This window comes from Rhineura floridana, chromosome 15 (assembly GCF_030035675.1).
Source record: "Rhineura floridana isolate rRhiFlo1 chromosome 15, rRhiFlo1.hap2, whole genome shotgun sequence".
NCBI lineage: Eukaryota > Metazoa > Chordata > Lepidosauria > Squamata > Rhineuridae > Rhineura > Rhineura floridana.
In genome coordinates this window covers 12,113,664-12,185,752 of record NC_084494.1, presented here as the reverse complement: position 1 = coordinate 12,185,752, position 72,089 = coordinate 12,113,664, and the positions used below count along the sequence as shown (strand labels likewise).

Genomic DNA, 72,089 nt, shown 5'->3' with positions numbered 1-72,089 from the left:
GCCGGAATCAAAGGGGTTTCCTCCCCTCTAGTTTCTAACCTCAGCTGCTCCTGCTGTTGCTCTCCTGTCGGAGCCAACAAATAGCTATTTAGCAATTAGCTTGGCTTATTTACCTGCCTCTCCCCTGGTATGAGGCACCTGTCTGGAAAACAGACGCTCTTACCTTCCTGAGCCTTATTAAAGGATCTTTCACACAACAGGAGGGAGGAGGGAGTGGATCCAAGCAGCCTGGTTTGCACAGACTGGGCCAGGCCCCCAAGCATCCATCCTTGCTGGGAAGATTTTTTTTAGGGGGACGGATGGGAAAGGCTGCTGTTCCTTCGTCAGTTGCGCGGAAGAGGGATCGTTTTGCCAGTTGCATGGGGGATATCATGGGGCTGAAACACCCTCTTCTTTAGGGGAGAGATTTGATTCAGTTTCAAGCTGAATCTATCAAATCAACACTCTGAAAGAACATGAGAAGAACCAAAGCACAGTCATCCTTCAAGATTTGCACTTATCCAAATTTTGCAATGCAGCTCTCCAACCAGACAATGTGTATCAAAATGTGTATATTCGGGGGAAATGTGTATAAAAACGCATAGATTAGTGAAAATAACACACAAACATGCATTTTATTAGGAGAAAGTGCATGCAAAATGTGCACATTAGTCAAAACTGCATGCAAAAAATGTGCTTAGCAGCAGAAATTCACACTAAAATGCTGAAGAATTTCCATGAGGATTAAAAATAAATAAATCACAAATTGCTGCAGAAATGTGGAGAACTGAATTTACGGTTGAAAATAATGAGATACTGAGAGGTGTTTAAAAACACAGGAGCCCTATTGCAGGGGTGAGGAACTTTGGGCCCAGGGGCCAAACGTGGCTCTCCAGGCCCCTCTGCCTTGCCCTGGGATGTCTCCCCAGGCCACATCCCTCACTGGCCCTGCTTCACTTCCTGCCTTGTTTATGCCTGGCTGCAATGGGTCCTTGGACTCTCATCATGTCTCTCGCTTGTCCTACGACAGATGGGGGGGGTGAGGATGTAGACACTAGCCTACTATTTACATCTGTTGCTCCGTCCACTTTTGCCACTGGCATGTGGCCCTCACAAGGTGGCCCAGAAGGGGATGCGGCTCTCAGGTGGAAAAAGACTCCCCCTCCACATGCCCTATTGCAATAACACCACAGACTTAGGCCACATTCGTACTACATATTTATTCCACTATTGTTCCGCTTTAAACAATCATGGCTTCTGTGATGTTCATGTATTAGTGTATATATGGTAAGTGCAGTTTGTATAGGAGATACATGGTAAGTGGAATGAAAGAGGAGGGGGGAGTGAATGGGCAGTAGAATGCTGGATGATTGGCTGAGTGTTTAGAATGGCTGAGGGTATAAATGGAAGGATGACAGTTAAATCTGGCTGGACGGTGAACATGAGTGGGTTGTTTTGGTGGGTTTTTGAGAGGAGATTGGGTGGAGAGTTGGTGGATGTGAGGAGAGTGTGGAGTTCGGATTAATACTAAGACCAGTACCTCAGGAATAGATGAAACCATATGCTTAAGTGCCTTTATAAAGTAATCTTGTTATCTCTGTTATTTAATAAATATATTTGGTTTACCAAAGGTCTGATCCTTGGCTGGGGTTCCACAGACCAGAAGGGAGGGTAAGGTAAATACCAAGGCTGAAGGGTAACAAATGGTGGCAGCGGTGAAGAGAATAACACCACAAGTATTCAGAGCAAACCAGGATTATCTGCATTGATACAAAGGGATTGGGACAGCTTAAGCACGCAGTCACAGAGGTAACCTGATAGAGAGACTCAGGCAGAGTCTCTGGGAATACGGGTTATAGGACGTGACTGGTGGTGCTGCCTAGCAGGGGGATCTGGTGAGGTCTATGCTAGAGCGGGGAGAGAAACCATAAAAAAGGACAGTCCGGACTGGTGGAGTCCCTGGTGGTGCCTAGTGACAGGCAGTAACCACGAGCAGGTAGGAACCTGACAGGGAGAGCCAGGGAAGGGCGTCACAGCTTCCCCCAAAGAATCCTGGGAAGTGTTGTTTGTGAAGGATGCTGAGAGTTCTTAGGAGACTCCCATTCTCCTTACAGAGTTACATTTCCCTGAGTGGTTTAACAGTCAATCCCTCTTCCCAGAGAACATTTAGTAAGAAAGGTCCTAGCCCAGCAATTCCTCCTGCTATAATATTTTTCCACTTGCAGTTAGATTTTTTTTTTAATGTAAACATAGGAGAGAGCATTGAGCGATGTGATCTCTCCACTTGAAGCACAAAGGGGTGTGGTCCATCCCCTGACCTCGCTGCATGTTCAGGTCTAGCTCCGGGTTCTCATTTCTGTCTGCACAAGTGGGCCACTGTTAACCATTAGAAGAAATATAGCCGTCTTGCAAAATGGGAAGTGACATTTTAAGCCAGTTGCTTCAGTGCTAATGTGCCATTAGGTAGTTATCCAACAAGCATATTCATGTAAGCTTAACTCGAGCCAGCTGTCTTGCGGAGCGGAGGAAACTCTTGAATGCCCTGCTTTATTTATTTATGTATTTATTTCCTTGCTAGTTTTAAAATGCAGGGTGGGGGAAAACTATTCTGGAATTACAGGTATTTGCTACTTCCTGAACAACTGCTTTTGTTAAGAAAGCTTTGGACAAGACAGGGTCGTTGTTAATGTTGCTTTATCAAAACCATTTTTGACCCGTGAAAATCCAGGCAGGGCTGTAGCCGCAGGAGGCTAGTGGGGGCTTGGATCCCCTCCTAGAAAGGTCTGGTTTCATGAATGAAGTAAGCTCTTTCTTTCTAACCCTTTCGCTTGTGGAAATATAAAGGGGAACATGCAGATGCTCTACTTGAGCTTCAGCCAGCCTGGTGCCATCCAGAGGTTTTGGACTACAACTCCCATCAGTCCCAGCCACCATGGAGGGCCACATTCTGTGCTAAAGAAATTAATAATGAAGAGCTAATAATCAAGCTTCCATTGAGTATTATTAAACTGACCCATGTTTGAATTATACAGCCACAAGAGTGGCTGTATACTATAGTCAGCACGGATTTTTCGCATTCCGCAATGTTAAATTGAAAATACCCCCTCATGCCATTCTGAAATGGATCCAAATAATTGGTCTCATCCAAGGGTGTCTGGAGCTGGCCTGCCACCACTTCTTCAAGGACCTTGCTCAGGAATAGAACATTTGCCACTGGCCTATAGTTATGAAGATTTTCTGGGTCCAGGGAGGGTCTCTTCAGGAGTGGTCTCACTACCACCTCTTTCAAGCAACCAGGGACCACCCCCTCTTGCAGAAAGGCATTAATCACTTCCCTGGCCCAGCCAGCTGTTCCATCCCTGCGAGCTTTTATTAGCTAAGAAGGGCAAGGATCCAGCACAGAAGTGGTTGCACGAACCTGTCCAAGCACCTTGTCAACAGTGTTTTAGCAGGGAGGAAGCAACAATATTAAGATACAGTTGATACAGTTCAGATAGTCACTTTAAATATGTTTGATTTACTTTGCAATTTTAGTGAAGTTTCCTATAGTGAATATGTGAAGCACAGCAACACTTTGAAAAATATACACTAAAAAACTCCAAAAACAATTGTGGAATAATAGCACTCACTATTCTGCAGAATAGTCTTCAGTGGACATCCAGAGTGTCTCAGTTTGCACAAGATAAAACAGTGGGAGATGAAATATATTCTAGCAAATTTCTAGGTGCGCTCTATGTTTTTAATTGATCATGCCCACCTTTCCTTAAATGAAGTGGTTTAAACATAGCAGGCTGAAAACATGCATCTTGGGTAGGCCAAGTTTGTTTTTTCCGACAGCTAGAGTCATTGTTTAAGTAGCAACGTATTGTAATCAGTCTGATTTTACATCAACCACAGTTTTAGATTAATGCACCCAAATTAGAAATGGAACATAACCTCCAATTTGAAACACAAAAGGCTGTCTTCACCATCATATGACATTGACCAATAAAAAGGCTTTGAAATTAATAAAAATAAATTTGATACAGGTTTCTAGGATGAATAATGAGGGAAATATTTTTTTCTAGATTAGATTCTCTGTAGAAACATTAGTAACACAGGAAAGAAGCAAAGTAAGAAGAACACCAACAAACATACCAAAATGTAATTCTCCATCTTTGGAGATGGCAGGTGTTGCCACCACTCACCGTATGCTCAGAGGCACATGTTACCAAATTCTTCCAAGCTACACAGGAAGTGGATTGGATTGTGAGAGACCAACCCAAATTGTGTTTGCATTTTGACCAGAGCTTGGAAAAGTTACTTTTTTGAACTGCAGCTCCCATCAGCCCAATCCAGTGGCCATGCTGGCTGGGGCTGATGGGAGTTGTAGTTCAAAAAAGTAACTTTTCCAAGCTCTGATTTTGACAAATTTATAGGGCAGTACAATATCTCAGAGAGGAGGCCAGGTCTCCTGCTCCCCTAGTGCATTCATTATAGCTGCCCAATTTCCCTGCTTTTTAAAGTTTGATGGAAATATCTGTTTTGTATTTTAAAAATATATGTGAAATAGGATTGTTTCATGGTCCTATTTCTTAGCAGAGATATAAACGCAAGCAGCAGGATGGGAATCAACCAGTCCACCGTTTCCCTCAGGCACAAATAACTACAGACACAATCTTCTTAGGTAAAAGATAAAGAATGTTTACTCACGACCTTTCATATGTTCAGGAAACATAGGCTCTAGCTTAGATGAAATAAAAGGAGTCTCGGTCCATAATAAAGGTCATCTTGGAGAGAAGCATGTGCATGCTTCCTCAGGCTTAATGGAGAATATGCAAAAACTACCAGACAAAGGAGGAGGAAGAGAAGCCAGGTAACCCCACCCTTTAGGAGGTTACATAACTGGTAAACAGGTACATAGGATATTTCCAAAATATCCCTTAAAGGGAACATCTCCCTTTTTACAAGGGAACATGCAAGTTTGCTTATTCTAACAATATCTGTGGGCTATAGGTACATTCTTAAACCACAAGGTTTTTTTGCCTATTAGTGAATTAAAGCTTCAGTTGACTGATTGGAGAAAGCCAGTTAGGGCATGTTTTAATAAGGGATATGGAAAGTGAAGGGGACACTGGTTTGGTGTGTTTTTTTATCTGTAGTTTGGTTATGGTGTGTTACTGTTAGCAGGAAGTGGAAAAAATATTTATGTTGCCTTTTCCCTTCTAACAAGGATGGGCAGCTTATTTAGGAATAAGTTATTTTATACCCATTTCAATATTGTGGAAAAGATACTAAGGTTGATATCTCAGTCATACACAAACTGAACCAATGGTCCATCTAGTGACTGGCAGCCACTCTCTAGGATTTCAGGCAAGGGTCTGTGCCAGCCCTACCTGGAGATGCCAGGGATTGAACCTGGACCTTTTGCATGCAAAGCAGATGCTCTACCGTGTAGGGTTGCCAGGTTCAGGGCCTGAGACTGATCCTGTATCTTTAGGAGAAGAGAAAGTCAGCCAAGTGCAGGTGTTCTTGCAACACTATAATAAGAAAAACCACGAGGTTTTCCCCCTGTACAACTTTTAAAGATACAGAAGACCTCTTGGTTGCCAGGCCCGGCCTCCCAGGGGTCTTCTGTATCTTTAAAAGTTGTGCAGGGAGAAGGGAGAATTGCACCTCGTGGGTTTTCCCATAAGTGTTGCAAGAACACCTGCACTTGGCTGACTTTCTCTTCTCCTAAAGATACAGGATCAGTCTCAGGCCCTGAACCTGGCAACCCTATACTGAGCTACAGTTCTTTCCCAGGAGCTTTGACTCTCAATTATTTAACAATGGCAACCATGAAACACCTTCGCCGTCCCAAATTAGAAGCCTGATCTGTAGTAATTCAGACACACATTTGTACTTGTCTATACTGGTCACCCCAGTGTATGGTCCATGGAGTACACTAGGTAACTAACTCTGCTCCCTGACCTGATAAACCAGCTTCCACCTGGCTCTGGTTGGTGGACCTCAGTGTTCAGCTTCTGGTCAAAAACAAAGCAGATCCTGCCAGTCTGAAATCTGCATTGCTCCTGGATTATTCTACTGATTAGAGTGGTGGCAGCTGATGGCTCCATGTCAGTGAGGCAGTGGAACCCGCTCTGGATTTCAGTTTCAACTTTCAAGGAGCTGTCCAAGGTGAACATTTAAACTAAAACCCGGAGCGGATTCCACTACCCCACTGACATGGAACCACAAGCTACCACTGGATAAGACTGAGCTATCTATAGGTTAAAACTTGAGTTAGCTGTCTGATGGAGGTCAATTGCAGGGGGGTGGTTATAAACAGCCAATGTGGTAGAATGAGGCTGCTATGCAGGCCTGCTCTAAGATAAAACAGATCACCAAGGCTAACAGCCTTCTTTCTTCTCAAGGGGTTGGGGCGGGGAGGAAATTGCATGAGGGTGGGGCACTACAAGACTATCAAGCTAAGGAAAAGCCTGGAGGAGGATGGTGAACCAGTGGCCCTTCAGATGCTGTTGGACACTCAGAGAGCCCCAGCAAGCATGCCCAACAGTGAGTTCAAGGGCAACAACATTGGGGGGGTGCAGGTTCCCCACTCTTGGTGTATAATTTCTATGTGCTCAATTAGGGCTGTGAAGGCACAGACATCCCAGGTGTTTGTCCCCCAGAATGATCAAAATCACCCCAAAACCTGTTAACTCAAACTCTTCCTGTCCCCCACACTTACATCCTCAAATTTCTACTTACTGAGAAATTTGTCTCCTGTCTCTGTCTCCTGTGGTGGCCAACCTGCTTTTTGCACATCACAGCCAATCATAAATCTCTATGGAGGGCAGTTCTCACCCCTTCTACAAGTTGGGGGGGTGTTTTTAAGGTAACGGCTCTCACATCTAGGTAGGAAAGGTTAAACAGGGCTGTAGGACTCCTTCACTCCTCCGTTTATCCTTTTATGTCATGCTGTTCCCTGATCTGTAGCACCAGCCAATCACAGGAGTCCCTCAAGACCCATTAAGCAGCTTAGGATTTGGGCTTCATTCTGAATGTTCTGCCTACCAATAAGGTACATGCATTTTTATCTGGGTCAATCAGATGCAAGCATCTTGGAAAAGGGTGGGTAGCTCAGTGGTAGAGCATCCGCTTTGCATGCAGAAGGTCCCAGGTTCAATCCCTGGCATCGTCAAGTAGGGCTGGGAAAAGAGTCCTGCCTGAACCCCTGGACAGCTGCTGTTAGTCATTATAGACAACAGTGAGCTAAAGATAGTTTGACTGAGTCCAAAGCAACTTCTTATGTTCCTATTTGTAGTACAACCATTTGGCCATGCTGGATAGGGCTGATGGGAACTGGACAACATCCGGAGGGCTATAGGTTCCCCAGTTCTGTTGCACTTCTAATTATCCATGATCGTTAAGATCGATCGATAGGTTTTCTCTTCCATTTTTAGCTCTTCGCTGTTTAGCATTTGCAAGCCATTTCTAGTTTAAAAGAAAAATACACCCCCAAATCCAAAAGTAAATCCATCAGGAGGACAACAAACAAACTCATTTCGATTCATTTGAAACTGTCGGGATTCCTCCTAAAAATATAAATGCTGGATAAAATAATATGAGCTTCCTTCAGTCGGTCTGCGGCATGTCTGTGGATTTGTGCTTGAGGATGGCAGACGGCACATCCTTTGCATGACATATTCATATTTATTTTAAACTGTATTTCTATTGCTTCTTTCAGTTCTTTGTATTGTATTTTATTGTAGTTCAGTTCTAACTCTCTGGAATTGAAACTGTACAATAAAATACCGTATCTAAGAAGCAACAGAAATGCAGTTAAAAACCATGCAGCATCTAGCACAGCGCATTGCAATTGCTACAGCAGGCAGAAAAATCATTAAAGGATCCACAAAGACCCTCAGGAATTTTCAAGAGGTTGAAGGGAAGAAATGTTTGAGTACCACTGAAATTTTAAATACGATTCTTGAAAAACAATGTTCTATTTACAGATTTGCTTGGGTAGCCCCCCCAGCTGATTTACTTTCCTGTGGTTTAAAGCGGGACCACTATTCATTGTGTTCCTAGAGGTTGCCGGTCTGCCCTCTTCCAGCTCCACCTTTCCTCTCCTCTGTCAGTTGGGGATTCAGTGTTTATTCCTTCGCTGGAGGCAAAACATATGCTCCATTCTAACTCAACTCTAACCAGTCTGTTCGGGGGTGGAATCATTAATATACATAAAACTATCACCTGCCTGCAGAGGAGGGCAAACCATGAAAAACTTACATATTTATTCCAGGCACATCCATTTTGCCAGTGGCCATTTGCAAAGTCAAAAATCATCATAGGGTGTGCATGTGTGTGTGTTAGGGATGGGCAAATCTGCAAGTTTCTCATTTCTCCACTCTTAAATTCAGTTCTCCACGTTTCCACGACTTTGCAATTATATTTTTGTTTTTAAAAAAGCGCTTCTAAAAATTGAACGGCATGTTAGTGCCCATTTCTCCTAAAACTCCTATCTTTGTGTGCAATTTTGCCTAGTATACATGTTTTGCCAATGCAATTTTCTCTAATACAATGCACTCTGTATGTTATTTTCATTAATATATACATTTATATGCACACTTTACCCCAATATATGAATTTTTGTACACATGACTTGGCTAGAGAACAGTATTGCAAAATTCGGGAAAGTGTGACTTTCAAAGGGCAGCTGTGCTTCAGTTTACGTATCATTTTGGAAAGTAAGAATTAGGAAGGTTCACCTATAAATGCAAATGGAATCAAATTTGCCCCCATCCGTAGTGCATGTGAGCTCTTAGTCTATTTTACTTTTTCTGCTAAAAAAGAAAAGAGCATAGGCCACGTTCAATTGTGACACTGCTAAATCCATTTTTCAGCTACAGTGCAAAAGAACCGTTGCTACAGCTGAGCCTCACACAAGTCCCTGTGACTTTGTGTGTGTGCATGTTTCCCTCTTTATGCAGTCAAGTTCAGCAGTGAAATTAATTAGAGGGAAAGCTTATTAAAGGAGCTGCATTAATTCAACAGGAAAAGGACATCCACCGAATGGCAACAAGAGCATCGCAAATCGGTCAGCCTCAGCTGCTATATTCAGAGAAGAAGAAGGTCCATATTATCAGGGCAGTTGGGCCTTTTAACAGATGCACAGCGCAATTGTATGCACATCTATTTAGAAATAAGACCCATTACATCCAATGGGCCTTGGTGCCAGGTCAGTGTGCATTTAGTAGGCATAGCCGATGCGGTGCTCCCCAGACATTGCTGGACTCCCAGCTCCCATCACCCCAGCCAGCAAAACCAACTATTGGGGATGATGGGAGTTGTAGTCTAACAATATCCGGAAGGCACCATGTCAGCTAGCCATGGTGTAAAGGATTGCAGGTTGCAACCTTGTACACACTTACCCGTGAGGAAGGCGCATTGAACTCAATAGATCTGAGTAGACCTGGATTGGATTATACTAGTAAAGTGAGACATTCCAAAAGCTGCTGCCACAGACCACTGGTCCATGTAGTCTAGAATTCCCTGCTCTTTTCCCAAACTCCTGACCATTAAGGCACCCCTCTCTCCAATTAAAACTGGAGCTACAGTTCTAACCCTTTGGAAAAATACATGTCTATTCCTCTTCTCCCAAGCATTTTAGCATGTGTTTTGAAATTGTTTTTAAAAAATGTGTTTTTAAATTTGTATATTTGTTTTTAATGTTTTAATTGTTGTAAACCGCACAGAGAGCTTCGGCTATGGGGTGGTATACAGATGTAATACATACATACATACATACATACATACATACATACATACATACATACATACTTTTGGAGGGGATTCTAGGAAGAACCACCTGCTGATCCTTTCCTGCATCTGTAACCACCACCATCAGAGTCTTCAAACGCATCAACAATCTATGCAAGCCTTTTGTTTGGAAGGAAGCAAAGCAAGGGCAATAATCTTATCCAGAAATGCAAGAGGCAGTCTCGTCTATACTGAAAAAGTTCTGCTACATCTTTTTATTTATTTATTTATTTTATTTATTTATTTGTTAAATTTTTATACCGCCCCACTAGCATAGCTCTCTGGGCGGTGTACAACAAAGAAATACAAATATATACAATAAAATCCCATAATTAATTGAATGATCCAGTTGCACCCAGCGGAGACACACAGAATTTCTCTCTCTCAGACACCAATAGAACGGAGGACCAGAATATCCAGAGATATAGCAGGCATCCTCTACTGTGGATGAGCACTTTGCCCTGGAGACATAATTTTAAAAATTTATTTTGCCAGGCACATTTGCTATTTTCGTAAGGTATGCTAATATGAGTGAATGATCCAACTTTGACTGGTAGCTGCTTTTTGGGCTCTCAGGCAGAGGGTCTTCCCAAGCTTCTGCTGCTGGAAATGGCAGGAACTGAGCCAGGGATCTTCTGCAGGCAACGCAGGTGCTGTCAGTGCACTGTGAGTCATCTTCTAAAACAAGGGCTCCCTTTGGGTGCATGGGGTCCACTGGGAACTGAATCCTGGCCAGAGATCGACCCATCCATTACGCTGCCATTTGTGCCTTAGGGCAGGGATGGGCACTTGGAAGAGCATCCATGTGTTATGGACGAGCAATGCCCACTTGCTGTCCTTTCTTGTTCAGACTGCCCTGCAGTTTCTTGCCTACTGTTGTCTTGAGAAAGGACACAACACTTCACAATGGCACAGATGGGCAGTAAATCCAATATAGGTGAAAGACAAGCCACATATCTCTTGACACAGCACATTGTTAACCTTTGGAGGTGGAGATGGGTGATTTATGGAGATGCCTCCAGGTTCTGAGTAGAGGAAGTTGGACCAGATGGTCCATTGGTCTGTTTGAGCAAGGTTCTTACGCAACATACTAAAAATGTAAGATGTATATACACTACCAAAGAACCTTCCTAGCCTCGTATCTGATAATGGGGGACATGCATAGGTGGGTAAGTGACCCAGGGAAGTTCAGGATAGCTTAGAGTTCTAACAGCCAGCATCTTTGTATAGTCCCAAGTCCTTATCTGCAGAGATCTTAAAGGGGATCTCACATGGATCAGGCAGGATCTCTGATCAGGCAGCCAGCCTTCTGTCTACTCAAAAGCACATCACAGGAGCATAGGAAGCTGATTTATACAAAGTTAGACAATTGGTCCATTTAGCCCAGTGTTACCTACACTGACTGGCAGTGGCTCTCCAGGGTTTCAGGCAGAAGTCTTATCCCAACCCTACCTGGAAATGCCAGGGATTGAACTTCGGGCCTTCAGCATGCAAAACACACACTCTACCCCTGGCCCAATAAAAAGGTTTCAGTTTACTTATCTTAAGACTCCCAAGCGGTTATTAGCCATCAGGCTGGGTCCGTCTCCTCTTTGGGCAGGTGTCTCGCAAGGCCCTTTCACTTTCTATCAGCCATGCCAGTCCTCCACTGTATGGGCAGAGAGGTTGCTTCAAGGCTGGAGCCGCTGGTACTTCTCTCAGCAAATGGGTGGGATGTCTTTGGCTGCACTCTGCACACAACCCAGTTACCCTCATATGTAATGTACTGCCTTCAAGTCGATTCCGACTTATGGCGTCCCTACGAATAAGGTTTTCATGGGGCTGAGAGGCAGTGACTGGCCCAAGGTCACCCAGTGAGCTTCATGGCTATGTGGTGATTTGAACCCTGGTCTCCCAGGTCGTAGTCCAACACCTTAACCACTACACCACACTGACTCAGTTACCCTCATAATTAGGCCCAAAATACTAATTGAACACATCTTTTACCTGGTTTATCTACAATATACAACAAATTGTATATTTGTTTTTAATGTTCAATGTTTTTAATTTTTGTAAACCGCCCAGAGAGCTTTGGCTATGGGGCGGTATATAAATGTAATAAATAAATAAAATGCCCTGACTAGGCCCACATTAATTCACTGGAACTGGAGGTAGCTCTTGACACTTTCAGGCAGATGTCCTTCCTGTCCACTGCTGCCTACTTGTTTGCCCCAACAAAAACTTCATATATATCCTTCCAGCAGCTGGTCTGACACATGCCTTGGCCAGCATCCAAGGGGAACCACTCTATAATCAAACTACAAAGACCTAGCCCACTCCGTACCCCCTTCCCCCTCCATTCAGGGTTTGTTTACTGAGTTGGTTGTATTGATGAAAAAAAAAAACTGCAACAAAATTCCACAAGATAATAATAAAAAATGGGAAGCCAAGTTTGGTAAAACTTAACTTGAGCCTAACTAGGGACACAGGAAACTGCCTTTTAGCGAATCAGGTCATTGGGTCCACCTCCTCCAGTGCTGGCTACAATGTCTGGCCATAGATCTCCAGGGTTTCTATACAGAAATCTCCTTTTCCAGCCCTACCTACAGATTTCACATGTACTTCATTTCTAGGCAGTAATTAGCATCAGCACTGTAGTGATTTTTTTTTCCAACCACAGAAATTTTACCACCCCATCAGCTGCGTGTGCTTGTTTAGAATGGGTTGTTCTCAGCTAAGTCAATGGTACCCAAACGTTTTTCCTCACAGACTTGAAACTTGCTCAGGATCTTGGCAGACCACTTAATAAATGATCTGCCTGTTGCAGTTTTGCCAGATGTGGCAAGATTTTAAACTGCATTTTTATAGACACACTGCGGACCCACTTGAATGAAGTTCATGGACCACTGGTGGCCCAGACACCACAGTCTGCGAACATGTGGACTAAGACCTACTCAGAATAGACCCCCTGAAATTAACAAACCCAAGTTAGTCATGTCTATTCAATCACTCTCCTCTGAGCAGGACTAGCATTGAATACTGCTCATCTTTCTCAGAACGTGATGCAGCATGCTAAGGGTTAAACATTCTTAAACGGGACCCTTCGCTATCTTGTCTTCTCAGACTTTACATTTTCTCCTTCTTTATGACAAGTTTTCCAAAAGTACCATCTCAGGCCACAGATGGGGAAATTGCATTTGTTGACTGCTCCCTCCTAGAAAAATAAATCCTCCCTGCCTATGGAAAACATAGAGCAAAGCCCTTAAGTCTCTGGGTTCGCAACCCACAGCAGGGATGGGGAAGTTGTGGCCCTCCAGATGTTGCTGGACTACAACCCCCATCGTCCCTGACCAGCCAGGCCAACTGATCAGGAACGATGGAAGTTGGGAGTCCATACCAAGCTAGATGAATCAATGGCATAAGATGGCATTAAGCAGCTTCCTCTGGATCTAAGAAAGATTAAAAAAAAATACTGAGGAGTTTTGCCTACAGTGCGTTCAAGATGGATGTCCACAAACAAACGTAAAGGCACCCCTGAGGAAGCCTGTTCTGGCCAAAACACACTGAACTTTAATGAAGAGTGCAATTCAGCATCTTGAGATTAGGTCTCTCTTTTCGGTCTTTTTCATTGGATGTTGCCCATTTTTTGTGTATGACGATGTGTCTGCTTTTTCAATGACATAGAATGCCACTGTCACTTCCGGTTTTGTTGCATAAGATAAAAACTTCTCTCTCTCTCTCTCTCTCTCTCTCTCTCTCACACACACACACACACACACACACACAGAGAGCGGGGAAAGGAAACCATCCACCTTGCAGAAGGACCCTTTCGATGGCACTGCCTAACAAAACTAATCTACCGCCTTGCAAAAGCGAGAGCAAAGCAACATGTGCTGAAGCCCTAGGCAGACAGCACTGCCAAGACCTATGATGGGAGGCTGCAGGGGGGGAAAGAAGTAAAAAGAGTAGTATTCATTCAAGAAGTTATCTTGCACTTGAATCTATTGGTTTCGGAGAGAGTGAAGGGAGAACCATACCAGTAGTCTTTATTTGTATTTGCAAAAGTGCAGTACACAAGCTCTGGATTTCAAGCATGTACAAAAATAAAAAGCCAAAGGGAGGCAGGAAGAGGGAAGTCTGGGCATTCAGGCCTCTGATTTCAGGAGAGGTATGTTGGTCACTTCGTGGATGCCGTCTTTATCGATGAACCGAGCATTGAACGAAGGCAAGTTCAGGATGAAGCGTTTCTGAAGCTGTGGAAAACGAGAAGCATGTTTTGTTCTTTTTTTTTTTAGAAAGTCAATCATTTTCAAGAACGCTCAGCAGCCCAGCACAATTTCATTTCTCCTGTGAGCTGCTGGAAATAAAGCCCCTCCCCCTGCAACTAAGAAACCCAAGAGGCTGGAACACAATGTTCATTGTGAAATTTGATCCCCATTCTCAGAGAACTATTATCTACTGGAGGGATGGGTAGAAGGTAAGCAAAGATCTACTGGTAGATCACCGGGTGATTTGCAACAGATTGTTATGGTTTCTGACTCCCAATAGTTAAACTTTAGCAAGTAAAACTGAAAGTTAAAAAAAAACAAAAAACACCTGTGCTATTTGCTGGGCCTTGTGCTAATCACATGGCTTAGCTCCAGTGTGCCTAAGTATTAGTTGGTTGCCTTACCCAGGCCTTTGTGAAGTTCTGTGTTACAGTAACTCTGATATAGATTTGTAAATACACTGTATGGCTCATGGGGGGGAGCGCAGTAAGTGTACAACAGGGGCGAGGAACTTCAGGACCAGGGGCCGAATGTGGCCCTTGGAAGTCTCTTGAGGCCTCACCCCTCACAGATGCTGCTTTGCACTCCAAGAGTTTTTGCCTGGCTCAAAAGTGTCCTTGAATTCTGATTAACGTCTCTTGCTTGTCTTGATGGAGGATAGAGAGGGATGTGGGGGACTGCGTGTGGAAACTAGCCTATGGGACAAAAGGGAAAATTTACACGTGTTGCCCCACCCATTTTTGCTTCCGGTCCTGCCTGCCACTGGTGTGGGGCCCTCAGAAGGTTGCTCTGAAAGGGATTGAGGCCTTTGGGTTGAAAAAGGCTCCCCACCCCGGTATACAAACCAGACGCCACGAAGTCTGCCCGCCGCAGGCCTACTCCCTTCAAAAGTAGGTAGAACACATGGGGGCTCATACCAGATTCATGGATTGTGATTAGGACATCTGTTCAGAGTTGCACAATCCCTTGCTGCTTTGGCACTTCAGATTAGCCCCATTCCATCTCTCTTGGTGATTCGGCCAGCAAAGGAGCAGCTCTACTTCATTCCTAGGGTGATAGCAGTCCCCTTTTGCTTCCCTGCCCCACCTGCCCCAGTGGTGGAAGGCTTAGCGCCTTGCATGCCAGCCAAAATCTATTATGAAATGCGTTCTTGTTTTCCGTTTAAACCAGTGGTGTGGTTATATGGTCCGTATTTAAAACACATGTGAGATTTGAGTCAGCTTTCAGCTATCGGGGATCTGATAATGAGGAGGGCGATCTTGCATGGTGTGTCCCCCATGTGATCTATGTTGGGAGTGAGGCCCAGGGGTGTAATTGTCCAGGGTTTCGGGAGGGGGTCTTAGACCCTTCACTTTTTTGGGAGCAGGGTCCCAGCAGCGTCCCTGTATCTTCAGCATCCTATGAGACAATCAGCATGAAAGGGGAGTGTGTTAGCCATTGAGAAGAGTCTTCTAACATGCTACCCTCTCCTTTCCTGCTGATTGAAGCCAATCAGAGTGAAAGGAGGTGAGTCAGCCATTGAGAAGACTCTTCTCAGCAGCTAATGCTCTCCCCTTTCATGTTTATCAGCTCCTAGGGATAAATGCTGTTGTGGCGGAAGGCATTAACAAGGTTCTAATTCTCAACCCAGCAGCAAAAAAGGGGGGCATGGCTGTGACTAACATGAAGGGGCCCTGCACTTCTGAGTTTGCCACTATACTGCTGGGCTTAAGGTCAGGGGGGTGCTTCTGCTGACAAGGCTGCTGGAGGCTCCTGTCGGAAGATGCTGCCATTTGGAAATGGCTGTGTGAATGTTCCTGCCCACCATGGAGGTGCCAGTTCCAGCAAACAGCCCCTTCACCAGAGCGCTCTTTGGACAGTGTGGGAGTCTGCCGTCGATTGATAGGGGGACCTCCCACACTCCTGCCTCAATTGTTCCAAAATGGAAATGGACTGCCTTCAAGTCGATCCCGACTTATTGCAACCCTATGAATAGGGTGTTCATGGTAAGTGGTATTCAGAGGGGGTTTACCACTGTCTCCCTCTGAGGCTAGTCCTCCCCAGCTGGCTAGGGCCTGCTCAGCTTGCCACAGCTGCACAAGCCAGCCCCTTCCTTGTCTGCAACTGCCCGCTGGGGGGCAACTGGGCTCCTTGGGACTATGCAGCTTGCCCACAGCTGCACAGGTGGCAGGGCACGTAACCCTGAGCCACTCCCTGTGGGGGTGATCTTTAGCTGGCCCTTTACACCCAGAAGACACGAGCAGGGATTTGAACTCACAGACTCTGGAGTCCCAGCCAGGCTCTCCTCCCCACTGTACTACACCAGCTTGTTCAATTGTTCCAAGGTGACGTTAAACCACACGTGTTTTAAAGCAGGCATTGGGGGGGGGGAACTCAGGCTTGAGTGCCAAATGCAATCTGCTGGGCCTCTCACTCTGGCCCTTGGGGCTCTTCCCAAGCCACACCCCTTAGCTGCCCCCCCCCTTGTACCCTCCTTGAGTGTTTTCGCCTGGCTACCATTCAGCTCTGAAAGTGGACAATGCTTCTTGCTTGTCTGGGTGGAGGGTAATGTGCAAGCGTGTGTCAAAACTAACCTACTGCACAGAGGTAAGCTTCACGCTCATTGCTCTGCTCACTTTTGCCTCTGGCCCTGCCCACCACAAGCATGTGGCCCCCGGAAGGTTGCTCAGAAGGAAATGCAGCCCTCGGGCTGAAAAATGTTCTCTGCCCCTATTTTAAAGTAAGGATAATACTAGCCTCCGACTATTGAACGTATGAAATTGAATAAATGGCTAAACCCCTAAGCAGAAAAAGAGGCAGAAGCGTGGGTTATTAGTATTAAATATGGAAGAACTGGATCTTTCAAATAAAAGCAGTTTGAAGCTCTGCAACCTGGAGGACATGAAGCAAAGTAAGATGATGATGGGGAGAGGGGGAGGAATACTTATTCCCCAGTAGCCAATTTCACCTCTGGCTGCTTTGTATTTAATTCCCCTGCTGGCAAGAATACTTTTTTTTTTGAAGGGAGGGGAGGGGGTCCTGGTGTTTTGGGGCGGGGAGATGCGGCAGTAGAAAGGGGTCACAGGGCAGAGAAAGGCAACCAAACATTTGCCTCCTGGGCCAAGGCAGGTCACTCACCTCCTTGAGACATTTCTTGAGAACCTCCACCGCTTCTTCACGGGTGATACCTGGAGGAGGAAAAGAGAACACCACAGACAGCTTTAATTAGTCTCCTGGCCTCCCCAAAAAACTCTTTCATGCAGTCCGGATAGCTCTTCAGTTGGGCACAAAGGAACGAAAGCCTCGTTCCCTGCTCTGAGAAAACTCGTTCCACATGTAGGAAGGATCACCTGTGGTCCAGCTCCCTTGCCCAACGAGCCGTCAAAAATCAATTTGTTCCACCGTAACGGAAAGCCCGGCAGAATCCTGCCTCCCATGGCCAGGGGCTCAGGCGCTGGAAGAGCCCGGCCACCTCAGCCTTCTTGAGCTTATTACCGCTTTAAATCAGCTCCATCTGTTCACAGCCGGCTGCAAATCACTCAAAGGAGAGGGAGAGACAAAGTAGAGGCAGGGGTGGGGTGGGCTTCAAGTGCGGCATTCCCTGTTGGGCGTTCATTTTTCACAATGGAAATGGCACGCGTGAGAAGTGCCCCAGCTCTCCTCACACATTAGAAGAAAGGTTTGGCCATGCTGGGAGGACAGCAAACTGTAACAAAATCTTAGGCTGGGAGACTTAATTCTGCTCCACCAATCGTGGGGGTAGGAAAGAGGAGACAGTTTTTAAAAAGACATTGTAAGGAGACAGAGCAGGAAAGGGCAGAAGTAGCGCACAGCCTGCTTCTTGGAGGTTATGCTCCAATCAACAGCTGATCACAAATTTTATTTATTTATTAAATGTGTATGCCACCCTTCCTCCCGAAGTAGCCCAGGGTGGTGCACGTCAACATGTTAAAATAATACAATTTAAATTAAAATAAACACACATTTAAATCATTTAAAAACAATTAGAACATCTAAAACATTTAAAATAGTAGCAAATACTCAAACGTTTGGCAGGATTTCCATTCTGTCACCTAAATTTTGGACACAAAGCAACCTCCCCTCTCAAAGGCAGTGTGCCTCTGAATACCAGCTGCTGAAAAGCACAAGAGGGGAGTGTTGCTCTGGTGCTCAGATCACTCTTGCAGCCTTCTTCTGGGCATCTGGTTGGCCCCTGTGAGAACAGGATGCTGGACTAGACGGGTCGTTGGCCTGATCAAGCAGCTAGGATCTTCTTGTGTTCAAATTCAGATTCACAGCCTGAATGTAAGATTTTACAACTCAAAGCTTTGGAATTAAGAGTGCTTTAGGCTTGGTGGAATCCCAGTCACTTTGACAGGCATCGGCTATGTAACAGCTGTCGGCTATCAAATGCAGTCAGATACCAAGCACTATTGCAGGCCAATCATTAGATAGCTGGGCCACCTTAACCCTGCCCCAACTTCAGACAATGCAGAGATTAATTATAATGATCTTCCAGAGCAGCCAGTTGTCAGGGCTGTGCAACTGACATTTAAAAATTTTTAATTACGGTTTGATTTTGTTGTTACCTGCTCTGAGCTTTTTATGAGGAAAGGCAGGATACAGCCATTTTAAATACAAATAAATAAATAAAAGTCAGATACGAAATCCCACTGCGTGTCAATGATTAAACATGATCAAATATGAAAATCAAACATCTTAAAATGCCAAGTGGAAATAACAAATATTCAATGAATACTCAGCCTCAAAAGTCACAGTAAACTGGAGTAAAATTTGGGTAATAAATTAATTTCAGCTGTACTGAAATTCTAAAATCAGGTCGAATGCCATTAACTGGGAATGAACAGCCAGGGTGGATATACTGAAACCCTCATATCAAAAGGTTGTGTGTGTTTGTGCACCTGCCAACTCACCAGGGAAGAGAACCTGATTATCTTGCACTTAGAAAATTTGAGTTTGTAGCTCTCACGGAGCTTGGAAATGCACACGGGCAATGTCAGTGGAAGGCTGAGAAGCCAAGGACAAAAAAGGTTTTGGCTGTTGGAAAGATCTGTCCGTTGCATCTCTCCCTGCCAACTTGTCAGGTCTGATGAGATTTTTGGCGACCTCAGCAAATTCAGTCTTTGCTGCTACCTTTCCAAACAAATTGTATGGTCTGTCGGGTTTGATAATCAATAATCAAGAGTTAATGCGGATTTTATTTTTCATTTCAATAAAACTATAATTAAAAGTGACTGATGTGATGCGGCGGTGCTGCGAAGCCGTCCTCCCAACACCAGCATCACAGCCACTCACTAGGATGGGGTGGGGGTAGGGCATGGTGGAGCACCTTGGGCAGGTCCTTGAAAGTTGGGACTAAAACCTGGAGCTGATTCCGCTGCCTCACTGGCATGGAGCCACCAGCCGCCACTGCTGGCAGGAGCACCTGACTGCCTCCATCAGTGCTCCAGTACAGCCCTGATGTTGCCTCTGCCCTACCGTGGCACCATCCTGGTTAGCAGCAGCAATCCTGGTGTTGAGAGGGCAGCTCTGCACCACCACCCCAGTGCACCAGCTGCTCCTATAATAATATTGTGGCCCGTATTAGTTAATTTGGACTGAACGCTATTTCCCAGATTCCTGGAAAAACAGAAATCTAAACACAGATTAGATTCTCCATTTCAGCTATGACCTGAAAAAAGCAAATACATCTCAAGGTGTAAATCGTTCCTCTCCCCCCCACCGAAAGTTTTCGGAGCTGAGCAGGGCCGGCTCCAGGCATGCCAGGGCCCTTGGGCACCAGCCTGCCCCGGCACTCACCTTTTGTGATTCGAGGCAGGATTGGTACCGCGGATCGCAGGGCAGGAGATCCCAAGCCGCCCACCATTCCCCCGCTCTACTTCCCTTTCTCTCTGCTGTTTTTTGTGGCGTGCGTAGGTTTGCCATCAATCAAGATGGCAGCCGAGGTTTCCCTAAGGGGCTGAAGCCTCTGCCGTCATCCTGGTTGATGGCACGCATGCATGCTACACGAGCGCATTGCTGCCATCAACCAAGATGGTGGCAGAGGCTTCAGCCCCTTAGGGAAACCTTGGCCACCATCTTGATTGATGGCAAACCTGTATGCGCAGTGTGCGCAGCCGCAAAAAACAGCAGAGAGAAAGGTAGGTGAAGTGGGAGAATGGCAGGTGGCTCTGAAGCTTCTGCCCTGCTATCTGTGGCAGGAATCCTGCTGCAGATTGCGGAAGGGGAGCACAGTGGCCCTGCTAGCCCCTCTTGGCCGCCCTTTAGAACTGGCCCTGGAGCTGAGGCCGGTGCCCCTGCCAAGGATGCTGCTTAGTTTGCCTCTACCACTGGGCCATGCTGCCAGTGATGGTCCCTATTTTACAGTGTTCAGGGAGAAATCATGGGCTGCACCCAGACTGACTTCAGAGCACCTAGCTCTAGCTGAAATTAAAGGGGCTTAAGTTAGTCGTAACTAACTTTTGACATTGATTTCAATGGGAGACTTAAGAGCACCTAACACAGGGTGGGATTTAATACTAGTCTTACTCAGAGGAGACTCATTGAACTTAATAGACATGACTAATTTAGGTTCATTCATTCATTCAATGGATCTTCTCTGAATAGGACTTACGTTAAAAACAGCCCATAGTTTGGATCCAAGGCAATACAAGTTGAATACAATACAAAAATTCTGCATACATCACAGAGTTTGGCAGAAGTCTCTTTGTTTTACAGAACGTCTTCTGCTCCTACTAGTCCAGAGGAGAACTATTCGGATCACCGGACACTTGCCTCTAGACACCCAGAAAACCTGTTTTGCCCTCCCTGGCCTGCTTCTGATAGACCATCAGGCATGTTCACACAATGCCAAGCCTCCCTTTACAACAAATCATTTGGTTCTCACGGAGGAGGATTTAAACCAGGATTCTCAGGGTGCTGCTTCATGGAGAGGGGAAACCCTAAATGGCTTGGGTCTAGGTTATCTTAAGGAACACCCTCACCTGTACTGCACCCCCTTTTGTTAAGATATTCTGCGGAGGCTTTGCTCGCTTGCCCATCACCAAGAGTGATCAGGTTGGTGAGCACGAGAGACAAGGCCTGCTTGACGCTGGCCCCTCGCATCATGGAACTCCCCTTTCAAATGATCTACACACGGCACTGTGCAGGCCTTCAAGACTACCTGTTCCGAGCCCTTCTTCCTAATGGTTCTGCTGGCTTTGAGACTCCTGAGCTGTCTTAATTGTGTGTTATATAAATCCTTGCAGCCTCCCTTATAAGTTGTTGTACTGAACACTGTTTTGTGGTACAAAGTGTGTTTATGGATACGATATGTACCTGAATGCATCCTCCCTTGGGTACGCCACCTTGTGAAAGCCATGCCCTAAAAAGATGGCCTATAAATATTATTATTATTATTATTGCTGGACATACCTGGTTTATAGTAGCGGTCAAGGATGCTGAGTGTCAGGAATGCTCCGTAGCCGTGGGCTGCAAAAGGAGCTTTCACCAAAGAGGCGAGGTAATCCATATAGTAAAGGGCAGGCCCATCCTGCTCATCGTGGCCTGCCAGAAGGAGGTTGACATGATAAGGAGTCTGCAAAGGAGGAGGAGGAGAAGCAAGTCAGAACACAGATCTGGGTAGAACAGGAAGACTTGTGAATATTCTGCATCTTCAGCACTTTTTGTTTAAAGCATAATAAAAAGAAGTACACATATTTTAAACAAGGCTGTGGTTACGGCATTATTTAGCAATCAGAACAATGACCAAGTAACTTGTGAATGCTGGCCACCGGCTTTAGTTTTTTGTTTAAAAGTATGAGGAATAAATCAGCCAAGCTGGCTGTGGCAAGAGCAACACTAAATACGAAAGAAGATCTGCAAGCACGACAGCCTCCTCTCCCATTTACTTGCCCCCCCCAATGGAACATTTCCTATTGCAGCTCTGCAGTGACTGTTAAGCCACTGGACTTTGGGTACAACTCTGAGACTGAGAAATGGAGAAAACGTTGTTGCAGAAAAAGCACAGAATTAGGTAGTGAGCATCAGAGCCCTCTGCTCTCTTTTCGTTTCAAAAGATACGCTTGAAAGCACACAAGCCGGCCTTCTATTTAAGCTCAAGCCTGGAAGCCGTAAGCTGGAAGGAAGTGCATGCAGACAAACAAGTTGGTTGGCTGGCTAAGGATGGAGGGCTCCGTCCCTCCACGGTGCCCACCCTAAGAATGTAAAAAGAGCTGGCTGCTGGATCTGGCCAAAGGCCCATCTGGTCCACCATCTTGTTCTCACAGTGGCTGACCTGATGCCTATGGGAAGCCCACAAGCAGCACCAGACTTGCAACAGCACCTGCGACTCCCAGCAACTGCTATTTAGCTGTTTCATTGTTTTGGGGTTTTTTTAATGGAATGATGTGCTTGTTTTTTCCCCCGGCAGTGTTGAAAGTCGCTTGGAGACCTTCAGGTAGCAAGTGACTAACAAATATAATTATTATTAATAATAAGCATGTTGCTTCTGATGGGGGGAGGGTTAGAACATAGCCACTGTGGCTAGCAGCCATGGATAATCATATCACTCCATGAATTTGTCTGATCTTCTTTTAGAAACACAATGGGCTGCCGCAGGAGGGGTGGAGCTCTCTGCCCCTCTTCTGACAGCAACCAGGTGGCTAGCAACATTTATTTATTTATCTATGCATGCATGCAGACTGATACACTTTGGGGACTTCTCTGCAAAGCTACTCAAAACAAGGGAGGTATGACCAAAAAAATCAGTCCCTTCCACAGTCTCTCATGAACAGAAGCAGAATTATGCAACCTAAGAGAACAGTAGGCAAATTTCATTCATTTGCATAATTTGTAGCAGAATTCTTTAAAAAAAAAATTAAATCCTGAGGACTTTCTTCTTTCCCCAGGGCAGAACTACACAAAGCCCTGATTTTAACAGGTTTGTGTTGTTGTTTCAAAAAATCCCTATCAGTCTGTCACAAACTCTTTTGCTTCAGAGGTTCAGAAACCAAACATTTCCTTTTGCCCATTCTGTTGGTTTTATGCCACTTATGTGAACTTCAGGGCACAGAAGGTCAACTTAGAGACCAGTTTCCAAACAGAAAATGGAAGGCGTTCCCCAGGAAATGTAAGCTGCCCATCACACCTTCTAGGAGCAGCCAATGATGTTGCATGGAAGATAAGTGGGAATTTATTTACCTCAACATGACAGTTACCAACTGATAAATGGTTTCCTCTTGGGGCATTTTTAAGAGTCGGAATTTGAGAGGTAATTGATATTAGAAAGTGATGTCAGGAAGCCATTTTGTAAAGTATTATTCCTTGTGTTGTACTTCATTGTAAACTCCACTAAAGTAAAAGACTACCAGTAAGAAATGGATCCAGAAGGTGAAGCTCTCTGGCCAGATTTGAAACACCGTGTTGCTCCATAGAGAAAAAGTCAGGCATTTAACACAGACAAAAACTGCAACAGTAGCAGCCAACCATTTTGGCTAGTGAGACACAAGTCAGGCCCACGCATGAATGTGTCCTGCTTGAGTGTGCATTACAGCACACATTTAGCACCATCTCCTTGGGCCTTGGGGTGGTCTTGTCTCAAGGGCAGGGATGGTGAACTTGGGAGTCCAACAACATCTGGAGGCCTGCAACTCCCATGATCCTTGGCCGTGCTGGTTGGGGTTGTCAGGAGTAGGCATCCAACAACATCTGGAGAGCCACAGATGTTCCCCACGCCTGCTCTAATGTCTACAGATCCTTACCTCCCTATCCCTGGAGAGGAAATTGGGCAGGTGAGTGAGTTGGCCCATCTGTCAATCGCCTGACAACGTAGTGATGCTGCACTTTGAAGTTCCGATTATCAGGACTTCAAAGTGCAGCATGGGGGCTGTTTGAAAGTTCTTTTGCCAACAGCCCCAAGCTGCCCTTTAAACTTATGGTGATAGCAGGGGTTAAATCCTGCTTCTTTAGCTGCATTGCACCAGTTCTCAACAGGGGAACTGGTGCATGCAGCAAATGCAGAATCAAACCCTGCCACCCCATGCATCAGCTGACATCACCTCCTATCAGTGACATTAGCTGACTGGCAAAGTGGCTGTTTTTGTTTTTTTTAAGGTATTGCAGGCCAAATCTGACCCCCTGGTGAGCCAAAATTAGTCAGCAGGCCGGAGGTTCTCCACCCCCAGATAAGACCATGGCTACATATGTTACATTGATCATATGAAAAAGCCACCACTAGGCAAGGCTCAGCATGGCTGCAGAGGCCACTGGCCACTCTTTTCTCTCTCTGCTGGGAAGAGCTTAGACAATTAGTTAATGTGATAAACAGAAAACAACAGACAGAGAAATGCAGCCAGTGACTCTACCATCACACCCAGATTTCTCAGCAGGTCAGTTCACATGCAACACCAAATCAGAGTTTGGTGTTCCATGACCAAGATTCTGTCATGTCCTATGTGTTGTAGTTAGTTAGCTCCTGGTGTGCAGCAAACTAACATTTGCTGTTTGCAAATGGGTGCTTCTCCCACAAGGCAGGGCTCAATCCTTCTTTGCAAGGCAATCACAGGATGGTTTAGATGCAAAGGCGAAGTTTAGTGTGCCGCCAACCAGAAACTAAGTGGAGTAGGAAGGGGAAGGAAAGAATGTGAGAGTATGAGGTTTGCTCATGCAACGTCAAAGTGATCTGCTACATGCCAACTGGTCCTGTGGCTCTGAGGATTCACAGGAATCAGAGCCTGACATACATGGGACTAATTTCCACTTGATGAGGGTAACACAAAGTGTCAAGCAACTTTAAGCCTGTACCCAGATACCTTATTTCTATATCTGGAGGAGAACTAGGCTCACATCTCAATTTGGGTACAGAGTGGAATTTCAACACCACACAGTCTAAAGCTTTTAAAATATATCGATATGGGGTTGTATCCAAATTATGTTCTTTTTCAAGCAGACCCACTGAAATTAATAGATCTAAGTTTCTCATGCCCATTCATTTCAACAGGTCTACTGTGAGTATGACTAACACTAGATACAACCCATGATCTCGTAGTTGACCTTCCACTGTGTGCTCAGTACCAGCCAACAGGGGACCACAATGCCACACGTCACAGTGCATGGTAATGAGCAATAGGATTCCTCCTAACCTTTGAGATGGAGGGGAGGGCAGAGACGATGCCTGCGGTTGTGATGGACTTCAGAGACAAATGGTCAGCCTCAGAAGCTCAGCATCGCTGTGGTTGTGATCCTTATCCATTAGGCAGCTCCAAGGTTGGGAGGAAGCCAGATTTCTTCATTTGGGCGTAGCAAACGTAAGCTGCTCTAAGAGTGCATAAGAAGAGCCTGCTGAATCGGGCCAGAGGCCCATCTAGTCCAGCATCCTGTTCTCACAGTGGCTAACCAGATACCCCAGTGGGAAGCCCACAAGCAGGTCCTGAGTGCAAGAGCACTCTCCCCTCCTGCGGTTTCCAGCAACTGGCATTTGGAAGCATACCACCTCTGACTATGGAGGGAGAGCATAGCCATTGTGGCTAGTAGCCGCTGATAGCCTTATCCACTAAACCTTTTAATGCCAGCCAAGTTGATGGCTATCACTACTTCATTTAGAAGTGAATTCCGTAGCTTAATTATGGGCTGTGTGAAGAAGTACTTTCTTTTGTCTGTCTGAATCTTCCAACATTCAGCTTCATCGGATGTCCATGAGCATCACAGGAACAGTGTCAAACTCACAGGCTCAAGTTTTCTGATCTAGCTTAGAGGGCTGGAAAGGAGGGCTGTGGTTGGTTCTAAGCCTGATGGAAGTGCAGTGTGGGGCTCCTCAGAACCCCAGGAGCCATCTTCTATACATCTTCCCCCAGCCCCAAGCTTGGTGCTGGACAGGGGAGGAAAGGAGGCTCCCTGGCCTTGTGCTGTGCTTCAGAGGTACAGGGCAAGATCAATCAATTGTAAACCACTTAGAAACGATGGTATTAAGTCATTTATAAATTATTAAAATGAACAACTATTTCTTTAGAAAATGCCTTAATTGCTTTATATTCAAATTTTCTCAAAGCGATGTACTGAAAATAAAAATCAAATGCAAGAGAATAATATAATTTCAAAACATATTGCAAAGCAAAGGTCCAGCACCATACAAAGAAACAAAACCCTGTACAAAAAAATCAAATCAATACCAAAAAGAAAAGAAAAACCTGCAAATCAATATACAATATAAAAGATAAAAAGAGATACATTATAAAGGAATCTTAAAAACAGTATACAAAATGGAGGAAAAACACACTACAAAGGTATCAAAACAATATGCCAAACGGAACCCAAATAAAAATCAATCTCAAAGTCCTATAAATAAGATCAAGGCTGACCTCTCCCTTTGATGAGAGAGGCTATTGGCAGAGAAAATTGGTGGGGCCCTGCCAAGTCCCAATTTAAGACACTAACTATAATACCACCACCAAATTGACCAAGTCAGTCTCTTAACTATCTGTTTTCCCTATCTGTTTAAGAGAAGAAGTTGAAGCAGGAGGCACAGATCTGTAAAATAAAAAAAGAACTTAAATTGTTTTAGAATTTGGGTACGCAGCAGACAAGTTAATAACGATCCAGGCTTTTCTCGTTAAACTTAAAACCAGGGGAAAGAGTCATCAGGATTCACTTCCAACATAGCAAAGCACAGCTTTCGTTTGTCCTGTTCTAGTTCTCTCTCCACATACTACAGAATATATGCATTTAAAGATACTAAGCAGGAGATCTCCATCGCAAGGGGATTTTTAAAACAAGAAGACTGTAAAAAGGGTTTCCGAGATCACAAGTTGCTCCCAGGCTCCAGTATCATTGATTTAATTAGCCCATGTTAACACCCCCTTATTTACGCCTAAGCATGTTGCACATACAGAAGCTGGCAAATCAAAGCTGCATCGTAATTGGAGAGTCGGGTTCAAAACACCAACTTCTATCCGAGTCTGTGTCAGATGTCAAAGCATACATACATAAATGATGTGCAAACTAATTAGACCTGGACAGCTGTGCAGCTACTTGATCGGGAATGCTTTTTCTGATACAGGGAACTGCAGAAGACATTTCAAGTCTTCGCTTTAAAATGTCATATTCCCCCTTCCCTTACTTTTTTGGGGGGGGGGCTGTAGGCATGGGGGACGACACATTCTAAGAGAGGTCAGACTCTGAACACAGGGGCACCATGCTCCCATTCTCTCAAAATACAGCCCAAGTTACCCAGGGTCCTGCTATTACACCCAGGGGTGTAGTCGTCCAGGGTCGGGGGGGGTCTTAGACCCTTACTTTTTTGGGAGCAGGGTCCAAGCAGGGTGCCTGTGTCTCCAGCATCCTGTGAGCCAATCAGCATGAAAGGGGAGGGTCTTAGCTACTGAGAAAAATATTCTAACATGCTTCCTTGATCTTTCCTCCTGATTGGAGCCACTCTGAGTGAAAGGAGGGTGAGTTAGCCACTGAGAAGAGTCTTCTCAGTAGCTAACACTCTCCCCTTTCACGCTTATTGGCTCCTAAGGCTGTCTAATGTGGGAGAAGGCATTAACAAGGATCTCATTCTCAACCCCGCAGCAAAAAAGGGGAGGGTGTGTGGCTATGACTAACATGAAGGGACCCTGCACTTCTGAATTTGCCACTATACTACTAATTATGCCCCACTGGAAGACCCAAATGTTGTACTACACCAGCAGCTCCTGAATGATGTGCTGGGACACATTAGCACACTGCAAGGAAACTGCTACCATGCTACTAGGTTAGTTGGTAGCTAAGGGCACAAGAAGCTGGATCAGGCCACAGGCCCATTTAGTCCAGCATCCTGTTCTCACAACGGCCAACCAGATGCCTCTCCTGGGAAGCCCGCAAGCTGGACCTGAGTGCAACTCTCGCCACTTGTGATTCCCAAGAACTGGTATTCAGAGGCATATGGCCTCTGCCAGTGGAGCGGAAGTACATAGCCATCGCTAGCCTCAGGGACAGCCGCATCCTCCATGAATGTGTCTCACCCTCTTTTAAAGCCATCCAAGCAAAGGGGAGATGGAGAGTGCAGGCATCTCTGGGTCACACTACACCATACACTAGATTGCCCTGCTAAGCCTTTTCCTCCTCTGAGTTTCTGTTCAGGGCATGCAAAAAACTCTCTTCTGCCAAACATCAAGCCCCCAATAGTGCCCAAAATCTTAAAAAGGGAGCAACCAGCTTGCTGTCTTTATAAAAAGTGAATAAATTTTTTAAATTGTTTTAAATGTTTAAATTGTGTTTTAAATTGTTTTTAAAAGATGTGTTTTAAATTTGTATATGTGTTTTTAGTGTTTTTAGGTACTGTAAACCGCCCAGAGAGCTTCAGCTATGGGGCGGTATATAAATAAATAAATAAATAAATAAATAAATAAATAAATAAAACACACCACTTTTTTCACCCAGAAAGCCACTGAGGGCTACCTTCTACATCTGTGCATGATTTAATGTCCCAGCCATGCCTTCTTCTAGTCAGACTTTCCTGGGGGGTGGGGCAGGACTTCTGGTGTAGTTGCTGGACCATTACAATACACACAACCACCCTATGAGGTAGGTTCAGCTGAGAGGCCACAGCTGTTCCAGGGAGTGTTCTGGTGTGGCATGAATTTGATCCTACATTAAATTAAGTTAGTGCCAAGCTATGGCTCTTTGCAAAAAATACTTCCAAAGCTCATATAGATTTTAGACTCGGGGTAGCCAGTGTGTTGTGGGCTACAACTCCCATCATCCACTGGCCATGCTGGGGCCGATGGGAATTGGGAGGGCGCCACATTGGATACCCCCATTTCAGATTCGCCCAATTAAAACATTGTCTTTTTGCGGAATAAATGGAGCTTGTTTATCAATCACTGGAATAAGGTGCAAGAATTTATCAGTCCATATGTATCATTAGGGGATATATATGAAACATAAAAAGGATTACTTAGGGAAACCTAGGACTATTTTTAAAAAAGGAATATTGTTCTTAATTTTATATTAATTGAAATAATAGATATTATAAATAATATTAACTGAAAGAAGGGAACAGATGAATGATGATGAATTTGTGCAATATAATTATTCTCATCTCTCTTATTTAGATATTTTCAACATTATGAACATGCTAAATCTCTTCAGTATTACTCATATGGCATTTTTTATTGCTTGTACCAGTGTAAATGCACAAAATAAAGGAATTCAACACTAAGAAAACACACTCACTACCATTGCCTTTTTGCTTCTTTTCTAAAAGTTAGGAAAGTTTAACTTCAGAGACGGCTGGTGATAGCAAGAGGCAGAGTCAAACAAAGTGTATAGAAAGAAACAATGGCAACTGGGTGTTGCACTTCACAAAAAAGATTGGAGCTTTGGGGGGGTGCAGAAATTCTTGCCTCTCTGCTGTTCAATTTAAAGAAACTGCAGTGATTAGGAAGAGCGTGAAATCCTTCAGAAACTTACAGCTGAAGGGAACAGCGGTGACAACCGCACGTAAGCACACAAAACACACACACACACACCAAAATCAGCGAGGGGAGGCTGGGGGGGGCGCGGCAGTGGCGGTGTGACATCTGGCGGAAGCCAAAGTCACAGAGGAGGGGAGGGAGAGGCAATGGGCGTGAGGAAGGCATCCTACTAAGCGTGGACAACGAGGGAAGAACTGACAGCCTCCCTTTGGACCCAGGCCAGGCAGTGCCACCTATAATTAAATGTATCATCGTAAGGAGCATCACTTGAACAGGGAAGCATGCATATGCGTGCCTGGGGTAGGGTGGATGGGGAGAGAGGCTCCCGTTCTGTGCAGAAACGCAGCAGTTTTTGCAAGTGAGCTGGCGAGGTAGATTATAGGGAGAAGATCCTGAAACCTCATTCTGTATCACATAAAATCATAGAATCATAGTAGAGTTGGAAGGGGCCTATAAAGCCATCAAGTCCAACCCCCTGCACAATGCAGGAATCCAAATCAAAGCATTCTCGACATATGGCTGTCCAGCTGCCTCTTGAATGTTTCCAGTGTCAGAGAGCCCACTACCTCTCTAGATAATTGGTTCCATTGTCGTATGGCTCTAACAGTTAGGAAGTTCTTCCTGATGTCCAGTCGAAATCTGGCTTCCTGCAACTTGAGCCCATTATTCTGTGTCCTGCACTCTGGGACGATCGAGAAGAGATCCCGGCCCTCCTCTGTATGACAACCTTTCATGTACTTGAAGAGTGCTATCATATCTCCCCTCAGTCTTCTCTTCTCCAGGCTAAACATGCCCAGTTCTTTCAGTGTCTCCTCATAGGGCTTTGTTTCCAGTCCCCTGATCATCTTTGCTGCCCTCCTCTGAACCCGTTCCAGTTTGTCTGCATCCTTCTTGAAGTGCGGAGACCAGAACTGGATGCAGTATTCAAGAGGCCTAACCAGTGCTGAATAGAGGGGAACTAGTACTTCACGCGACTGGGAAACTATACTTCTGTTTAATGCAGTCTAATATAGCATTTGCCTTTTTTGCAGCCACATCACACCGTTGGCTCATATTCAGCTTGTGATCAACAACAATTCCAAGGTCCTTCTCACATGTCGTACTGCTGAGCCACGTATCCCCCATCGTGGCATTTCCAGCTACAGGTGATTTGGGTTGGGAACATAGGAAGCTGCCTTATATGGAGTTAAACCATACTGGTCCATCTAGCTCAGTACTGTCTGCACTGACTGGCAGCAGCTCTCCAGGGTTTCAGGCAGAAGTCTCTCCTAGCCCTATCTGGAGACGCCGGGGATTGAACTTGGGACCTTCTGCATGCTCTGCCACCGAGCTATGGCCATGGAAGCATCATTTCGGCTCAAGGCCAGGAGCCACACGAGGGCCTGCCATGCACAGTTATGGATGGACATGTCTTGGCTTCTCTACGCTCAAAGCATTGTATGTTTCATGACTGGAAGGAACTGGGCTCAGTTGAGGAAGCTTGCGCTTTGAGGTGATGTGCGGTGGCTCAGTGGCGCATGCAAAACCATCAGGTGACAACACAGGCTTAAGAACACACCCTGCTACCAAGAGTCAGGCACGTCTGTGTTTTGCGGGCTTCCAGAAGCAGGAGCCCTCCTTGGGTACTTGCCTTCCAGCAACTGGTATTCATTCTTCGATGGCACATTCTCTAAATTGGTTGCAATCTGGTCTCTTTCCTGATTTTTGGCATAGAAACTGTGTTAGTCACCCTGAAAGATGGAGAAGGGTGGGAGAACATGACTCCTAATTCCTGGACCTCTTGGCAGCTTACAGTGCCATTCACCATGGTGTCCGTTTAGGCTGACTGTCTAGGATAGAAATCTGGGGCACTGTTCTGGAGATGCTGCTAAGCTGTTATGGGTCCTATGGGTCCAGCCTTGGTTTACACCAGGGGTGATGAAACTCCAGCCTTGGGGCCAAATGCAACTCTCCAAACTACTAAATCTGCCTCTCAGGACTCTTGGGCCACACGCCTTCTTAAGGCACACCCCTCACCAGCTGTGCTTTGCACTCTCCTTGAGTGTTCTTGCCTGGCTGAACAGGCCCCTTGCTTCAAGGCCCCTTGAATATGGAACAAAAACTCCCTTGCTTGTTTCCTCCCCCTGTGCTGGGAAATGAAGAGGAGAGAATCCTTACAAGGCTGCCGAGGAGGAAAAAGGGAGGGAGGGAGGATCCTGCGGCAAGGAGAACCATGACGGACAACCTGCTGCAGAAGTGGCAGGAAGTAAATCTGGGAGAGGTTGCCTGGCCCACTTAGATTACCCCTTTCAAACTCTGACTTCCTGCCAACAGAGCCAGTGGGCGGAGACAAACCCCATGCTAGGATCCCCTCCCCGACATCCCTGTAAATTATGAAACAGCCGATGTGCACCAATGTGAGCATTCATTCTTTGCTTCAAGGGAAATCAGAACACAATGTGGATCAGCCTTCCCCAACCTGGTGCCCTACACATGTTTAAGAGCAGCTGTGCTAATGGGAGGTATAGCCCAAAACATCTGGAGGGCACAGAATGGGGAAGGCTGATGTAGATCACCCTCTTAATCTTTTACACTATTTGCAAAAGAGACCATCTCACATGTTCTGCCATTTCAACTTAAGAACTGCCTTGCCGGCTGACACTAAAATCCTTCTGGTCTGAAACCATCTCCAAAAGGGGCCAGAGAGATACACCTCTGGAAGCTCACAAGCTGGTACTAGACATGATCAGCAGGGCTGTGGAGTAGGAAGCAATTTTGGGTGGAGTCGGAGTCGGTAGAACTGTACAACTCCGAAATAAAAACTTTCATAGGAATTTAGGAAAGTTTTCTTGTTCAGAAATTTTAATCAAATAAATATATTTTATGTTCTATCAATCTACCCTGATGATTCACATGGTGGTGATGCAATGCCTTGTGCTACCATTTTAATACAGTAAATTTGTTATTACTAGTTAATATACATTTGCCATTTATGAAGGAGTCGGAGTCGGACAGTAGAAAAATAGAGGAGTCAGAGGTTTGGCGTACCAACTCCACAGCCCTGATGATCAGTCCCCAGCATCTGATACAAAGAGGGAGGATTCCTCTGTAGATAGAAAGTCCATGATCACAACTAAAATTCACTGATAGACCTTCTCGCCATGAATTTGTTTAAGAACATAAGAACCTGCTGGATCAGGCCAGTGGCCCATCTAGCCCAGCACCCTGTTCTCACAGTGGCCAACCAGATCCCCCTGGGAAGCCCATATGCAGCACCTGAGTGCAAGAGCACCCTCCTCCCTGCGCTTTCCAGCAACTGGTATTCAGAAGCATACTGTCTCCGACTATGGAGGGACAGCATAGCCATTGCTAGTCTTGTCCTGCATGAATTTGTCTAATCCTCTTCTAAAGCCATCCAAGTGGGCGGCCATCACTGCCTCCCATGGGAGTGAATCCCATGGTTTAACTGTGCGTTGTGTGAAGAAGTCCTTTCTTTTGTCTGTCCTGAATTGTCCAGCATGTAGCTTCATTGGAGGTCCACCAGTTCTAGTGTTGAGAGAGGGGGGGAAAACTTATTCTAAAGCCATCCAAGTCCCACCCCATCTTGTAGCAGTGCATCCTAAACTATAAGGAAGTGTTGGGGAGAAATACTTCCTTTTGTCTCGCCATACCCTGTAGTGCAGGGATGGGGAAACTTTTTACCGCTCGAGGGCCGCATTTTCTTTTGGGCAACCTTTCAAGGGCCACATGCAAGTAGTAGACAGGACCAGAAGCAAAAACTAGCAGAGTGACAAATGTAAATATGACTTGTGTATAGCAGGCCTGTTTTTACATACACATTCGCATGCATCTGCTCTCTGTCCTCTGCCTAGGCGAGCAAAAGGCACGATCAGAGATCAAGGACCCATTCCAGCCACAGTGCAATGCAGGGCCAGTGAAGGTATGGCCTGGGGAAAAGACCTGGGGCCAGATAGAGAGGAGGTTCCCTGCTATAGCCCATGACCCTAAATTCTAGACTAAGAGGGCGAAACAATTCCCAGCCCAGAGCATGCATTGCCTGGTGAACTTCTCTCATGTCCTTCCTTTTAATCATCTCTCTCTCTTTTCCAAAATTAAAAAGCCTCAGACACTTTGGATTTGCCTTGTTGGGAATGCGCTCCAATCTACTACATGTTTCCAATCCTTGGCACCAGCTCCAGACTTGCTTTCTGTTCTTCTCGTTAGAGCAGCAGTCGCCCACTGTAATTAGAACCACTTCTAAATTTAATGACTTCAGCGGCAACATGGCACAGATGCCTTATTATACCAGACAGTTAACACAGTATTCATTTTCCCAGCCAATTTTACTTGCTAATATAAGACATCACCACTACCTTATAATCAAGGTGCTCCAATAGGGCAACCGGCAACATCACCAGGACAGGACTTTAGGGCAGACATCCAGGGCCCCACTCAGCAGAATGAGCAGAAGCCCCCGCCCCCCAAAAAACCCACAGCAGGTCTGGCTTACCGCATTTTAAAGTAATACACATTATGATCTAGAGAAAGCAGCTCTATCAGATTAGTAAGTCCAGAGAACATATCTGCACTATTAAGGGTACCCCAAACTTTTCTAGAGTGGGTCAACCCAAACTAACATGACAGCTATTTGCCCCCCCAAACCAGGGATAGCCAACATGGCGCCTTCCAGTTGTTGCTGTCATCATAATCATCATCATCTATTACACCCTTCACCCAAAGGTCCCAGGGAGGGTTACAACAATTTTTAAATACGGCATTAAAAACAATATAAAAATCACAAAATAGCTACAATTCCCAGCGCAGTCTCACAATTAATCCCACTTCCCAGGAAACTCTGGGGGTTTTCTCCTAGCAATTCTCAGCATCTTTAACAAACGACAGTTTCCAGGGTTCTTTGGGGAAAGCAGTAGGATGTTGCTGAAAATGTAGAGTGCAAATGGGGCCTCTCTCACACACACATATACACAGAGGGGCCTGTGACATCCTTCCCTGGTTCTCCCTGTCAGGTTCCCACCTGCTTGTGGCTACTGCCTTTCACTAGGCACCACCAGGGATACCACCAGTCCGGACCGTCCTTTATATGGTTTCTCACTCCGCTCTAGCACAGATCTCACTAGATCCCCCTGCTAGGCAGCACCACCAGTCACGTCCTATAACCAATACTCCCAGAGACTTTGCCTGAGTCTCTCTCTAGCTGGTTACTTTTGTGACTGCGTGCTTATGCTGTTCCCAACCCCCTTGTATCTTTATAGATAACGCATACAACTCTGGGTTGCTCTGGATACTTGAATTGTTATTATTCCTCCCTTCACCGCTGCCACCATTAGATACTGTTTCTGTTCAGCCTTGGTAATTACCTTGCCCTCCCTTCTGGTATGTATATCCCCCAGCCAAGGATCAGGCCTTTAGTAAACCAAATAAGTATTTATTAAATATCAGAAATAACAAGATTAGTTTTAGAATGTTTCACAAGCATATGGTTTCATCTATTCCTGTTTTGTACTCCAACTCCCTCTTTCTCCACACTACTGACCTCCACCCTCAAACACCTTCTTCTCCACCCTACTAACATCCACCCCGATTCAACTGTCATTCTTCCATTTATACTCCCAGCCATTCAAACGCTCAGCCAATCATCCAGCATTCTACTGCTCATGTACTCCCCCCTCCTCTTTCACTCCACTTACCATATGTCTTCTATATAAACAGCACTTACCATATTTACCCTACAAGCAAGAACATCACAGGGCCCCCCTCTGCCCCATGTCTATCAATGGCAAAACATTGCCCAAGTCTGTAGTTGATCACTACTGCCCTACCAGAGAGAACCCAGCCAATTTTAAAAACATATTTAGCACAGACAACAAAGAATCACAAGACTGCAAGCTCCAAGAAGAAATTATATAAATACTACATGCTTGTTTGCTTGCTAGGTGGCGGGAAACACGATCACAGAGCACACCATTCTTACAAGACCAGGTTCACTCCATAAAACTCAAAAGTGTAATATAATAAAATACAATATAGAAAATAAATGAAACAATGAAAATACAATTTAAAAAACTACATAAATATTTAACACAGAGATGCTGCAGGCAAAGCCTGAATTAAGCTTGAGGAAAAAACTAGTGGTCCACGGACCACCGCTTGGGAACCCCTGGGGTACTACATGTTAGTACACTAAGCAGGTGTACTTAAAATAACACTTTTATGTAAGGTGTACTTTGGGTGTGCTATTGAAACCACGCTCTATGTTCCATATATTGGGGAGATCTGTACAATGAGGACATAAGGTAGTGCCTCCTCTCTTGCGATTTTGCAGCTTGGGAATGTCCGCCCCACAGAGGGGCATTTGCAAAGATATGGCTGTTTATCTCTAAGTCATCCTGGCCACTTGCAAAATCGGAAATTGGTATTTGGGGCTGAAGGTTCACATCCACAAGACTCAGCAGTACCATGGGGAGAGTCATGGCTGGCTCATCACGGTGCAACCTCAGCAGTCTTAAAAAAAAAAAGGGCAGATCTTCACTCCTACTCCCAAAACTCAAATTTCTATTCAACTGCGCCATATTTGCTCAGCAGTAGGAATGTAGGAAGGTGCCTTATGCATGATCAGACCATTAGTCCTAGCTTAGTACTGTCTACTACATCAAGGGTGGAAAATCTCTGGCCCTCCAGCTGTTGCTAAACTACAACTCCCATCATTCCTGATCATAAACCATGCAGTCTGGGGCTGATGGGAGTTCCAACTTCTGGAAGGCTGCAGGTCCAGTCCACTCCAACCCCCAGTCTACACTGATTGACAGCAGTTTGTCAGAGTTTTGGACAGGAGTCACCCGGAGATGTTGTGGATTGAATCTGGGACCACCGGCCTGCAAAGCAGATGCTCAACCACTGAGCTACGGGCCTCCCCCTTTTCCAACCTCTGTGTGCGGTTCTGCGTCTTGGCAAACTCAACGCTGCAGGGCCAAAATTGCTCAAAGCTTCACAGAACAAGAGATGCTGTGTTCAGATTTTTGAAATATTACTATTACTTTATAAAGTTGGAGCGGTCAACTGAGCCCAAGGAAGGAGACAAATTCCTACCCAACCCCAAAATATAACCCTCCAGAAACTGAAGTGTAACACGTGCCTCTCCCAAGGGGCAAACACTGCTGGAAAATTTACAGCCCCGCCCCATCAGATACCCCATATGTTGCGGGGCCCATCTCTCCTTCAGCTTCCATGTGCACGAAGGCAGAAAACAGGACACTGCCCTTCTGATCGCCAAGCCTTCCGGGCAAATGTTTATGGGCACATTTTAAAATGTCTTGTGATTAGAATCACATGATTAGAGGGGTCTAAGCAGCAGCAGCCAAAATTAAATGTGTGTGTGTGTGTGTGTGAGAGAGAGAGAGAGAGAGATGACATTATTGCTCCATGACAGTTAGCAGAGCCAACTCTGCCACTGGATTGAACAGACTTGCCCACCCAGGCCACTAGCTACAGCTCTTTCATTCTACAAGGTCAGGTCTGTGGTCAGGCATAATAGCCCACATGCTACAGCACAGGGGACCTCAGGCACAGGGGCCAAATGTGATTGATTCATTGATTGAGTTTATTTATATGCTGCCTTTCCACAGTGAACTGTGCCCAAAGCGGCTTACAACAGACATTCAAAATATCAAAATACAAAACACTGAGGTAGGGGAAAGAAGTCAGTTTACAAAACAACCAATAAATGTAATAGATAAATAAACAAAATTCAAATAAGGAGGTGATGGTCTAGTGACACCTTCTCTTGACTTGCTCAGCTAAGCCAGTGGTCCAGTTCCTGAGATTTTCAGTCCTACACACATAATCTTGCAAGTAAGCCCACTGAATTCGATGGGACCTACCCCTAGGCAAACATGCACAGGAATGCCTTGAGTTTTCACTATTCTGCAACTCACATGTTTTATAAAGCAAAGTAACACTATCGCATGAAATAGGAGGACATCAAAGTCATTTCCAAGGTCAAGGTGCAAGACAGTTGGTGGCTTTGGAAAAGCAGGAGCACATCCAAGAAAAAATTTGGATGCTGGGTTTCTTTCTGCAGTTGGAAAGTCATCTGATTTTGTGAAGACAGCTAATAAGGTGATATTCTGAAGCGGAAAGAAGTGCACTGCAGAAACCCTCTCTCTTCTCTACTTGCGAAGGCCCAAGAAACCATCCGGAGGATCGTGTGAGGTTGCCGGATGAAGATTTGCACTGTGAGAGGCTGCCTTTGCCACCTGCTACTGTATCTGCTGTGGTTGCTGTGGAAAAGTCCTTGTTGCTGATCCACTTGGGAAATAAATGTGGCCCTACAGACTTCTCTATTTGGCCCTCAGGACTCTCCCCAGACTATACCCCCACCCCTGTCACACCCTCCTCAAGTGATTTTTGCCTGGCTAGAATGTGTCCTTGAACTCTGAAGATCACACTCTCGCTTGCCTGGCTGGAGGATAGAGCAGGGCATGTGCCAGTGTAGACGCTAGCCTACTGTACAAAGGTAAATGCTCCAATAATTGCTCCACCCACTTCTGCCCCTGGCCTCACCCGCCACTGTGGCCCTTGGAAGGTTACCCGGAAGGAAACAGAGCCCTTGGGCTGAAAAATGTTCCCCAATATTGTCTCAACACAGTGCACTCTCAAATCAAATGCCATGTATTCAACTCTCACGCAATCGATCCAAAACAACTCCTCTCCTCGTCATATCTCTCTGCTAATGAAAGGCCGCCTCTTTGCCTTTGTGTGCAAATGCATCGCACTCATGCCTGAGCTTTACCAGCACTGCAGAAACTCACGTTCTTGGTAATCTTGCCTCTGCTTCCTGAGACATGCCTTAAAGCCCAAGAGTAGGGAACACCAAGCTTGTAGGCTAGATGCTCAGCCAATGGCTGAATTTTATCAGGCCATCTGGATGCTGCAGACCTGCACTGGCCACTCTGGGCTGCCCCTTCCTATTCCTATTCTGCTTTGTATGTTGGTGGCAGGGAGCAATCCAGTTGCCATATAGCAGGGGTGGGGAACGCTTTTCAGCCTAGGGGCCACATTCCTTCATGGGAAACCTTTCAGGGGCCATATGGGTGTGGCCGGAGGAAAAAATTAAGTGGAGCAACAGAAGTGGCTCTTAGCTCTGTACAGTAGGGCTACCTTCCAGCTATACAAAAGTGAGAGGTTTACACCCACCTCTCCAGCCTTCATCCTGACATGCAAGCAGCATGATTATGGATCTATGACATGCTCCAGCCAGGCAAAAGCCCTGAAGAGGGCACAGAGCAGGGTCGGTGAGAGATGCGACTAGGAAGCAGGCGTGGCCTGAAGAAAATCCTGAAGGGCAACTAAAGAGGTTGGGTGGGCCATATTTGGCCTCTGGGTCTGAGGTTCCTCAATCCTACTATATGGCAAGCCCTGTTTGGTGTCAGGGAGGGAACAGGTCTAAGTGGAATGGGAGTGTTGGGTGCCGCTACCATAAGACCTTCTGCGCCTTGGGGAAGCAGAGTCCAACAGTACGCTCTCTCCAACATTTGGCCTTTCCAGAGCTTTAATGCGTGGGCTTACAAAGAAATCCCCAAGGCATAAAAAATATGCATAGGGTCACCTTGCAAAGAAGCAATGGGTTTGGCCAATGATTTACAGTGGCTTTCTTGTTTCCTTCAGTCAGTCTTGCAAACAAGTTCATAAAGGTTAAAAGCCCACCTGTCCAAACATACTAATGTGAAACATTTTGAGTTTCCTTTTAATGGCCTCAGAAGAATCCCTACCAACACTGTTCCAGTCCACCTGCCCAGTGGCCTGAAATGATTCTCAGCTCACCACAGGCAACCAGACCACGGCAAACCTCATCTGCAAAGGAAGCTGCTCCCCAGCATATTTATTTAGTTATTCTATTTGCTTTCATTTATATCCTGCCTTGCTTTCATCACAGAACCCAAGGTGGCATACATGTGGTGCCCACATCCAGGCACTGACCAGACCTCAACCTGCTCAGCTTCAGCAAGGGGGTGGCCTCATGAGCCTTCAGACCATACCCTGGGACCGTATGTGCCTCTGGACATGGGATTGCCTTTCCAAAGGCGCCTAAGGGCCAGGAGTGATGTGCACCTTGAAATGCCTCTGGGTCGGGTAACAGAGGATAGACAGGAGGCTGGGAGATGGTCACCTGCAGAGTTTTGAAGCAGACAGCAAGAGATCATAGGATTAGGGACCCTATGCAGAGGGCTTGTCTTTATTAGCGTCTTAAAGATCTGCACTGGCTGCCAGTTCACTGAGTTCAAGGTGCTATTATTGGTATATAAAGCCCGTAACAGCCTGGGACCAGTTTACTTTAGGGGTCGCCTTACCCCATACATGCCAACTTGATCACTTTGAGATGCAGAACTGGCACTTCTACAAGTGCCACACACTGTCCAGTCTGCTTTTGCAAAATGTCATTCTTTTTGTGTGGCAGCCCCTGTCGTTTGGAAGTACCTGCCTATCGCCTTTAGGCAGGTTCCATGACTACTCTTTTAGACGCCTGCTGAAAACGTTTCTGTTTCAGACAGATGATTTGATCGCATCTATTCTTAAATTTACTTCAGATGTTTTATTGGTTTTAGATGTTGTTAAACTATTTTAATTGCATTTTTAATTGCATTTTTATTACTGAAGATGCTTGCCACCTTGGACACTGTGGGGAAGAAGAGCAGGATTATAAATAAATAAGTAAATAAATCTCTCCCCACCCCTACATGGCTGTACCTATACAAACCTGCTTTGGTCAGCATCAAAGGCCCAGATTCCTGAAGTATAGATTATCACATGAGACAGGACCTGCTCTGTAGTGGCACCTGAGCAGTGAAATTCCCTTCCAAAGGAAGCCCGACTGCTAGTCATTTAGTGCCAATGACACTGTTGTTTCAGACAGCTTTGGGCAAATGTCATCACTGCATTATTATCCCAGGTTATTTGCTGACTCCTGATCCGGCTACTTTAGATTTCTTTTTGTGCTGCAGTGGTTTTCTGTGATTGCTTGTTTGGGGCCATATTGGTTTGAAAAACGCTCTTCTATCCATTTGATACTACCTGCTGCAGAGGTGCCTTGGCAGTGCTGATGTATAGAAAGATGGAATGTAAATATTCTGAAGCAAGCAAGCATTTCCTGGAGTGCCAGAGGAGATGGCTACAGAAACAGCTCCCCCCCCCCTGAAAGAATAGAATAAGGAAAGCAGGTCAGAAATGATAATGTGCTCTTCAAAGTGACCAGTAGATTCGCATTCTGATGTCGAGAGCTGCAAATCCCCGTCAAAAGAATTTCTGCATTTCATGCAAATGCAGTGCAGGGAGATAATTCAGAGAGCAAGGAGAACCCCCCTTCCCCACCCCACCAAGTGGCATGACCATGGTGTCAAAGTGCACCGTTTGCTGGAGGGCACTGCCATCTGCAAGAGTGCAACATTTCATCTCCGGTAAATAAACACATCTGCTTCTGCCAGTGTTCTCCCTGCTGTGTGGCCCATCTGGAGCAGGTAAGCTGGAAGGCAAACTTGGGCATGGAGGGAGGGAGAGGAACAGGCAGGATCAGGCCTCAAGGGACCTGGCACACAGCGGAAGGAGGCAGAGCCCTGTCCTGTCGCATCCTGCCTCACTCCTCTTTGCCAAGCGACATGTTAAATTGCCCTTGTTAGTGAGGATGCTCCAAGACAGTGTCACCTGGGCCATCTGTTCCAAAGGTCGCATGGCCTTTCAGAGCAAGGCAAGAAGGCGGCACTCGGCAACTGAGACAGTTTGGGAAAGAAAGCCCGTCAACTGCGGCGAGTGTGTGCGTGCACTCTCACACACGTCAAGCAGTCCTCTACAGGCTGCTAAGGAAATACTGAAAACCCATTCAAAAACCTGTAAAAAAGGAACTGCTCCAAAAGTATTTGCTCTTTCATCCTGCTGCGCTCCAGATCCAGATATGTTATTGTTTTGCATACTGGCTTCCTACACAATCACAGAGACAATGTGACAAAGCAAGGTAGAACAACCCGCCAGAGTTGGGTGCTGATTCAACAGCCAGCAGACTGCTGGGGGAGGGGGGGGGAACGGGGCTGAGAAAGAGTAGTTAATTGGCCAGCCAAGTACTGACAAATAAAAGTCATGCATTAATTTGTTAATTTTGTGGAATTGTAACATAGAAAGATTTATATCATTGACAAAAATGGTTATGAAACAATGACATTAAATTCAACGCTCCTGTAATCCATCATTTATACCCAACGCTATGTACATTTAAATGTACATCATATTCAGGAGACTGAACGGTTTTTTGGCTTTTGTTAAGAAGGCCAAAGATAGGCCACACAGTTGCAGACTTTGGGTGGAATTCAATGCTAGTCCTACTCAGCATAGACCCATTAAAGTTAACAGCCATGACTAGCTTCAGTTCATTAATTTCAATGGGCCTACTCCAAGCAAGACTTAGTTGAATATAACCCTTTGTTTTAACAGACAAAACATGTTAAAGAGGCACATGCACCCAATTAGAGACAGAACTCAGTGCAAATCAGAGGGTTACTGCTCCTCAGTGAAAGTTGTGCAAATCCCAAGGCTTGATTCAGACATACTAGTGAAACCAGAGGTGGCAGTCAAGAATGAACAAGTCAAGTTTAGCTTAATGTTCTAACCACAGGTCATGACAGATCAAAATGTACACAAAAACATTAAAACATCATGCAACCATTAAGATTAAAAGCATTAATTAAAAATAAGAATAAAACTATAAAGTCCAAAAAACCAAATAGGAGTTACAATACTAATAAAAACAATTCAGATATTAAGGTTAGTCCCAAAACTACAATTTATCCAGACGTCTAACAGCATTACCAGGTACAGAAAAAATGGCCACTTGATAACTGACATAAAGAAATGCAACCTTCAACAGATAGTTGATGCTTTCGCTTCAGAACCCGAGAAGTTAACAATAATCTGACCCAGCAATCTTCCTCTTTTTGCTTCATAGAAGGAGCAGTGGACATAACATTTAGTGTCCTCCGCTTGACCCAGTGACAAATGGGCTTCGCACTCGGATTGCTCCCTCATCCCCACGAGCGATGAGTAAGCCATCATTTGTCTCCAAACCAGAAAGGGAAACCCACATTTAGCTAGCTTGCTAATCAGAATATCACGGGGCACTTTGTCAAAAGATTTGCTGAAGTTGAGATATATTATGTCCACAGCATTCCGACAGTCTACAAGGGAGGTCTGTGATGTTCCTATATATTAGTGTATATATGGTAAGTGCTGGTTGTTTAGAGTATACATGGTAAGTAGTGAAAGAGGAGGGGGAGTGAATGGGCAATAGAATGCTTGATGATTGGCTGAATGTTTAAAATGGCTGACGGTATAAATGAAAGGATGACAGGTAAATCTGGGGGAATGTGAGGTGGTGAATTGTGGAATCTGGGGGGAGAAGAGAAAGAGTGGATTGCTTGGTGGGGTTTGAGAGAGTTGTTTACCAGGAGGGAGGCGGAGTTCGGATTAGTATTGAGTAAAACCATATGCTTATGTGCCTTAAGAAGAAATCTTGTTAATCTTGTTAGCTTTGTTATCTGTAATAAATACTTAATATGGTTTACCAAAGGCCTGATCCTTGGCTGGGGTTTCACAGACCAGAAGGGAGGGTAAGGTAATGACCAAGGCTGAAGGGGAACTGTAACAAATGGTGGCAGCGGTGAAGAGAATAACAATACCAGTATTCAGAGTCTCTGGGAATACTAGTATTGGGACGTTACTGGTGGTTGCCTAGCAGGGGGATCTGTTGAGATCTGTGCTAGAGTGGGGAGAGAAATCATAAGAGAGAGCGGTCCGGACTGGTGGAGTCCCTGGTGGTGCCTAGAGACAGGCAGTAACCACGAGCAGGTATGAACCTGACAGGGAGAGCCAGGGAAGGAGCGTCACAAGGTCACCCGATCAAAAAATGAAATAAGATTAGGATTTGTTCTTCATAAATCCATGCTGGCTCCTAGCAATCACTGCATTGTTTTCAAGGTGCTTACAGATTGACTGCTTTATAATCTGCTCCGGAGTTTTTCCAGGGATTGATGTTAGGCTGACTGGTCTGTAGTTCCCCGGTTCCTCCTTTTTGCCCTTTTTGAAGATAGGGACAACATTAGCTCTCCAGTCATCCGGCACTTCTCCTGTCATCCATGACTTCTCAAAGATAATAGACAGTGGTTCTGAGAGTTCTTCAGCCAGTTCCTTCAATACTCTAGGATACAGTTTATTGGGCCCTGCCACTTTGAACTCATTCAAAGTCATTAGGTATTCCTTGACCTTTTGTCTATCAATCTCAAACTCCAATCCTGCCCCTTCTACTTCATGTTTCCCGGGAGGGTCATAGACCCTTTTTTGGGAGAAGACTGAGCCAAAGTAGAAATTGAGCATTTCTGCCTTTCCTTTGTCATCTGTTATCATTTTGCCATCCTCATTCAGTAGCTGTGCCACCATTTCTCTGTCTTTTACTATGGACGTACCTGAAGAAAGCTTTTTTGTTGCTTTTGGCATCTCTTGCTAACCTCAGCTCATTCTCAGCTTTAGCCTTCCTGACGCCATCCTGCAATTCCATGATACCTGTCTGTACTCTTCGTTTGTGAAGGGAAAGAAAATAAATACTTATACAGGAGGAGCATGACATTCCAAGTCTCCAACAACTCACAGCCCCTACAGCTCCCAGAATTCTTTGGGGGAAGCCATGTCTGTTTAAAGTGATAGAATAATGCTTCAAATGTATACAGCAGAAGAGGCCTTAGTTGAATAGCTTCTTGTGTAATTTTGACTTCAAGTAGAGGTAAGCCAACCTTGCTTCTGATGATGGCTACTGCACTAAGCCACACATTTTCTCCAAATGGAGCAGGCTTCATCCCCTCACTCCCAAACATTTATGGATGTTTAAACTTTTATACAATTGCCATGGTTGTCAGCATAAGGTGACTATCAAAGCAAGCAGCTCTGACATTTGAACTTGCCAGCTCAACAAAAGCTTCTATTACTATGAAGACAGTTCAAATTCCTCTGACAAATCAAGTGTGTTTCTCTCTCTATATATATTTACAGGAACAGAATAAAAGTTGTGAAGCAGCATCTGACAACTGAATGGAGCGTATCTGGAAGCTGGCATTAAACACTGTGACACAGTAGAGCTTTGGTTTGTTAAAGAGGTTATTTGAGACACTAACAAGGCTTGTTAAAAAAAGACAGCAAATACCACCAGCAAAAGAATTATCTGGAAAGGAGACCAGTGCTCTGTGGAACTGCACATGCTTTGCATGTACAAAGTCCCAGGCACAACCCCCAGCACCTCCAATTCAAAGGATCATGCATCAGGAGAGGGGCAAGGCTGGAGGGCTGCTACCAGTCAGCACACACCAGGCGTGGCCAACCTTTTTGGACCAGCAGGTACATTTTGAATTTTGAGAAAGTATTCTGGGCACCAGCCACAAAATGGCCACCATAGCAAAATGGCATAACACAAAATGGCTGCCATAGGGGCGTTGCATAACACAAAATTAGAGAATAGTCATTGCTGCCTCTCCTCCCTCCCCCCCCGACAACCTTTGGCTTACTGCGGGAGATCAGCTATGTCCTATTAGCCCTGATTGCGGAGATCACACACTGATTTCTCCCTACACACACAAAATGGATAGTCATGTCCATTAATTTCAATAGATCTACTCTGAGTAAAGCTAGCACTGAATACAACACAATAACGCTACTGATCATTAACAGGGAGCATTCTTCAGTACCAGGAAAAACATGCAAGGCGGACACCCCCTCTCCCTCTCCCCCCCCACACCTCCAATCAAAATGCTGCCTGCATGTTTTGTCTCGTATCTCAGATTCTAAAAATGCTAGAAACTCACTTCTTTAAAAAATGAAAGCTGGGAATTTGGGAATTACGGTTCATCCTGGGAACACCAAAGAATGCCTTTGCAGGCACCAGATTGGCAACCCCTGACACAGGCAAGATTGAGCTAGATGGATAGTCAGTCTGACCTGGCGTAACGAAGCCTTCAGTGCTCCTATTGGATTACCAGTAAGCAACTTGATAGGATATTTTCTCCACACTATTGGAAACAGCTGGGTGTACACCATGCCAATGAAAGATCCGCCAGTGGTCCCTTCGGGCATTCTAGAAATCATAATCAGCGTCATGTTGGTTTAACTAGCTCTCAATAACTTGGAAGGTGGTTTGTGGCTAGGAATGAAATGAACCTGCAACCAACCACTTTGAAGTGAAATACATGTGGGCTTTGGAAACTGATCTGAAATTAAGGAAGGAGCAAAGTGGTAACATAGGACACTGCCTTATGAGAAGCCAGACCATTGGCCTATCTAGTGTTACCAAGAAGCTGGGTTTAAGTGGAATTCTGTACCTCCCCTGAGACCACGTGTGTGACTTGGCATGGCTTGGAGCAATGGGGGCATCACTGTGGTCACCAGGGAAAGCCCCTGTGCTCTGGCTGGTATAAAATGTAGGCATGTGTCAATCACAAGTGAAGGTTGCACCTTGCCCCAATTAAATTTGGAATCTAGCACCACATCACAGTAACACCTACACAGAGATGTAAAGTTTCCAGAAATTTGGAAGCCATGGAGAAAAACGGGGGGGGGGATGATTTTCTGGGTGGAGGGAACGGAAATTTTGGAATTTAAAAGTATGCAATATTATTTTTTAAGCACCTTTTAACGATCAAAAGTCACTTGAAGAAGATAAAGTATTATGTATAACTTGGTTTGCCATTAAATTGTCATGTTTGGTGTATTAAAAGTACAGTTTATTCAGACAATAATTACACATTTAATTTACTTTTCAACTTTTTGTTACAAATGGAGATACAAGCTGCTGAACTGCAAGGAACCTAGTATCTCTTTTGTTTTGCCAGTTTATGAGGAGCAGGCAACAGCAGCAGCAGCAACAGGAAAACCATCAATATTAAAGTAAAAAAAGAAAATTATGTATCCTGGAAAACATGATGTCTCCTCTAGTCTTCCATAGTATCAAGCAGACATCAAGCACTTGTTTCCATAAAAAGGGGGGAGGAAACCAAGATTCACTGAACACTACAGGAAATGTAATCATTTTATTTTTTGAGCTTTTGTGAGCTTCTACACATTTGTCATCATGTTCATCATGGACTTCTAAAAACTGAAGGTTTGTCCAGATTGAAACAAGCTCCTATACCCTTTCACATGTCTTTGTCCAGAATTTTTCAATTTTTCCATTTGTCTGGCAGGGGGGAGGGAAGAGGTTTTTTGGGGGGAAATGGGGAAAGCCCCCCCATTTTTCCAGGCCTTCACATCTCCATACCAACAGTTTGGCCAGTAACCTCCCACTGGGAGTAAATGGTTTCTAATCAGCAAGTACAACTGCATCAATTAAATAAAATATCCTTTTTGCATTTTATTTTTTTGTTAAATTTATATCCCACCCTTCCTTCCAGAAGGAGCCCAGGGCGACACTTCCTGAGAACTCCCAAATTCACCCCTTTTCACAACAAAGGCAAGAGCACCTTGCTAAAAATGCAATGCATCGGCAGAGTTGCCCACATGGCTTGGCTTTCACCCAGTGGCATGACACTTAATTCAGCTCAGGATGTCTCAACAATCTCCCCAACTGTATCTTTTGGCATGAAAAGATTCTCAGTCCCAAGCCCAGAACTCTAAAAAAAAGTTCTTTCAGATTCAGGGCAAGATCGTAGGCTATACTTGTTCCTATAACGAGGTGCAGAAGGCGTCCCCAGCGTGCACCGCTTTGTTGGGCCACTTCCAGAAGGTTGCTTGACACTGTACCCCTGCGATGAAGTGCAGGAGTTGGCTTTCTTTCTCTTTTTCCTCCACCAACTTTAGCTAAGCCCCTTCCTTGCCTCCCCTCTCCCTGTGTTCCCATGCCTATGAGCAGTTTGTTATTTTGCTTCTGGACTCCCTGATACAGGGAGCATCCTATATTGTCTTTTTCAGGAAAGGGTAATTCAGCCATACTGGGGCAGGGGTCACAAGAGACCTCTTCTTGGCTGTGAGAGGGAAATGGACCTGGGGGGTAGCTAACCAGCCATCTCAGCAGTAGATCAGTTTGCCAGACCATAATTATCCATCTTCCATGGAGAAGCTCTCCGTCATTGGCAATGATGTCCCTTTGGGTTACAGTAAAGAAATGAAAAGGTTTCCCTTGCCAGCTGGGGTTCTCTCTTTCCTCATATCAAAGCTGAGGCTTTAAGATCCCACCCCATAATTCCATATTAGGTAATTAGCCTCTCCCGCCTCTGCTATAGTCATCAAATATGATAATAATATAGTCTAGGTCCAGGCAACGTATGGATGGCTCTGTCTGTGTCATGCATGATTAACCCTTTTCATTCTGCATGTTTCCCTAATGATGTTTCAAGCCGCAGCATTACTTTATTGCACATGAATCATTTCATATCGGCATGTGTTACCTTCAAATCCCGTATTCTTTTGTAAATAAACTACTGTAATTGCAACAACAATGTTGTTGTTGGTGGTTCTCCAGAGCAAGCACACCAGAGCGCTAAATTGTTCCATGTCAAATTCCCCAAATAAGCAAGGTATTCTTAGCCCATGCAGTTCTGTCCGTGTGCACGCAATGGCCTCCAGTGATGATCTCACAAGTCGTATCGCTGATCCCCCAAAATCAGCATTTTGGCAAGTACATGTTGATGTACACATAGATGCATGCCAGCAGTTGATTGCATTCGCCTGAACTGGCACACGTGAACATGGTGTAGCTGCATATGGAAATTACATGAGAAGTTGTGATAGAAGATAACGTGCATAGCGAGTTAGGAATTAAAGCAAAAATGGCTAAGAGGCCCATCGTAAATGCAAGCACCCCTAAGAGCAGTGTAGTAAAAGAGCATAGCTCTGCCTGGACAGGCCAGGGATTCAGCCAGGGGACTTCTGCATCCAAAGCACGTGGTCTACTACTGAGCTACGGTAACTCCAGTGACAGTTATCAGGTATGACTACCCTGAGCCAAGGACAGGCAGACTGACTTTTATTTATTTATTTATTTGTTTATTTATTTATTATTCATTCATTCATTCATTAGATTTATATCCCGCCCTTCCTCCCAGTAGGAGCCCAAGATGGCAAACAAAAGCACTAAAAACACTTTAAAACATCATAAAAACAGTCTTTAAAATATATTAAAACAAAACATCCTTAAAAACATATTGAAACAAAATATCTTTAAAAACATTTTTCAAAAAAGCTTTAAAGCATTTTAAAAAGCAATTCCAATGCAGACTGTGATAAGGTCTCTACTTAAAAGGCTTGTTGAAAGAGGAAGGTCTTCAGTAGGCGCCAAAAAGATAACAGAGATGGCCCCTGTCTAATATTTAAGGGGAAGGAATTCCAAAGGGTCACTGCCATACACTAAAAGTTGGTTTCCTATGTTGTGCAGAACGGATCTCCTGATAAGATGGTATCTGCTGGAGGCCCTCCCCTGCAGACCGCCGTGGTCGACTGGGTATATAAGAAGTAAGACGATCTTTCCATTATCCTAATCCCAAGCTGTATAGGGATTTGTACAACAATACCAGCACCTTGAACTTGGCCTGGTAGCTAACAGGTAGGCAGTGCAATTCTTTCAGCAATGGGGTGACATGTTGGTGATACCCTGCCCAGTGAGCAGTCTCGCCACTCTATTTTGCACCAGCTGCAGCTTCTGGACCAACCTCCAGGGCACACATAGCCCCACATACAGCACATTGCAGTAATCCAGCCTGGAGTTTACCAGTGCATGGACAACAGTGGTCAGGCTATCCCAGTCCAGAAACAGCTGCAGTTGTCTTACCAACCAAAGCTAGTAAAAGGCATTCCTAGCCACGGAGGTCATATGGGCCTCTAGCAACAAAGATGGATCCAGGAGCACCCCCAGACTACGGACCTGCTCTTTCAGAGGGAGTACAACCCCATCCAAAGCAGGCAATTAACCAATTATCCAAACTCAGGAGCCACCAACCCCACAGCGTCTCCGTCTTGCTAGGATTCAGACTCAGTTTATTGGCCCTCATCCAGCCCACCACCAAGACCAGGCAGCAGTCCAGGGCTTGCACATTCTCTCTCAATTCAGATGTTACAGAGAAACAGAGCTGGATATCATCAGTGTACTGTTGACACCTCGCCCCAAATCTCCTGATGACAGCTCCCAAGGGCTTCATATAGATGTTAAACAGCATGGGGGACAAGATGGTACCCTGAGGCACCCCATAACACAACTGCCAGGGAGCCGAAAGACAATCACCCAATGCTATTCTCTGAAAATGACCCTGGAGATAGGATCGGAACCACTCTAAAACAGTGCCTCCAATACCCATCTCACCAAGTCGGCCCAGAAGGATACCATGGTTAATGATATTAAAAGCCACTGAGAGATCAAGTAAGAATAACAGGGTCACACACACCCTATCCTTTTCCCCAATAAAGGTAATCCATCAGGGTGACCAAGCCAATTCAGTCCCATAACGAGCCCTGAACCCACACTGGAATACGTCAAAATAATCTGTTTCATCCAAAAGTATTTGCGATTGCTGCGCCACAACTCTCTCAATCACCTTCCCTAAAAAGGGGGTATTTGCAACCGGGTGGTCGTTGACACAAACCAATGAGTCCAGGGTGGGCTTCTTTAGGAGCGAATGGATCACCGACTCTTTCAGGGATGCTGGAACCACTCTCTCCTGCAACGATGCGTTGACCACACCCTGGATCCACTCGGTCAAACCCCCACGGCAAGCTTTAATAAGCCAAGAAGGGCAAGGGTAGACAGGACAGGACGCATCGTCGCAACCACCTTGTCCACGTCATCAGGCTTCATCAACTGAGACCGTTCCCAAGAAATTGCAGCAGACGTTGCTCTGGACACCTCACTGGAGACTACAGTAGATTGCTACAGAGGCGAGCAACTTTACCCTCAAAGTGTCCTGCAAACAATTCACAGTGGGCCTCCAAAGGGACTAAAGCTCCATTTCCTGGAGCTGATGTCAACAGACCCCTGACAATATGGAAAGCTCCACTGGATGCAATGGTGGCAGAGAAATGGGCCTTCTTCACCGCCCTCACCGCCACACAGTAGGCATGGTTATGATGTTTTACTCGTGTCCGATCAGCCTCACAGCACTTTTTTTGCCACTTGCGCTCCAGCTGTCGTCCAGACTTTAGCTCACTGGTGTACCAAGGTGCAAACCATGCTCCACAATGCCGGAGAGGGTGCTCTAGGTGTCAAGAGTCCAACGTGCCTCACTGTTCCACAGTGTGACAAGGGCTTCAACAGGATCACCTGTTCTATCTACTGGGAACTCACACAGGGCATTCAGAAATCCAGTGGATTCCATTATCTCCATTCATGATAGCTGTAATTCTGCTACCTGCATGTTTTATATAGTCACAGAAATGGTTTCTGCCAAACAAAGCCAACAAGGCACCTTTTTGTGTAACGTCTTTGCCCCAGAGCAAAAACATATTAATGCTAATTTGCAAAAAGACACAGCCGTTTACTGCTTGCTGCCACCTCAGTACCAATGATGATAAAAAAAGCAGCCATTTGTTTCTAAGTAAGAGACAAACTTGGCTGGTCACATGCAAGTTCCATTTTTTATGTTGTGTTTCCTGCCCTGCAGCACTCAGTCATAAGTAGGCACATGTCTATATTTTTATTCATTTAAAAGGAGAGAAGATTCATCATCCTATCAGAAGGAGCTGGGGAGAAAATACCACAGTGATAAGGAACGTCAAGAGGAGAAAAAGTGAGAACAAAGTCAGCATTCTTTGCTTTTCTAGAGACCTGAGTAACCTTCATGATCATTGGCCCAGAGCAGGTGTAGGGTAGCGGCTACAAGTCAGGAACCGCAAATTTGAATCATGCCTCTGCCATGATTTCACTCAGCAGGCTTAAGAAAGCCACTGCCAGACTCACATCTGCAGTATGAGCATATTACTGTCCAACCACCCAGGGCCACTGTAAGAATGTAAACAATTACTATTATCTACTTATATAATTTATGAATCTGTTCCTGTGAGGCATCTTGAAGTAATTTATAATATAATATAAACATATATGAAACAGTTACATACATAAAAACAGTTAAAATAATTGCATAAATAAATAGAATTTTTTAAAAAAATCCACACATGCGCATACACAATTTAACACAACAACAGCACAAACATAAAATCAATTCAGATCCAATACCAATAGCAAGTGGCTACATTCTGATGTCACAACAAACCACACTTTGATGCAACCAAAACACACCACAGTGAGTGCTGAGTTCTCATCTCCACTGTGCATGAGGGCAGGAGATTCAAAGCTTCCATTCTTAGTTCAGAACAAACCAGTTTAACTATCTGAAGCAAGGTTTGTTGCAAAATGGTTTGTTGAGACATTCAGATGCAGTTAACAGTACATTAAGAGCTTTGGACATTATATATATATATATAAAAGACAGTTTTGAAAGCAACAAACAGAACTTCACTCAAGCTTGCTCTGGATCCCTATAAGGATTCCGTTAATCACCTAAAAATATATATGAACGTAATTGTTATTAACCAAACAGAGGTTTTTATTATATTAACAAAACGTTTCAGCTTCGGCCTTCATCAGCTGCTAACATACAAATGCTGTTACCAAGGGGTAACATATATATATTTGGGCATTATATACATGCTAAGTATACTGCTGCTTCATGTCATCCATCACTGGCATATACAGCCCTTCCTCTGTTAACCTTGGCGCAGGACTTTAAATTTTGTTTAGTAGGGGAGCCAAAGCAGCTTCATTTTAGGATATTTTTACAAGTGATGCTAAAACCCCATGTTGGCGCCTGTGTTTGCAAAAAAGTAGCGCAACACATAAATAAATGGGGCAGGGACCACTTTCAATTCAAATGTAGCACCCAGAATTGTAACTCTTTAACAGTTTGAAAAGGCACATGCCTTCACATTCTTGTAAAACAACATGGCCTCAGCAATGCCTCCATTCCTAATTGCTAAAATGGTAAATGCAGCACTCAGAAATTCATTTTGGAAATTACTAGTATTAGGAAGCCAGTCTTCATATGGCTTCAACATCAAGAGGTTAGATACTTTTAAAAAACACATTCAAACAACCTGATTCCATTAGCCCTATTCGTATGTTACTCTTCTGTATGCCAATTACGTGTAACCGGGGAGCAGGGTTGTGCTTTCAGACCTGCCCCCAACTTCACATCTGCATCCCAGAAGAACCATGTGTTATGTGCTGTTGTCTGTAAGGAAACCTCAGTGTGCAAGCTCTTGTCCGCATGTAGGGGCTCTGCAGGATTAGGACACCTACTAAAAATGTGGTCCCACTCCTCAGTCAATATGTCATTGCCCTACATGCGAGTAATGTGTGAATAGTGGGCTCCTACTGGCAGGAAATAAATCAAATAATTAATAAATAATAATAAATATGTGTTCAGTAAAATCTGGGGGCACCAATAAAAGTGAGGCAACTTGACTTGTTGCCTTGAAACCATTATTAAACAAAACCAATGGACTGGATCTTAAGCTCACAGAAGAAAACTCTCCTGTCTCCTCCCCCCCTGAAACACTCAAAAAAGTCTCTCTGGGTGGTTAATGATCCCCTCTACATAATGTGGGAGGGAACATGGGCTCTTGGTCAAGAGGAGAGCCATCCAATACTGGATGGACCTCTTCCTAGTTGTAGACAATTCTCCCCCAGCAGCCACCCATGACCCATAGCACATTGAGACATCTAGGGGTTCTTCTGATCAGAGACTTTTCAGAGGGCTGCAACGGGTGAGGAGGGGATGAGAAGCTTTCCTTCCATGAACTTATTAAAGTTACTTTAGGAATCAAGCCTATGTTTTGAAGCCAGAATAATAATTTTCTCTCTTTAAGACACTGGAACGTGATGCAGATGGCAGGTCCAAGAGAAACTTTTGAACAAGCAAGATAAAGAGGTGGCTAGAGATGGTTGACAGAGATGTGCAGCATTCAAACAAGCACAACTTCTGAAAACTGGCTTACTTACCCTACTCCGCAGATAGTCAGCCAGATTTCGGCGTGTGAAATTGGCAGCTGCCGTTGGAGACAACTCATATCCTGTTAAGAAAAGGACATGATCATCTGCTGTATATTTTGGAAGGTTGTTTATTTATGTGCTATGCATTTGGATGCACTGAGATGTCATAGCCAAATGCTGCATAACCGCTCTGGAGATCAAGGAGGTTTTTGTCAGTGTTTGGATACAACTGGATGTCATTACGAATCAGGATGACATGCTGAACCTTTCAAACCTGCACTGATTAACCACTGATTTCAAAACTGCTTTGATTTTTTGGTTTCTTAGAATTCCTGAGCAATGGTGGGTACGAGACTGGAGGTAAACTTATAAGGCGAATGGAAACTCATTTGAGAGAATCCCTTACATTTGTACAGGCATTTCTCCAGCTTGGTTTCATAGTACAGAGGAAGATTTTTTTTTTTAACTTGAACAAGTACTAAAATAGGGCAATGATAATCCCTCACAATCTGGGCCAGAGGTATTCCACAAAAGACATGGAAGAAGAACCTCAGTAGACTTGTCACCTGGGCATGTAAAAATATTTACTTTGCAGACCTATGCTTAAAAAGAGGGGGGGGGAGGGAGAGAGAATTGCCAAGAATCAACATAGCTATGATCACACAAACAGAAGAGAATATACCACAGGTGTAGGGATGATTTATGAGCTAATCTAAGTATGCAGAATTACCTTGTACTACTCTGTTGGGACTCTACCACTCCAAATTGTGGGTGGATAGGAGATGCATATTTGAATAAATCCTTCAGTTAAAAAAAAATCTCCCTGCCCTAAGAAAACTTGCATTTTTATCGTAATCCTTTCTGTTCCTGTACATGTTTTCTATGGACAGAGAGCATTAGTTTACTGTTTGAATACAGATGGGGGGGACCCCTCCTCCACATGCACTCTGAAGTGACACATCCCACTTATGCAATTGGTCTGAATATGCAGACTGGCTCATAGAGAGTCCAAGAGGGCTGGAAACATGCAACCCCCCCCAAAAAAAATTACAAAAATGCTCTGTTGGTTCCCTGCATTGTCATTCATGAGAATATGGAAAAAGAAGACACCTGGAATGATGGAGAGTGGGACACGGACAAGGGGAGGGAGGGATCCATACTCTGCTACTGGGCCAAGTCAAGGTGCATGTCATATCTGGGTTGTGAAACTGGGTGACCAGCCTGGATCTAACCCAGCTACGTATCTTGTGGTTTTGTTATGTAGAGTTCAGAAACCATAGAGTTTACCGACGCAGAATCCTTGACATCTTTATCTTACTTTACCCACACAAGGGCACATCACCACACATGCTACTCACCATTCCTCATCTTGTAGAGCTGGACATTTTTCTGGATGTACTCTGCAAACTGGACAGTGTCACCCGCCTCCCCAACACAGAGAAGCAAGATCTTTTCACTCATCTTGAACATCTTGTCATGATCTAGATCAGAAGGATGGAAGAAAAACCACATAGCAGAGACAGAAATAAGGATAAGCTACAGTGAAGTGCTTCACGACAGTCTTTGATAAATACATGGGCTGTTTTTCCCTGCATACGCAAAAGTTAAAGTATTAGCATCTTATGGGAAATGACGTTGCACATGTGTGGAGGAGTTACAGAACAAGATCATGAGAACTTATTTACATTCATATATCTTTAAACAGCCATCCATGCAACCGTTTTCTTAACATATAAAATAAATGTAAATGTACTGCCTTCAAGTCAATTCCGACTTATGGCAACCCTATGAATAGGGTTTTCATGAGGCTGAGAGGCAGTGACTGGCCCAAGGTCACCCAGTGAGCTTCATGACTATGTGGTGATTTGAACCCTGGTCTCCCAGGTCCAACACCTTAACCACTACACCATGCTGGCTCTCTCTTAACATATAAACATGTTTAAATTTACTAGATCAATCGGTTAAAGGTAGATGATTAATCAGTTGATAGCACCTAATAAAAATAAGGAAAAAATCTGAAAGAACCAACTATAGTTTTGAAAGTGCTAAAAGTCACCTGGGCTTTTTTTTGGGGGGGGGGGGGACGGAGTAGAAAATCATAAAAATCATTATGTTGTATTTTCCTCTAGAAACGTTTTTAAAAATAGGTGCTTTTAGGAAGAAAATAAAGGCTTTACTATGACAACAGCGAAAGCATGCTTCTTATATGCCACTAATGGCAATCTTATCTTACTCTCAGCATGCATTACGTAGATGATGAAATGGAAATGGATTGCCTTCAAGTCGATCCCAACTTATGGCAACCCTATGAATAGGGTTTTCATGGTAAGCGGTATTCAGAGGCGGTTTACCATTGCCTTCCTCTACCTAGATGATAAACATATTAAATTCATTTCCCAGAAGCCACTTGTGTCTTTGGGAAAAAGTAGCACTCTACAGAACAGTCTAAATCTCCATATCAGACCCTTACTATGATTTGCTATTTACAAAATACTGTTGAATAATCTTCCCTGGAGGACATGCTTAAAAGCTTCTGATATGTCCAATCCTTTAATAGGATTAGCAGAGTATTTTGCAGTTGTTAAAATACTTCAAAAAACAAAAACAAACTTTTGCACATGGGACTACTGCAGAGATCTTCCCTGGGATCTGGGAAGGACGTGCACGAAACGAGACGTCACCAGTTCTCAAAAGTAAAAGGTGGCAGAGGTGCTCTCCAGATGTGTTGGACTACACAGCTCCTGTCAGGATAGGAGTTGTAGTCCAACACATCTAGAGGGCACCTGGTTGGCAAAGGCTGCCCTACTTAAAGAACTGGCATGCAATGCTGCCACTGCCGCATCCATCCCCGCTCCTGCCCATCTTCTCTCTCTCTCTCTGGGCCAGGGCTGTGGAGTCGGTATGCCAAACCTTTGACTCCAACTCCTCTATTTTTCTACTGTCCGACTCTGACTCCACCCAAAATTGCACAGCCCTGGAAAGCGCTGTAAATGTCTTTTTAAATTGGAAGCTCTCATAGGAGCATTTTTATCGCTGCCTGAATATGCGCTGATCTTGGCATCACAGCGTTTGTCTTCATCTGGGTCCTGTGTCATACACTGACACACAAAATGTTTTCCATCTTGAGTTACGGTGAAATGCTCAACTACAGCTGACTTCATGGGAAGCTTCTTTGACATTTTGAATTTATATTTAAAAAAAATTGTCAATCAAAATTTATTTTGAAGCCGGAGTCGGAACATTTCTACCGACTCTGACTCCACCCAAAATTGCTTCCGACTCCATGACTCCGACTCCACAGCCCTGCTCTGGGCTCCCCTCATCCAAGGGGTCATGACACAATCCTTTGCTCTATTAAGTACTGGGGCAACTATCACTCCCCTTACACACACCCCAAACATAAGCATTTTTTGTCACTTTTGTTAAAATGCATAAAGGGCGGGACCAAATATTTCAGTGCTTGGGAAAAGCCTGAGCCATCCTTCAGCAAACCCCACCCCACTTTATCTCAGGCCTGCTCTAGAAGCTTTCCACCTCTTCATCACCCTGCACATCAAGGATGACTCAGGAGCTGAATGTACTATATTTAAAGAACAACTTTTGGATACTAAAATAGCTGAACAGACACCATTAACAGGAAGCGAAGAGGAGCACTGAAGATGCTCCCCACCACTGGGAGGTGCCATTGGGAGAAGCCAGAAGTGTTTTGTGTTCAACTCTCCTGCACACCCCTCTACCCCTTTAAAATGGGATCCCACCCTCTTTTACATCTGGGTGGGGGTAGACTTGCATGGGCCGGCCACCACCATGCATAGTTTGGCTAGACTGGGTCCACTTAGGCTGCCGTCCTAACCCCCTTGAATTCAATAGGATTTGCTTCCAAGTAGACATTATTAAGATTGCACTGCAAGGTTTTCACCTGCAGCGTGAGGGTTGGGCCTGCTCATTTCTAGTACTTCTGCTCTTCCGATTCTGCCTAACTTTTTGAGCTATGGATCTTTATTTCACTTGTTCATGTATGCTCTCTCTCGCCTCCCTTATAGCTGATATTTTAAAAAATCTTCTCATAAACTTCATGCTACTGCATGCTCCTCCGGCACTCTCCTCCTGAGAGAGATCACTTCCCCCGGCAATAGATCAGTTTCCCCATCTCCAGTTAATGGCACTGGAATAATGAAATAAGAACAGTTTTTGAATTCTCTCCCACCCAACCCATACCAACAGCAATTTCAATTTACCAAGGGTGACACTGATGCAGTCAATACAGCGGCACCCATGCACGCAAGGGAGGTTTTAGCAGGGTTAGGAGGATTCCCAGGTTTTCCGAAGTACAAAATATATATTTCCAAGGAGGGTAGACCTCCTAAACAACCTGATGAGGACTGAGCATGCCCAGTGGCCATGGGATGCTGGCTGACAGTTTGAGGGGGGAAATAACATAAATAACTCTACTTCTCCTTTTCATCTTCTTCAGGTGAGGCTGTCAATGTGCTGGACCGTTGCCTGGCCGCGACAATGGACTGGATGAGAGCTAACAAACTGAGGCTCAATCCAGACAAGACTGAGATGCTGCTGGTGCGTGGTTTCTCTGATCAGGTGGTGGATATACACCCTGTCCTGGACAGGGTTACACTCCCCCTAAAGGAACGGGTTCGTAGTCTGGGAGTCTTTTTAGATCCTTCCCTGTCACTTGAGGCTCAAGTAGCCTTGGTGGCACGGAACGCGTTCTACCAACTTCGGTTGGTAGCCCAGCTACGTCCCTACCTGAGCAGGGAGGACCTCACATCAGTTGTACATGCTCTGGTAACCTCGCGATTGGATTACTGCAATGCGCTCTACGTAGGGCTGCCTCTGAATACAGTTCGGAAGCTACAGCTCGTGCAAAATGCGGCGGCCAGACTGATAACGTGGACCAAGCGGTCCGAACACATAACACCTGTTCTGGCTCGCTTGCACTGGCTTCCAATATGCTTCCGGGCCAGATTCAAAGTGCTGGTTTTAACCTATAAAGCATTATATGGCGCGGGACCACAATACCTGCTGGAACGCCTCTCCCGATATGAACCTGCCCGTACACTACGTTCTACATCGAAGGCCCTCCTCCAAGTTCCGACTCACAGAGAAGCTCGGAGGGTGGTAACAAGAACTAGGGCCTTCTCAGTGGTGGCCCCCGAACTGTGGAACAGTCTCCCCGATGAGGTGCGCTTGGCACCAACGTTACTATCTTTTCGGCACCAAGTCAAAACCTTCCTCTTTTCCAAGGCATTTTAATCTATCTTAATCTAGTTTTAACATGTGCTGTAACTGTTTTTAGTTTTCTTACTCTCTTATATTGTTGTTGTATTTTATTAAAATAATAATAATAATAATTTAATTTTTGTGTCGCCTATCTGGCCGAAGTCACTCTAGGCGACGTACACAATTAAATTCCAGTAAAATTACAATTTAAAATACAGAGCAAATACAATACAGCATCATAAAACAGTGTATAAACAACGGGCATTCAGTAATATTGATAAAGATTAGCCCACCCCGGAGGTCCTGAAAGCCTGTTCAAAAAGCCAAGTTTTTAATGCTCGGTGAAATGCATCCAGGGAGGGGGCATGTCGAAGATCAAACGGGAGTTCCAGAGAGTGGGGGCCGCCACTGAAAATGCCCTCTCCCTAGTTCCCACCAACCTAGCTGTTTTTGTTGGTGGTACTGAGAGAAGGCCCTGCGCGGCTGATCTGGTCAGGCGGCTTAATTGGTGGTACTGGAGGTGTTCCTTCAGGTAAACTGGGCCGAGACCGTATAGGGATTTAAAGGTTAATACCAACACCTTGAATTGGGCCCGGAAAACAACTGGAAGCCAGTGTAGATGAACTAACACCGGCGTAATGTGGTAACGGCGGCGGCTATTTGTGAGCAGACGAGCTGCCGCATTTTGTACCAGCTGTAATTTCTGGACCGTTTTCAAGGGTAACCCCACGTAGAGCGCATTGCAGTAGTCCAATCGAGAGGTGACCAGGGCATGTACTACCAGTGGGAGCTGATGAATAGGGAGGTAGGGTTGCAGCCTCCGGATAAGATGTAGTTGATACCAAGCTACCCGGCTCACTGCCGAAATCTGAGCCTCCATGGACAGCTTGGAATCAAGAACAACCCCAAGGCTGCGGACCTGATCCTTCAGGGGTAATCTTATCCCACTGAGTTCCAGGTCAACAATACCCAACCTTCCCCTATCACCCAGGAGTAGCACCTCGGTTTTGTCAGGATTGAGCTTTTTATTGTATATATTTGTATTTCTTTGTTGTACACCGCCCAGAGAGCTATGTTAGTGGGGCGGTATAAAAATTTAACTAATAATAATAATAATAATAATAATAATAATAATAATAATAATGAGGAGGAGGAGGAGGAGGAGGAGGGGGAGGAGGAATGGAAAGCAGTATCTGGAAAGACGGTATAGCAGAAATCTTGAACAGAAGCACTCCACACGGGAACATTTGGTTGCAGATCCAACTTGCAATAAAAAAACATAATCTAGAGCAGAGGGGGAACCAGAGGCCCTCTAGATGCTGCTGGATTACAACTCTCCTCATCCTCTCTGACCATTAGGCATGCTGGCTGGTGCTGATAAGAGCTGGGAGCACAACACCATCTGGAGGTTTGAAGGTTTGCTATCCCTGCTCTAGGATATCCAATTAATGGGAGTTCCCCTGCATTTATTAGTTTTATTAACAGAAACAATGCATTTTATCATTTTCTAGCAACACATACCACATTCCCTATAGAGGGAATATTTGTTAAATAACTAATTTTTCTTATGGCATGTACACCTGATGCTTTGACTATGTCCCTCTGTTCCTCCTTTTACAGATCGAAAAACCTGCTCCACTTGTAAGTTGCCATCCAAGATGGTCAAGTTAAATATTACATTCCTGGTTTCTTTCCCTCAACTGATGGGCTGAGACTTACAAGTGGCTACACACGAACAAGTGATGCAGGTTTTCCAGAAAACAATCAATTGGAAAAGTTTCCCGCTGCCCTAAAAGTGATGGTGCTCTGGTTTTAAGAAGTTCTTTTTATATGCTGCATAGCTAACTAAAAAGGTTTTCCAATTGCTAAACGCCATGGGAAATATTAATACTTGGGGGTGGGGGGAGATTGATAAAGTGCACTTACTGCAGTTTAAAGGTGCATGAAGACAAAATCCACAACTTTACTTGGAAATTATTTATATTGGAATAACAGCAAGTATTTTAAGACAGATGAAGGCCTTGTGGGTAGGTGGCTCCTGTGTCCAAGAGATAGATCAACTGCCTGTCCTGAATGTGGTTACACTCCTTGAAGGAGCATGTTCACAGCTTGGGGTTACTCCTTGATCCATCTCTGTCACTAAAGGCTCAAGTGAGCTCTGTGGCCAGGAGTGATTTCTTCCAGCTTCGGCAGTATGCCAACTGCAACCACTCTTGGATCGTGACAGTCTGTCTGTAGTGGTCCATCCATTGGTAGCCTCAAGACTCAGCTAGTGTAACGTGCGTTATGTGGGGCTCCTCTTGCATATGGTCTGGAAGCTGCAACTAGTGCAGAATGCAGTGGCCAGGCTGCTTACAGGAGCAGACTACTGGCAACAAGTTATACCACTGCTGAAAGAGCTGCACTGGTTACCAATTTACTACTGGGCCAGGTTCAAGGTACCTTTGTTAATTCACAAAGCCCTAAACTACATGGACTCAAAGGACTGAACCCTAAGGACCGCCTGACTCCCTAGGTTCCATCTCAATCACTGAGATATTCTGATGAGGTGCCTTTGGTGGTTCCTCATGCTCCTGAGGTTCGGTTGGCCTCCACCAGGGACTGAGCCTTTAGTGTGGCAGGCCCTGCCCTGCGGAACTCCCCAATAAAGGTTCAGCAAGAACCATCCCTTCCTTCCTTCAGGCGTCTTTTAAAAACCCAACTTTTTAGACAGGCCTTTTAACATGATCCCCCCCCAGTACAGTATTATTGATACTTTTATTGTTTTTAATGATATTTTTATTGCTTTTACATTTTTTATATCTTTGTATGATGTAATCCCCTTGTTGTACTCTATGAAAAGCACAGCCTATAAATATTTTAATAAATAAATAAATATTTAGACTTTAGGGGGGAAACTGAAGGTACTAAAAGCTATTAACATTCTCATTCACCATGCCTGAATTGCTGCACATGTAAATTTCTGTGATTCCGAGAGACATTGACTGGAAAAAGTTTATTACAGCTTTGATGACAGTTAAGATTTGTACTGTTACCCAGTTTAACTTGCATCATATTAGTTATACCACTGATGGACAGAGCAATCCAAACCCCTGAAGATCTGCTGTGCTGTGGGTTGGACGAGGTGCAAGTATCCCTCTGGCTAGACTTGCCAGTCTCTGCTCTCTTCCCCTGCTGACAAGGAGAACCCTAACATGCTTGGCCAAACACCTGTAACTAGCAGAAATCCCTGAAACAGGACATTTGGGGGGCAGCAGAGAATATGCTGGATCCTGAGCTGGTTCAGTAGCCATCACATGACAGCATCATGGAACTGACATAGCAAAGGGGCCTTTTTCCTGCCCTCTCCACTTTTGACACAAGCAGCAGGGATGTAGTGGAGACCACCACTCCATTAAGCCCTGCCACTGCAGGCCAAGGGTTTGGGTTGCCCTCTCATTTTATGACACAATTCATTTCTGAAAATAAAAGCAATAGAAAAATATAGTAATGGAATTTTTTCTACTCCACATCACTGACTCTAACTGAAGATGATAGAAAATGGGGATGATATCATTGACGTACATTTTTACTCTTTTACAGAAACGACACCAAGGGAGGGTGACCAAATGCAGAGGAGGTCAGATCTCTTAAGTCTTTAATAATTGTTTAGAACAGGATGCAGCTTTGGTCATCCTTGCATTACTGCACCACCAAACACTTCTATGCAACCATTCAAGTTAAGAGGAGCCCATCTGTCCTCCCTTTGGACATGGCCAGCCTATGGGCATTGAAAGCAAAGAAATCAGAAATGGGTCTCATGTTGCAGGATCCAATTAAAGGTAGGTCCTTTGACTGGATTTGGAAAGGCCTACTGATCTGAACACAGCAGCCAGCCTCCTCTCCCAACAACCCTTTGTGTTTGCCTCTTCTCCAGTCATCTACACACACACACACACACACACACACACACACACACACCCCGGATACGTGTTTGCTTACCCACCTTTTACCAACTCCTGTATCTTCAACCTTTTAAATATCCCAGGGTGTCCTTGTTCCACTTCTGCATACCTATCTCCATTCCACCTTACTACACTATAATAGAATATTTTGCCTCATTTATTATTAGTCTCATTTCTCACTCAATTCAACTCAAGCTCCATCTTCAAGCACCTCCACACCCAAACTTTAGTAGGTCTTCCCTACCTTCTAATGTGTCCCCACCACTTTCTCAAGTTAAGCATGGCCCCCTGCTCTTTTTCTGCACACATATAATCAGCCAAGCTTATGGAGCTCCCTGCCTTATCTTTGAACACCCCCGTCCTTCAAATACCATTTTGACCCAGTTTAGCTTCTCCTCCTAGCAGCTCTTCAAGTTTAGTGGGTCTTCCCCATCCTCAATTTCTAGCACCCTATTACCACCCCAAGTTCAGGATAATGGGGCATAACTTTACAGGAGGGCAGATTATTTGCCCCATCTAGATCAGCATTGTCTACTCTTATAGGAAGCACCCCTCCAGTGTCTGGGGCAGACAGAATTGACTGCCATCACCTGCTATCTCATCCTTTCAGCTGGGAGGTAGAACCAGAGAGCTTCAGAATGCGAAAACGTGGTCTACCACTGAGCTATGGGCCTGCTCCTAAATATTCCATGGTGTAACTCAGGGGCAGTCAGAAGGCAGACCTGGATCTACCAACGTATCTACAGCAGATCTGCAAGGATTTCTAAATCCCAATTGTTTAATACCAGCAACCAAATGACTTCCTCCACTCCCCCCTAAAATCTACTGCTAAAATGAGTGCTTGAGGTAAACATGGGTGGATTTTTTGTGTAGGAGGATTGTTCAATAAACAAATAATCCTGGACTTAGAAGTTGCTAATTCTAAGTGGGAATATAAGAATCTGCCTCGCACTGAGCTGGGTTATTAGGCCATTACATTGGCTGGCAATGGCTCTCCAGCGTTTGAGAGAAGGGACACTCTTAGCATTACCTAAGGATGTCAGGTGCCTTCTCATGCAAAATAGATGCTCTACCACTGAATAATGGCCCTTGCATGCGTTTTGCACCAATCTCTGGTTGGTGGATCTCAGGATTATAGTAAAAAACAAAGTAGGTCCAGCAAGCCTGAAGTCTGGCCACTCCTGATCACCCCTGCTAGGAATACAGGAAGGAAGATCAGGCAAGCTGCCCATCTAGCCTAGTACTGTGTCACAACAGCTCTCTGGGATCTTTCCAGTCACCTTCTACGTGGTCCTTTTAACTGGAGATTGAACCCGGAATCTTCTGCATGCAAAGTGTGCATTCTCCCACTGAACTATAGTCTTTCCCATGAAATAATACAGGAAGACAGGGAGCCATTTAATACCAAGTCAGGCTATCTAGCATCACATTGCCTACTCTGACTAGCTGTGACTCTCCAGCATTGCCCAGAAGCCCTCCTATCTCCCTATCTATCTGTTCCACAAAGGTTTTTCACATCACCTACCACACGACCCTTTCTAACTGAAAACAGCAAGAACTAAACTTGGTACTTCCTTCATAGAAAGTACATGTTCTAGTACTGAGCTACAGCCCCTCTCCTAAGCTGTGAAATTCCCTCCCCACAGAGGTGAACCTGGCACCTTCATTATATAGGTTTCATCATATGCAGAAGATACACCTCTTTACCCTGGCCTTGAAACCTGAGGGTTTTTTTCAGGACCCACCCTGTTACTACAATTTGTTTTAAACTGCTTTTAACAGCGTATTTTGTAATTGCTGTAACCCACCCTCAGACCTTATGGCCAAGGGCAGGTAAGAAATCATATTAACAGCAGCAGCAGCATTACTGCACTGGAATGTAGGTCCTATACAAATCAATGTGGAAAGTTAACCATACCTAGGCTAAACCCCACCGATTCCAACGGGAATTAAAGGCAACCAACTTAGCCTGGATCCAGTTTCGTTTTTTGAAAAGCAGAGACGCCAGAGGCTTGATCTTACAATGCCTCGCACGCAAAGCAGGCGCTGTACCCGCCGAGCTCTGTGCCCTCCCCAAGAATCTCCTCCACCCCGCGTCCCCTCGCCCCGCTCTTTTTTATTATTTAATATCTATTTTATTTTTAATAAAGATTGCATAACAATCAACAAATATTGAAAGTGTCGCGGGGAAAACACAGTAGACAGTAACATAAAATACTGCCCCATCAAACGTCGCCCATCGACTTATACCTATCATACACTAGACGAGGAACCTTCCCCCGCCCCACTCTGACAGGCCCCCTGCCTCCCTTCCTAGCCGTAGCCAGGGGACTGACCGCGCTTCATGTGGACGATGCTGGAGGCGGCGACGGTATCGGCGGCCACCAGCACGAAGTCAGGCCCTTGAATGCCGATGAGGTACTCCATGGGGGAGGCAGCCGGCGGCGACAGCAGCGAGTAAGCGGGAGACGGAACAGAACTTGGGCTGCCGAAGAGAGCGCGCGACGATGACACAGCGAGGCGGCGGAGAGAGCCGGTGCGCCGCGACGCAGAGGAATGACGTCAACACGCGATTTCATTCTGCGGTTAAAATTCGTCTCGCGAGAATGGGCGCCTCTAGATATGCGGACTCTGTGGTACTTCCGGGAGAGTCGGCTCATGATCTCTTCAACGCGAAAGCAGGCCCCGCCCACGAAGTCCCGCCCTCCATCCACCCACGTGACCTCTCCAAGGCCCAACCACTTTTTTCACTGGGATCCGCTTGTGTGCTGTCGCTGGCTCTCTCAACCACAAACACACAGAGTGGGAAAAAGCAAGGGGAAGGAGGGGACATTTATTTATTTATTAAATTTATGTCCCGCTCGTCCTCCCAAAAGGAGCCCAGGACGGCAAACAAAAACACTAAAAAGCACTTTAAAATATCTTAAAAGCAAAAGACTTTAAAACAAAACATCTTTTAAAAACAATTTTTAAAACGTCTTAAAAAGCAATTCCAACACAGATGCAGACTGGATAAGATATCTGCTTAAAAGGCTTGTTGAAAGAGGATGGTCTTCAATAGACGCTGAAAAAATGGAATGCTTTAAAAGAAATGGGGGTGCCATTTGTCCTGATGTGCAACCTATACTCTGGACAAGAGGCTACTGTAAGGACAGAATATGGAGAAACCAATTGGTTCCCAATTGGAAAGGGTGTAAGACAGGGATGAGTTTTATCACCCTATTTGTTTAATCTATACACAGAACATACCATACAGAAAGCAGGATTGAACCAAGATGAAGGAGGTGTGAAAATTGGAGGGAGAAATAACAATAATTTAAAATATGCAGGTGATACCATACTACTAGCAGAAACCAGTAATGATTTGAAAAGAATGCTGATGAAAGTTAGAGGAAAGCGCAAAAGCAGGACTGCAGCTGAATGTCAAAAAGCAGGGCCGGCTCCAGGAATGCCAGGGCCCTTGGGCATCAGCCTGCCCCGGGCCCCTCCACTCCCCTTCCACGATCCGTGGCATGAGCTGTGCTGCGGATCGCAAGACAAGAGCTTCCAAGCCACCCGCTGCCGCCGCCACCGCCAATCACCATCCCCCATGCCACCATCCCCGCCACTTCACCTACCTTTCTCTGCTGTTCTTTGCAGCTGCACGCACTGTGCGCGCAGGGTTGCCATCAATCAAGATGGCAGCCGAGATTTCCGTAAGGGACTGAAGCCTCGGCTGCCATCTTGGTTGATGGCACGCAGCGCACGCATTGCTGCCATCAGCCAAGATGGCGGCAGAGGCTTCAGTCCCTTGCGGAAACCTTGGCCGCCATCTTGTGATAAGAGCCAAAGTTACCCCATATTTCTTAGACCATGTGATTGATAGACATGGGTTCCAGGCGAGCAAGACGCGTACACACAGTTAAATCTGCCCAGTGACTTCAGGAGAAACAGAGCACCACACCACATGTTTTTTTGAGTTATTATATTTATTGTATTTATATATTGTGCCAGCTTTTACCTTTTATGTACACCGCCCAGAGAGCCTTCGGGCTTAGGGTGGTATATAAATTAAATTAAATAAAATAAATAAAATAAATCCTGTTCTTTCAGCTTATTTTATAGCATCCTGTTATTAACCACAAAGTTTGTTCCAGTCTGTTTCTGCCTGCTTTGTACTAGACAGTGTGCCTCTGTGGTTATGCAAAGTGCTAAGTTCTTATCTATGCAAAGAACTGTTTCCATGAATACCATGTAACGTCTCTATGATGCAGAAACTGCTATGCAAATATATAAAAGTAACTTGTACCCTTTGTTCGGGGCTTCAGTCTGTTTTGTGACTGGGGTCTTAATTCTGAACTAATAAATTGCTGCTACTTTACTTCCTGTTGAATGGCTGTTATTTGTAGTACCTGGAAAAAGATCCCAAAGGGAATATTTTCTCTTACAACAATCTTGATTGATAGCAACACTGCGTGCGCAGTGCGTGCAGCCACAAAGTACAGCAGAGAAAGGTAGGTGAAGTGGGGGGGATAGTGGCGGGCGGCGGCGGCGGCTGCGGATGGCTCGGAAGCTCTTGTCTTGCTATCCACGGCACGGCTTGTGCCACGGCTCGCGGAAGGGGAGCAGAGGCTCGCGGAAGGGGAGCAGAGGCTCCCTGAGGGGCCCCCCAGGGGCTCCTGTAGCTGCGGAGCCCTCGGGCCAGTGCCCAACCTGGCCGGCCATAGGAACTGGCCCTGTCAAAAAGACTAAAGTAATGACAATAGAAGATTTATGTAACTTTGAAGTTGACAATGAGGACATTGAACTTGTCAAGGATTATCAATACCTCAGCACAGTCATTAACCAAAATGGAGACAATAGTCAAGAAACCAGAAGAAGGTTAGGACTGGGTAGGGCAGCTGTGAGAGAACTAGAAAAAGTCCTCAAATGCAAAGATGTATCACTGAACACTAAAGTCAGGATCATTCAGACCATGGTATTCCCGATGTCTATGTATAGATGTGAAGGTTGGACAGTGAAAAAAGCAAATAAGAGAAAAAATAACTCATTTGAAATGTAGTTTTGGAGGAGAGCCTTGTGCATACCATAGACTGTGAAAAAGACCAATAATTGGGTGTTAGAAAAAATTAAACCAGAACTGTCCCTAGAAGCTAAAATGATGAAACTGAGGTTATCATACTTTGGACACATCATGAGAAGTCATGATTCACTAGAAAAAACAATAATGCTAGGAAAAACAGAAGGGAGTAGAAAAAGAGGAAGACCAAACAAGAGATGGATTGATTCCATAAAGGAAGCCACAGATCTGAACATACAAGATCTGAACAGGGTGGTACACGACAGATGCTGTTGGAGGTCGCTGATTCATAGGGTCGCCATAAGTCATAGTCGACTTGAAGGCACATAACAACAACAACAAACATTTATACCCACCCTTCCTCTGAGAAGCTCAGGGTGACATATCTAGTTCTCCTCCATCATTTTATCCTCATAGCAACTGTGTTACAAACAAAACGCCTTAGCCCCTTTTAGGGGTCCTAATGGCTTGAGCTCGCTCCCAGTACTCACCCAATAGAGTCTCAGAAACGATGAAACAATGATGGAGAAGGAGTATCTTTATTGCTAACACGTGCACGTGGAGAAGAGGCCAGGCCAGTTCTGGCAAAACTATGCATTGCTGGCCTTTTTATCAGTTTTGTTATGTTAATTACATTAGCATCATTAGCATCATAACTACATCACTTTCATTTTCCATACATCACTTTAACCATGCCCACTGGTACCTTCCCCTCTCTTCCTAGTTCCATATTTGGAGTTGTTATTCACAACTTGTTTTGCTCATTTCAACCTTGGATGTTTCCCTTATATCTGATACCTTTTTCTACAAACACAGCTGCATATTGCAACAAGACCTGATTTTCCCAGCTATAGCTATTTTGCAAATGCAGCTTTATACAAACAATACCAGTCAGCAAATTAGCATTTCTCTTTACACACACACAAGTAAATTAACTTGTCAGCAGATTATCACACAAGCAAATTAACTGTCAGAGGGATGCTACAATTCCCAAACCAAGCAATATCTATATTTAAGTAGACTTCAGTGTCACAACTGTGTAAAGTAGGTTAAGCTGAGAGATAGTAGCTTGCCTATTCATATCAATGTGTTTACTCTGTGTAGGACTAATGTATACAGCCCTAGGTGTGTATACAGCCCTAATTCTCCTGATTAAATTTCACACTGAAACAAATCAATCACCTTTTCCATTTAAAATCCCTAAGGCAGCTTGCAAAATGCATTAAAGACAATTCACAGCCCTAATTTTAAGCGGTATTATTCCATTTTAAACAGTCCCCCAAAGAATCCTGGGAACTGTAGTTTGTTAAAGGTGCTGCTAGGAGACATCCCACCAATCCCCTCACAGAGCTACAATTTTCAGAGTGGTTTAACAATGCTTCTTTCTAGGGAACTCTGAAAAGTATAGCTCTGTGAAGGGAATAGGGGCATCCTAACAACTCTCAACATCCTTAGGCTACACTTCCCGAGATTCTTTGGGGAAAGCCATGACTGTGAAAGTAGTATAATACTGCTTTAAATGTATAGCGCAGATGGGGCTTCTTTTTCGGGGCAGGGGGAGCAGCTGATCCAGGGGGAAGAAGCAACCAGAGGGGGTGGCACCCATAGCAGTCATTCAAAAATCCAATTGTGCCCACAGGCACAAAAAGGTTGGTGGCTTCTGGTTGCCTGTCAGTGGATGTGGATTGCATTTGGATCACTTTTGTTGCGTCTGGGCTTGCAAAATGCACCAGCCAAGACTTGAGAGTCAGACTGGCCTGTAGCTTTAAAAACATGCCAGGAGAGAGGGGGGGAGGGGAGGGGGTTTGGGGAGAATGGGGACCAACAACAGCAACAAATTGTCTAAGAAACAGTATAAATGAGAGTAAGGCGCGTATTTACCATTTTGACCATTTTCCAATCGCCCACAGCTACACTTGTTAAATTGTGCACTGCTTGTATAAATCAAAACAGGATGTTTTCCTTTACTGAACAATAGCAGAGCCTCATGCCAGCTTATAAGTGTGTGGATCCAATTTGGATTTTTAAAATATGCTTTCCCTGTAGATTGCAAGGGGTTGGGGACATTACACACAAAGCCAGCCTCCCTGACTTAAGGATTTGCATTGTTTTATTTTCAAAAGAAGTTTAACCAAAACCAAGGGAGGATTAAAAAAAAAAAACAGGTACCATCCTTGCTGATTTTTATTGCGTCCTAGGGTACAATTAAATGCTAAGGTTGTTATTGAATTGTCTTGACAGATTGAATTTTCAAAAGAGAGGAGAATCTGAAAGAAGGAAAAACCTATAGAATGAATTTCCAAAAGGAAGGAAGAAAAGTATAATTTATACTAAGTCCTGTACATCAGGAAGGCCAGTTCAAAGCTGGTTGTGTATTACCAAGCAGGTCTGCAAAAATCTAGAGGCACCTATTTGATCTGGTGCCTCAGGATGTGACAGCAGAGCACAGAGGAATTTGAAATATTTCTTCAGCTTTGTGTAGAGCTCAGGCCCAGTGCCAGCATTTGGTATAACTTTGCATAATCGTGGAGGACTGGTGAAGTGCCCGATGACTGGAGGAGAGCTAATGTTGTCCCTATCTTCAAAAAGGGCAAAAATGAGGAACTGGGGAACTACAGACCAGTCAGCCTAATATCAATCCCTGGAAAAACTCTGGAGCAGATAATAAAGCAGTCAATCTGTAAGCACCTCAAAAGCAATGCAGTGATTACTAGAAGCCAACATGGATTTGTGAAGAACAATCCTGCCAAACTAACCTTATCTTGTTTTTTGATCGGGTAACCTCCCTTGTAGACTGTGGAAATCCTGTGGACATACTATATCTCAACTTCAGCAAAGCTTTTGACAAAGTGCCCCATGATATTCTGGTTCGTAAGCTAGCTAAATGTGGGCTGGATGGAACAACTATCAGGTGGATCCACAGTTGGCTCCAGAATCGTACTCTAAGAGTGCTTGTCAATGGTTCCTTCTCAAACTGGGGGGAAGTAACAAGTGGGGTACCACAGGGCTCGGTCCTGGGCCCAGTGCTCTTCAACATTTTTATTAACGACTTGGATGAGGAGGTACACAGCATGCTTATCAAATTTGCAGATGATACAAACTTGGGGGGGGCACAGCTAATGCCGTGGAAGACAGAAACAAAATTCAAAGGGACCTTGATAGGCTGGAGCACTGGGCTGATAACAACAGAATGAAATTCACCAGGGAGAAATGCAAAGTTCTAAACTTAGGAAAAAGAAACCAAATGCACAGTTATAAGATTGGGGATACTTGACTCAGTGATAAACATGTGAGAAGGATCTTGGAATTGTCGTTGATCACAAGCTGAATATGAGCCAATAGTGCGATGTGGCTGCAAAAAAGGAAAATGCTATATTAGGCTGCATTAACAGAAGTATAGTTTCCCAATTGCATGAAGTATTAGTTCCCCTCTCTTCAACACTGGTTAGGCCTCATCTTGAGTACTGTGTCCAGTTCTGGTCTCTGCACTTTAAGAAGGATGCAGACAAACTGGAACAGGTTCAGAGGAGGGCAGCAAGGATGATCAGGAGACTGGAAACAAAGCCCTCTGAGGAGAGACTGAAAGAAATGGGCATGTTTAGCCTGGAGAAGAGAAGACTGAGGGGAGATATGATAGCACTCTTCAAGTATATGAAAGGTTGCCAAACAGAGGAGGGCCAGGATCTCTTCTCGATCGTCCCAGAGTGCAGGACATGGAATAATGGGCTCAAGTTGCAGGAAGCCAGATTTCAACTGAACATCAGGAAAACCTGTTAGAGCCATACAACAATGGAACCAATTACCTAGAGAGGTAGTGGGCTCTCCGACACTGGAGGCATTCAAGATGCAGCTGGACAGCCATCTGTCGGGAATGCTTTGATTTGGATTCCTGCATTGCTCAGGGAGTTGGACTTGATGGCCTTATAGGCCCCTTCCAATTCTACTATATTATGGTTCTAAAACTACCTCCATAAAATGTGTTTATTAAGAGAAATTCACACTAAAATGTTGGAGGATTTTTAAGAGGATTTTTTTTAAAATCAGAAATGTGGAGAACTGAATTTAAGATTGGAACAATGAACATCTGAGAAAAGTGAAATTAACAGATCTTTCCATCCCTAATTTACAGGCAAATCTATCTAATTTGTACTTTCTGAAACAATATGAGAACAAAATACAGCCACCCTTCAAAATTCAACATGTATCTAAATTTTATGATGCAGTTCTCCAAACAATGTTTACAAAATGCTTATATTAGGGGAAAGTGTGCGTAAAAATGAATATATGAGTGGCAGTAACATATAAAACTGCATATTATTGTTATTAATAATAATTTGTTATAATAATATTTTATTACAA

At 44.8% G+C, this 72,089-nt stretch overlaps 1 protein-coding gene across 1 annotated transcript; it reads right to left on the bottom strand.

Moving 5' to 3' along the window:
- Window positions 1-13,770: 13,770 nt before the first annotated feature.
- Window positions 13,771-65,264, bottom strand: PSMB2 (proteasome 20S subunit beta 2). The gene is made up of 6 exons (XM_061597336.1): window positions 65,008-65,264; window positions 54,848-54,970; window positions 53,499-53,569; window positions 21,423-21,585; window positions 17,127-17,176; window positions 13,771-13,994 (listed from the first exon to the last, which is right to left on the bottom strand). The coding sequence occupies exons 1-6, from the start codon at window positions 65,096-65,098 to the stop codon at window positions 13,887-13,889; spliced, it is 606 nt and encodes a 201-aa protein (XP_061453320.1). The 5' UTR covers window positions 65,099-65,264; the 3' UTR covers window positions 13,771-13,886.
- Window positions 65,265-72,089: the final 6,825 nt, after the last annotated feature.

Excerpts from the sequence above, each read along its gene's own strand:
- PSMB2 (XM_061597336.1), bottom strand. The coding sequence starts at position 65,098 with ATGGAGTACCTCATCGGCATTCAAGGGCCTGACTTCGTGCTGGTGGCC. Across the intron at positions 54,971-65,007 it reads CATCGTCCACATGAAGCGCG|ATCATGACAAGATGTTCAAG; the intron begins GTCAGTCCCCTG and ends CTTCTGATCTAG. Across the intron at positions 13,995-17,126 it reads TCAAGAAATGTCTCAAGGAG|CTTCAGAAACGCTTCATCCT; the intron begins GTGAGTGACCTG and ends CGTTTTCCACAG.